General features: G+C 31.6%; 1 protein-coding gene and 1 long non-coding RNA gene across 2 annotated transcripts; both read left to right on the top strand.

Annotated features, from left to right (window-relative positions):
• The first annotated feature begins 9571 nt into the window (after nucleotides 1–9571).
• LOC145951722 (uncharacterized) lies at nucleotides 9572–12375 on the top strand. Its single transcript, XR_014429606.1, has 2 exons — nucleotides 9572–11077; nucleotides 12183–12375. It is a non-coding gene; the product is annotated as an uncharacterized LOC145951722 (long non-coding RNA).
• Nucleotides 12376–42596: 30221 nt separating this feature from the next.
• On the top strand, nucleotides 42597–43945 carry LOC109816960 (transcription factor MYB44). Its single transcript, XM_020382137.3, has one exon. It carries the CDS (start codon nucleotides 42721–42723, stop codon nucleotides 43540–43542), a length of 822 nt encoding a protein of 273 aa, XP_020237726.1. The 5' UTR covers nucleotides 42597–42720; the 3' UTR covers nucleotides 43543–43945.
• Nucleotides 43946–57000: the final 13055 nt, after the last annotated feature.

Below are 57000 nucleotides of genomic sequence, written 5' to 3'. Positions count from 1 at the left end.
AATGTCGTGCCAGTTATGAAGAAGAATGGAAAACTCAGGGTATGCATTGATTTTCGAGATCTCAACACAGCAACCCCCAAAGATGAGTATCCTATGCCCATCGCTGAAACTATGATAGACACTGCTGCAGGTAATGAAATTATGAGTTTACTTGATGGTTATTCTGGATATAACCAAATTTATATTGCAGCTAATGATATATCGAAAACTGCTTTTCGATGTCCATGTGCTTTAGGCATTTATGAATGGGTGATGATGTCGTTTGGATTAAAAAACGCAAGTGCCACTTATCAGAGGGCAATGAATTTAATATTCCATGATTTAATTGGTAAGTTTGTACAAGTGTATATTGATGATATAATTGTTGGGTCGAAACAAAAGGAGGATCACCCAAGCCATTTAAAATTATCTTTTGAGAGAATGAGAAAACATGGTTTAAAAATGAATCCACTAAAATGTGCTTTTGGTGTTACAGCGGGAGAGTTCTTGGGGTTTTTCATACATCAGAAAGGGATCGAAGTGAATCGAAATAATACTAAAGCCATCATGGAGACTAAACCTCCATCGAACAAGAAAGAACTTCAATCTCTCCTAGGTAAAGTAAACTTTCTGAGAAGATTTATATCGAACTTGTCTGGCAAAACTAAAGTATTTTCTCCTCTTTTACGTTTGAAAAAGGAGCAAGAATTTCGATGGAATGAAGAGCACCAAAAGGCGTTCGATGAAATCAAAGTTTATTTGGCTCATCCTCTAGTGCTTGCACCACTCTCTAAAGGAAAGCAATTGAAGTTGTACATCTCAGCTAGCGATTCGACCATTGCGGGCATGCTGGCGCAAGATGATGATAATGGCATCGAGAGAGTCATTTATTATTTAAGTCGAATGTTAGTAGGAGCAGAAACTATATATACTCCTTTAGAGAAATTATGTTTAAGTCTTTATGTTGCTTGTACAAAGTTGAAATATTATCTTAGGCCTTGTGATGTTGTAATATTTTGTCGAAGTAATGTGATTAAGTATATGTTGTGTAAACCTGTTTTACATTCTCGAGTTGGCAAATGAGCACTTGTGTTAACTGAATACTCATTAACTTTCAAGCCGTTAAAAGCAACTAAAGGACAAGTAATTGCAGACTTTCTTGCGGATCACTCGAAAGAAACTGAAGAGGTTATTTACTTAACCACTAAGCCTTGGAAACTATTTTCGATGGCTCGAAACATGAATTAGGCACTGGGATAGGTCTGTTAATCATTTCCCCCAAAGGGATCCCGACTAAATTATCATTAACAACATACAGAGGATACTTGAACAATGAAACTGAGTACCAGGCACTCATAACGAGACTCAAAATTCTCAAAGAGTTAGGTGCTAGGAACGTATCAATTCGAGGTGATTCACAACTAGTCATCAAACAACTAACTCAAGAGTATAAGTGTTTAAACGAAAAATTAATTGAATTCAAAACTCGAGCTGTATAGTTACTTAATGCGTTTGATGAAGTTGAGTTACAACATATTCCTCAAGACTCGAATACCATTGCAAATGAATTGGCTCAGATGGCATCAAGGTATAAAGTAAGTAAGGAGTGTCTCGAGTCTCTGATTCATACAGAAAATGAGTTGTTAGGCCATCTAGAGATTCTAAGTGTTAGTTCCCCTAGTCAACAGGATTGGAGAAGCAAATTAGTCGAATACTTGCAAAATCCCAATTTGAAAATCGAAAGAAAAATTAAACTCCAAGCCCTCAATTATGTCTTGTTAAATAGCGAATTATACAGAAGAGGTTTTGATGGAGTTTTGTTCAAATGTCTCGGGAGTCATGAAATTTATACAGCTATGGCAGAAATACATGAAGGCATCTGTGGAGCACATCAAGCAGGTGAAAAGATGAAATGGACCTTGTCGAGGAAAGGTTTCTATTGGCCGACGATGATCAGAGATTATATCGAATTCGCAAAAATTTGTGGAGAATGTCAAAGACATGGGCCAATACAAAGGGTACCTACAAGTGAATTGCATTCAATCATTAAACCATGGCCATTTCAAGGCTGGGCAATCGACTATAATAGGGCAAATACATCCGCCTTCCTCGAAAAATCATAAATATATATTGGTTGCCATAGATTATTTCACAAAATGGGTCGAGGCAATTCCCTTGAAAGAAGTTGAGCAAAAAGACATAATTGATTTTGTCGAAGATCACATTATAACGAGGTTTGGAATTCCCCAAACAATTACTACTGATCAAGGCACAATGTTTACGGGTCGAAAAGTTGCTCAATATGCTGAATCTCGAGGAATTAAATTGATAACTTCGACACCATACTATGCACAAGCAAATGGACAAGTAGAGGCCGCGAACAAAATTATTATCAATTTGATTAAGAAGCATATTTCGAGCAAGCCTCGAAATTGCCATGAAACTCTTGTTCAAGTACTATGGGCTTACAGAAATTCTCCAAGAGATGCTACGAAAACTACCCCATATAAACTGGTGTATGGGCACGAGGCTATTCTTCCTATAGATATTAATTTACAATCAATTTGTATACAGAAACAAAATGAATTACCTATGGAGGATTATTGGAATTTAATGTATGATGAATTGGTTTCTTTAGAGGAAGAAAGATTGATTGCATTGCAAAACCTTGTTCAACAAAAGGAAAGAGTCGAGAAATCATACAATAAGAGAGTCAAAGCACAATGATTTCGAGTTGGTGAGTTAGTATTAAAAGTGATTCTTCCCATGGATCAAAAATCTCGACACTTTGGAAAGTGGTCTCCTAATTGGGAAGGTCCCTTTATAGTTGAGCAAGTATATTCGAAAAACGTATACGTGATTAAAGAAATCGACTCAAATGTGAACAAAGTTATAAATGGAAAATACATGAAACACTTTCATGATAGAGCAGAGTATTAAGAGTTGTTCAGTACAAGCCAAAGATAAATCAAAAAAATCGAGGTTAAAAAATCTAATTATTACAAAACTTGGACTTGAAATCTTTAAAAGCCTTATAAGCTTCATCCAAGCTTTGCCTTCGAGCAACACACTGACTCTCCAGATGCTTCTTGTGCTCCAAAGTTTTGGCCAGCCTTGAAGAGATAACCTTGCCTTCCTCTTTTAAGCTCTTCTGACGTTTCACAACGTCTTGACTTTGAGTCTTCAAGGTGGCCTATTTCGAGCGAAGAGTATTCAACTCATGCTGCAAGGCTTCAATGGACGTTGTGCAATTTGTTTCCTCCTGTTGTAACTTCTTTAAAACAGGGATCATCTCCTCCGTAGCTTTCCGAACGGAGATTAGATCTTCGCGGAGCTTTTCGAGTTTAGCACGATCTCCCTCGCTTTCAACTTCGATCTGAGCCATTTCTTGGAAAGTGGTAGACCACTTCAATCGAAGATCTGAGGCGAGAGTAAAAGACTGGGTAAACTCTTGCAGCTCAACATGGATTGCAGGAGGAAGGTCAGAGAAGGCAAGCAAGTCTTCGACCATCTGCTCAACTTCGATTTTAAAGGCTGGGTCGAGGAGGGCTTGATCCAAGTCATCTGCATAGGCCTTGGACCTGAAAGACTCGAGCACAGGTTGGTAAGATGGGTTTGTCTCGGACACTTGTTCAACGTTCTCTTTCTCCTTTTCTGACCTAGATGGACCACTCGTCCAGTTGTCGAGAACGTCGAAAATACTATTGATATCCTCGTCCTCTTCGTTGAAAAAGCTCATCAAGTCCAAGTCAGTTGAAGGGATCGAGGAAAGCCCTTGTATAGAAGATTCGACGCCACCTTGGGTCGAAGGAGAAGTAGTGAAGGGCTTAGGAAATTCAGTCAAAATGTGAGATAGAGTAAGAAAATATAGGACAAAATAAGGGTTTCTCACTGTCTTAGTGCTGCCCGAGTCCATTTTTTGTTTTTTCGAGGTCTCAACACTCTAAAACATACAAGAACCCAAAAAAAAGTCAAGAAATAAACAAATCCAGAAATTTGACTGAAAAGTTAGCTCGAAAAAGAATTGTACCTTGGAGCGTAATGAGACCTTGTCAGAAGCGGTCTTTCGTTTTCGACCTTTCTGTGATGGCTCTTTAGTATCATCACCATCGTCATCACTCTCCCAGTTGGGAGTTTGTTCAATGTGTTGTGGAACACGTTGAGGAATAGCAGCTGTATAATGCATAAATATAGAAAGGGAATGAGATAAAGACGAAGTAGAGTTCGAGAAAATTTCTTGGTTAAGAGTCATTTACCAGGGGGAGGATTGGTATTATCGACCCAACAGAATGGCCAAAATCTTCTTCGAGGAAAATCGTACAGGGAACATCTCACGTAGGTAACTCGGTCTTTTACGGGAACTACTTTGCGGTCAAGGTAAAATGGGTCGAGTGTCTTCACCCAAGATTGGTGAGATAAGTGTTTTACTAAACCAAAAAGGGCATTTGGAAGAGGAGGTATGTGTTTTGGACAAAATTTTTCGAAATCAGTTTTTCCTCAAGGGTTAATCACCTTCTTCGAGCGGATGTTCCTTTGTACCATTTTCGATAAAGAGACAGAGGCATCGAAGATGGTTCGACCAATGTTGTCGGGCCGATAACAAACTTTAAAAAATTGCTCGAATTGATAAATAATAGTTTGGTTCTTGAAAGTACCTGATTGTTTGGGTCCCTGCGAAGAAAGAGGAGAATTAATCAGCTTCTTCAAAAAACCATCAAAGTCGACAAGTTTGTCTACATAATATTCACACCACCATCGAAGATAACATCTTGAGACTAGGAAGGAGGGAGAGAAAGTAGATGGTGTAAGCCTAAGTTCTTTGTCAGGGCGGAGAATGAAATCTAAGACTTCCTGATAGTTCCCTTCTTCGACACACATATCAACATCAATGCTCTCTTTACGTCGAAGAGGAAGGGGTTTCATTTGGCAGAGTCCAAATTGTCGAGCAAAAAGTTGGGGCTGATAAGGGTAAATTCTAACATCCTTTTGTCGCATGCCTGACATAATCACATCCCAGGACAAAAAACCAAACCACATCTCGATAGCATCTGGGGTCATATTCCAAACTTGATTGTTTCGACGAAGCCAAGGAGGACCTATCAAAGAGGGACGTATAAAAGAAGCCAAGTCTTCACTAAATTGACTAAAACTGAGAATTGCATCAATATATTTCGCAAAGTTGTCAATTAAACGCTTTCAAGGAGTAAGCGTAGTCAGGCGGGCTCCTTCAAGTTCACATGTTGGGTTGAAAGACGAGAGGTCAACGAAAGTTTTCTTTCAAAAATTGTGTTCAACCATAATTGTAGTAGCCACAAGAGTCCAGAGAGGTTTCGAGGGCCAGACTCTCGGAAAACGCTTTCTGAGGCTTCATCGAGACACGTATACAAGGAAGCTAATAAAAGTTTACTTAAACAAATCTTATTTTTTAGGTGTAAGGCTTGTGCTAGAACGTAATAATATTTCGGAACCTGAAGAGAGGGGGTACAGAAAACACAAGCGGATAACTAGTACATCAGAAAAGCAATATGTTCAGACTCGAAAATGGGGGTACCAAGTTGTCCTACATGAGCATTAATAAAAGCTATATAAGTCTTCTTATCCCAGGTAATAGAAACCTCCTTGATCGAAAATTCTTCCTCGAAAGCGTCAGGATGAAATCTCTCTCCACGAGGGTTTAAGCCAGTTATTGTTGCAATATCCAATAGTGTAGGGCAAACGAAACCACAGGGGAACTCGAAAGCTCGAGTCTCTCTATTCCAGAAGAAGATTGTAGAAATGAGCATTTGAGGGTCGAAGAGATGCAAATCAAATTTTGCGAGTTGGATAAACTCGAATATGCCAGTTTTTACCCAAGAAGACCTCATTGCATCCTCTACACGAAGTAACCATTGTAGGTGCCTATCTTTAACAGGGGAAAAGCCCTAAAAATCTTAGTAGTATCACTAAACAAAGACAGATCTATCTCTGAGGAATGAATGAAGGGTAAGGTGGACGAGTCTTCAGGTAATAAGGTGTTGCCAAATTTTTTCTTATTTTGACCTATAAACGACCCTAAGAAAGCATGCACATTACCATTCTCAAGAGAGAAGGGAAGTAGTACCTGAGATTGGAAGATTTTTAGGCTTGCCTCTTCCATGCCGGGAATAGGGACGAAGGTGTCATCCCCATCTTTAACCTTGTAGACTTGGGCATTAGCCATCAGAAGAGGGCCTGTTTGAGTAGAGGTTGCGGCAGCCATGGTCGTCACAGTGGTCATGATAGGAGATGTTGCAGTTGCCAAGACTGGAGATGAGGCCGAGGCAGCAGTAGGAGAAGCTGCGGACGCTACGGCAGCAGAGGTTGAAGCAGTGGAAGAAGCCATTACAAACAGAGGCAAGAAGTGAAGAATACAAGAATGCAGTGTCGCCGGAGAAGAGAACCAAGAAACGGAGCAAGAAGACAAGAAGAAGAGAAAGCTTAGGCGCGAAGGAAAAGAGCAAGAGATTGTTGAAAGTGATTTTTACTCTAGGGTAAAAAAGGGGTTTTTAACGTGCTGATGGGCCTAAGGTAAAATGGGCTTACCAAATTAAATTCAAATTTTAATTTGAATATTTATAACATCCGCCAAAACGCTTTCTGTTAGATGAGTTTATAGAGTAACGTGAGCACGCGCCGTCAGGGTAATCACATGTCACATCAAACAGTCATTTGCATTAAATAGGGGATCAGGGTAGGTTTTCATCGAAGAAATATAAAGTTACTATTTGAAGCTATTTGATGAGGAATCGAAAATAACTCTCGATAGGAATTCAAAATCTCTCTGGCCAGTGCACATCAAGATTGAATTCCTAAGGGGCATTTGTTAGGATCATTCGAAGACCAGGTAACTCGAAAAGCACATTCATGAGTTTCAGGAAATATCAAAAGCTCGAGTTATTCGTACTCGAAGTATAGTCGAATAAATAAGTCAAATTAGACCGAGAAGTACTCGAAAGATGGAGATTACTAAAGGTTTCCAAGTAGTGTGAATAGTTATCTCAAAGCGGTTAACAGAAAATGGATCGAAGAATGTGGGTCGAACGGTTATGAGAAGTTACATACAATTATGAGCAGTTACATAAACTCACACCCACGTCAACCATAGTGAGTAGCGGTTACACCCCATAATGCACAAACTTAAATTTAACCGCTATCGACTAGATCTATAAATATGGGGAGTGTGGTGATTTCAAGGGGTCGGAAAACTCATACTAAGACTAGAATCTGAAGCACTCTCTTCCTGCGCATATGGCTTTCGTGCAAGGAATCGTTTTTGGGTATGACTAATTCTCGGCCACTTTCCTTTTTGCTTTATAGGAGTAGAATTAGTGTAGTTCTCTCAGTTTCTTTCTTTTAATCATGTAGTTATATCGCTTTGGCATTGTAACTCTGAAACATTATGCAAGTTGAACCATGATTTGTATTGCAAGTATCTCAATTATTCATTCTGTTCATCTTAGCATTTATGTGTATGGAAATTATTGTTTGTTAATTATTGAAGAATTTTTAGAAACAAGTAATCATTAATCTTCCTACTCCTCCTCTTCTCGTTTTATAAAACTCAAAAACATCACATATCTAAATTGAAACGTTTATTGTGCTAGTTCAAGTAAAAAGAATCCATAAAACAAATTCCACCGTAAACAGAGACATAAGAGTAAAAGACGTTTAGTATAGACAAACTAAATATTTTAATGAGTTATTCACTTATACACTGTCAGTGTAAAGTTTTTTTACATTGATAACTAATCAGATCTTTTAATAGTGTCATGTCAGTTGCTTATTTAATGAAATAAAAATAAAATAAAATAATTTAAAAGATCTGATTAATTATCAGTATAAAAAAAACTTTACACTGACAGTAAAATTTTTTTACACTAACAACCAATTAAATATTTTAATAGTATCATGTTAATTACTTATTATTTAAATTAATTTTTTATTCATTCGGATCAAATTTCGGAACAAATTTTTGGAGGATGAAGCATTTTTCACATAAATATCAATAATTGAAAATCACGTGATAGGCACGGTTTGTTTGAAATCCAAGAAAGGAGACGATAGTTTAGCACAGTACGGACAAAGGACATAGGCACGCATCTAAATTCCATGAATGACGTACAATTATTATTTTAACTTTTATTTAAAAAATGAATTGGTTTGCGGCACATGAAATTGAGGGCGAACAAGTATGAGGGGAAGTTCCAGACAGCTGTTTCGCGTTGAATAAAAGGTCCACTTCTGATTTTTAATTATTTTATTTTATTTTAACATTTAAATGCAACACTTTAAAGACAATTTTCTTTTTCTCATTTGGTGGGTGACAACATTTTAAAGGTTACAAGTTGAGTTTCTTTTTTCTGTCGTCTTTGCCCCCACAGACGTCCAACATTCATAGTCAATGTCATAACATAACTTGTGCTCACGCACATTAATGCGTACGCGCCAATTACATTTCATCCTAATTTTCTTTTGCCGCGTTTATTTGTAACATTCTTCGAAATTTACCGAGGATGTATTTGCTCAAAATTTTGAGAAGAAAAATTAATAAAGAAAGAAATTAAAAAAAAAATAAGAAAACATAGTAATATTTAAAATAGTGTTTCCCCAACATTTTTTAACCTTTTTCTCTTTCAATTCAGAAATTAAACCAATGAAATTTATTTTTTATGTAAAAAAAAATGAGGAAACTAGTTTTTATAAAAAAGCTATGACGAGTAAGTTTTTCAAACTAATTTACAAAATACATATATAGAAGGTTTTTTTTTTCAAGTCATCTCATCCTTTATAGCTTAGAGCATCTCTAGTAGGATTGCTTATAAGCAACCCCACTTACCATATCAGCGTGAAAATCAGTGTGTGAATTGCTTAAAATTTACAAAAATTACTTATATAAGCACCGGTTCTTAAGAAAAAAGAAAAACATGAAGCTGATGTGGCAAGTGGGGTTGTTTATATGCAATCCCACCGGAAATGCTCTTACAAATATATTCTCAAAGTGTATATTTGAATACTTGGCATCAAATCAATGAAAAATATACAAAGTTTTACCATATAGACATATATTATGTGATAGTACTGCATTTTTTATTTATTAAAATACAAATAATTATTTTATTTTTAAATTCTTAAATATATAATTAATTAATTATCTTAATTTTAGAATGACTCATATATATTTTTAAGGGTTTGAACATTTAATTAACAATTTACTTATATATTTTTAATTCAAATTTTATAACATATTCAAAATTAAAAAATATAAGATTTATTTTAATTTCATAATCAACTCTTATATATTAAATGTAAGCATACTTATTATGTGAGAGTATTTTTTTAAAAAAAAAATATGAATTTTTTTAGAAATTATTTTAATTTCTTATTTAATTCAATTTTTATTTATCATAATTATTAATAAATTAAATTTTAATAATTTTAAAATAAATCATCGAAAAATAAAAATAATCTTGTGTTAAAATATAAATTAGTTATAATAAATCTAAAATATAATTTATATTTTTAAAAATACCTATTCGTATAAATTTTAAATATAAAATTTATTTTTATATATAATTTATTATAAATTTTAATTACAAATAATAAATATTTAATTTTTGTGTTGGATATGCTAAAATACCAGTACAACTATATAATTGAAAATTAAAAATGTAAAAAAGAAATATTTTATCACATAGACATATGTCACGTAATAACGTTTTATTATCTTTTATTTCTAAAAGATAAATCACTTTTTTTATTTTTTAATTCATAAAATTTATAATAATGTTAGTTAAGGTTATTAAGGCCAATATATTTTTCACGATTTCAAAATTTTAATTGATAATATAATTATATACTATGATTCAAATTTATATCAAATTTAAATTAAAAAATATCAGATGATTTTTTTTAAAATTTTATAATATTCAAGGAATACATAATAATTAATCAAATATATCTTAACACTTATGTTTAAATTTTAACAATATACATTTTCAATAACTTTATTTTAGAATGTAAATTTAGTTGATTCAATCATTAAATTTTTATATAATTTATAATTTTTTAGTAATATTATTTAATTATAGATATTTATACATGTTTTGAATAGTATATTAAATATTAAAATAAAATAATATGATAAACTACTAAATAATTTTGAAGTTGTACAAATTTTTATATACTTAATTTAATTAGTAATTAACAAGATTAACTCGCTAAACTTTTAAAACGTCAAACCCTCTCATAACTCCCTTGACCCAATAATAATTTCTGGAGTTAAAGAAACTAATCCAGGATTAAAACACTTTCTTTTCTTTTTATTAATTAATATAAGTCCCAGAATAATACATATTATATAATCATATTTTCACAAAACGCTTCTTAATTTTGGTAAGACACATTTAATTAATTTTCAAAAGCATATATTATTATTTAGAAAAATTTGGTGTCTTACAACTGATGTTAGTATTTATTTTAATTTTATATACCATTTTAAAAATTAATTAATTAATTAATAAGGTAATATAAGATAGAAATAGGAAAAATAATTATAAGCTAATGTCTCATAATAAGAGTAAATACTTATAAAATTACATCAAAATGATTTACGAGACCCTTATATAAAAATAATTTTATGTATTTTTTTCGATTCTAAAAACAATATCTATAAACACTTATACAATAAATATTTAGTAAAATTTACTATTCCTTAAACTCTCCATAATTTTTTAGGTGTACCTTCTCATAGTACCACTCATATCGCACGGCCAAATTTCAATGTACATCAATTTGCATTCAAAATTATTGTTGGGCGACGAGATTTTATGCATCTATTGTCACGGACTGTGAGACCCCGCAGCCCTTCATTTCTTTTTCTCACCTCCCTCACTTGTTCACTCTCGTATTCTCTTTGCCCCATTCTCTCTTCTTTACTTTTCTTGCCTTGGTCTCAATTCTCTGAAATCATTTGGTGTTGTAGGTGCTGAGTGAAGGTTGAAAACTCCAAAGTTTCCTCTTCTTCTCCGTCTCTCTTTTCTCATTCGTTCTTCTTCCCGGAAGTTCGGAATTTTTCACCAAGGTAAGGGAAGCTAGGATTCATGCTAGCTGCGTGAAAATGAGTTTAGCAACTCATGAATGGTTTGATGATTGGATGATTGATGGTTGTGGTTGTTGGAAATAGGTTTTCGGGGTTTCGGGGTTATGACGAAATTTGGGGATTTTTGATGATTTGTGGTTGCATGCTGAAAATGAGTTGGTTTTCGTGTTGTGGGATGAAAATGTGGAGTTTTGGACCGATTGCATGTGTTTGGATGACTTGATTTTGCAAGTTTTGAAGAAATTTTAGAACTTGGTGAGTTGCTGCTTGGTATCACGCGGGCGCAGTTCTTGGCGCCGGGCACGTGACCATCAGAGGACTCTATTGGGCAAGCCTGCCGGGCGTAAAGTTGTGTGCGCCGAGTGAGCTTGAGAATATGAGCCTCTGGATAGCCCATGTCGGGCGTGGTGTGGACCGCGCTGGGCACGATATCAGTAGGTAACTTAGTTTTCTTTGGTTTTTGGTGTTGCGTCGAGCGTGACTACGTCTCGCCAGGCGTGGAGACTCCTTGGGGGTCTCTGCCAGAGGTGGCGCCAGGCGCAATTGGTATTGCGTCGGGCGTGAGACCTTGGGGAGGTCTCTAGCTTCCTTGCGCCGAGCGCGGATTTGGCACGCCGGACGTGTAAGGCTCTTTGAAGTCTTTGCCTCCTATCACGCTGGGCGCAATTGGAATTGCGCCGAGCGCGTTTGAGCCCTGGTGCTCTCTGGTTGGGCCACGCCGGGCGCGACCATGAGTGCGCCGGGCGCCGATGTGTGTTTTCTTATATGCTGTTAAATGCTGATATATGATGATGTTTGCCGAGCTGAGCTGTTGTAGGCCGTAAGGTTGAGCTATTGTAGGAGATCTCTTAGCTGATATGCGTGACGACGCATTGTGTGTTTACTGCTATTTTTGCTGAATGATGTGAGTTGTATATGTGATGAGTTGTATGCTGATGATTGCTGAACTAGATGATGTGCTGATAAGCTGTAGTTGTTTCTAATTGTTGTACTTATATGTATATATATGCTTATTCTTTTCACTAGCTTACCCTTTGTTGTTTCCATGTGGTTTGGACTGCAATGATCATACTGTGTATGGGAGCAGAGCAGGGTTAGGTTGGTGTCTTGAGGCGGGTCTGTAGCTGACAGATGCAGTGGATGCATTTTTGTTGTTTTTGCTGTTTTGACTACTTCGTGTAGCATTGCTGGATGTATTTTGTATACTCTGATTTTTAAGCCTCAGGCTAGACTTTGTGTATATATTTTAGCTGCTTATATATATGCATGCTCTTTTCTGTGGGGCGCTGTGATGTTTAGTTGTGTGACGGCCAAGCGGGTCGTTACACGAACAATCCCAATCAAGAAGCATCAGACTTGTTCCTTATGCATTTTAAATAATAATAATAATAATAATAATAATAATAATAATAATAATAATATTGTTGTTCCTACATGTCTAGAAAGTGACATATAGGAATCCAGGATATGGCTAATTTATAAATAGTCTCTCTCATTAATCTACTGAGATGTCTTGTTAAGGATAATCGTGACGGTCTAACAATGTCAAAGCGGACTATACTTTAAATACAATGATTCTAATAATGTTAGCGGACTTATGGTCGAAACAATTATTATTATTATTATTGTTGTTGTTGTTGTTGTTGTTTAATTATAGTATATTGAAGCAGCTTGCACTACAAAAATGTTTTAATTTAGAGTCGTCTTTTGGCCGACTCTAAATAATAAAAACCGATGTAATATTATATTTATTGTCGATCATTGGTTGATTTTTAGCTGACTTTAAATAAGTTGACACAAATTTTTTTGTGTCAGCTAAGCCATCAACTACAATTTTATTTATTTTAATTTTTTATTGTCAATTAAGTTGACACAAAATTTATTTTATTTTTTCTTCATATTCTTTTTCCAGCTTATCATTTATTCGTTCGTATTTTTTAGCACTGTCGAGACTCATCCTAGAACCTCGATATGTTAAGTTAACTTGATAACTAATTACACCATGACACAATCTGTGTATATAAGATTGAAAAAATTAATTATATTTATCTCTCTCAAAGCATGTATAGTGTCGGAAAAGCCAACATTATTCTTTAGATATAGTGTCGACTTTTATGACGCTAAATTTAAATTGAGTTTAGTGTCGGAAAAGCTAATGTTATTCTTTACATATAGTGTCGGCTTTTCTGACACTAATTTAAGTTAAGTTAGTGTCAGAAAAGCCGACGTTATATTTAAATGATAGCGTCGACTTTTCTAACACTAAACTCAAATTAAATTTAGTGTCAAAAAAGGCAACGCCACATCTTAAAAATATAGCGTCGACTTTTCCGACATCAACTATTAGCCGACACTTATTTTCTGCAGCTATTTCAGTGTTTTCTTGTAGTGTTGACAAATTACTATATTTGACAAAAAACAACACATCATGCAATGGAAAACACAAAGATCATTACTAACCTGAGATTCTCATGTAAATAGTACATGAATATTCATGCAATAGATATATGTATATTGTATAAGGTGCAGAAAAAATAAAAAGAGTTCCTACTTATCTCATTTCAAAACATAAAGTCTCTTATGAGATTAGAGTAAACATTGTACATGTATACACATCTACAATTATCATCACTGAAAACATAAAATCCTAAGTGTTGGTGAAACAACTCTAAAAATTGTTGTATCATAACATTCCAACAAAACACCATCCCTAGCATGGTCATCCAACTCGATGTTCGCTTCTAGCCTACTCCTGATAATGACACCCTCTACCCAACATATTAACATACTCATATACTATATATATATAAAAAAGATAATTAAAAGAGTCTAAAAATAACTTCATTAAATAGAATTCAATTTGCAAAGTCTCTAAGAGAAAATCAAATTTGTAATACATAAACCAAAACTAACGAAATACTAAAACAAGATATTAACAAATCCATTACAAGTCAAAGAAACTAACATAAGCCCTAAAACTGACACAGGGCAAAGGAAACAATAAATCCTAAGTTAAACACTCCGATATCACATCCTATCATAGTTCAACTCACCACCACAACATAAGGCTTATGCCTCATTTCTAGCATCATTGTCATGATGATCATCACCTACAAAACATAGACAAAATGCAAACATAACAAAAAGGACTGTGAGAAACATATCACTCTGGCTATGAGTGTGAGATATGGTTGGATAGCCACATAACAACAACATAACATATATCACTAAACAATCTTAATAACATTTACACACACATACGAGGAGGGATTCACTTACTCCTAAAGTAAGTCAATAATTCATGTTATATATCAAATTTCAACAATCTAACCATTAAATTAAGAATTTTATTTTATAGATTAAGTCTACAAAATTTTAAAAAACTTGAAAATTATATAATACTTCATTATATATTATTCAAATCAACATACAAAATATTTTTATGATTATCTATTAAAGTACTTTTCAAGTTTTTTTTTTTAAATTTGTAAATTTGATCTATGCATTAAGAACTTTTAATTCAATAATTAAATTATTAAAATTTAATGTAGAACATAAATTATTAAGTAAAGTAAGTGTATTAAAACTTACTTTTAAAATAAGTAGATTATCTCTCTCTTTATATATATATATATATATATATATATATATTAGTTGTAGTATGTTATCGACCTATACTAAAATTTTAAGAAAAAAATTATTCATTTCGTTATTTCAATTAATTGATACTTAGATATTGTAGTAAATTGATTTTTTAAAATCAATAAAAAAAATCATATTAATACTCTTATCTAATTCATTATAATTATGAACTACTACTCTTCACTTGTTAATAAAGTTTAGTTTTACTGCGCTACCACGACTCCGACTTAATCGCTAACATTGCCCCACACTTGTTAATTCAATAAATATTTCTAATATTTTTTTTTTGTTTTCCATTCATCATTTAATTAGTATACTTTTGACTCTTTTTTCCATAACGCAAGAATTTGAAAAGGGGGAGGGAGGAGCTCTACGGGTTTTGGAAGCATTTTGAAAATGGCGGTGGATGGCACGTGCTGTCATGGAGGCATGGTTTGGGGATGATGGTGACTTATTGCTTTTAATTGATTAAGGTTGGTGGATTTATCACGATGGTGAAGAAGAGATTCTGGAAATGATTTTTGGAATCTGAGCATGGTTACACTGAACCATCAACAGAGAGAAAGTATTAATATGAATTTTTTTATTGATTTAAAAAAATTAAATCACTATAATATTTATGTATTTAATTAATTGAAATAAAGGAATGAATGATTTTTTTTTGTCTTAAATTTTAACGTTGGTTGCTAACATACTTCAACTAAAAAATAGGTGTATCTGTAAAAAAATATTTGGTTTAACCTAGAGAGGTTTGTTTGTTAAAAAGAATACTTGTTTGAATCTGAAGAGACTTAAAATAATACTTGGTTAAGTCTGGAGAGACTTATTTGTAAAAGAATACTTGATGTTAAAGTCTAAAGAAGTTTTGTATTAAAAGAATACTTGGATAAATTACTTGAAGAGACAATTCAAATAATACTTCTGTTTGAGGCAAAAGTAGTTTGTTAAAAGAATACCTATATAATTTTTTAAGATAATGGAACTCAATCTGTTTGGATTGACAACTGGACGTAATTTCAATTGTTGAAACAAATCGATATAAAAATTATTGTGTGTTTCATCTAGCTTTTCTCATACACTTTTTACTAATAACATTACTACTTCACTACTCGAAAAAGCGTGAATTTTTTATAGACATTATTTAATCTCCTTTTTAGTGTTTGTCTTTTCTCCACAGATTTCACTAAAAGTGATTATATTTCACTAAAAGTGATTATCCAATTGGTAGAATCATATTATAAAAGCCTAAAACCACAATATTAAGCCACCAATTTGTCAAATCAAACACCAATTCAAATACATCATTCAAATAATTTCAATCTCCACCAACTCTATAAATCAAGGATTTTTACAAGCACTATAGACACTCACATATTCACTAATAATTCATTTTACATGAAACTCTCTTCACATACAACACAATTATTATTCACAAGGTATATGCGAACCATATAAAACATGGATTCACAACATACAAGTCAAAATCTGGATTTCTCCTTTAGTGCACACATGAACAAACAAGAGATTGGGGGTCAATCTCTTTACCCATTAGATAACCCATACCCTAGAGCAAGAATACTCATTTCTCTCTTACTTCAATGAACACTAAATGATGCAAGAAAGCCTCTAAGGTGTGTTCCTATAGCCTTGTTCTCCTCGAAAGCATCTAGATTTTCAAAGGGAAGGGAAGAAAGGCAAGGTGCAAATGAAAAACATTAAGAGAAAAATCAGTGGTAACCCCACAAACTCTTAATATACACTTAACTCCTCAAGTTAAAAGAACAACTCCGAGTTAACTATCCCTTTTCTCACACATTAATTAAAACCATAATATAAAAACTTAACATAAAGATAACACTCGTATCACTTTATACATAAATATATAAAAGATGATAATTTTAATTTATTTTTAAAAATAATTAAAAATTAGAACACAATTGTATAGTTAAAAAAAAGGGTCTGTCTTAATCATGGATTTTGGACGATTGTACCTACAAACAAGGCCTAGAGCCTACCTTGCTACCTTTTTCACACATAAATAAATAGTAAATAGAACGAAGAAACATAGGTGAAAAATATATAATATACATAAGAGTATTTGGTTTAAAAGAAATAAATAAAAAATAAGAACCACTTTTAATAAAATAATTGATTAATAGTTTTGATTTAATTGATTAAATATTTTATTTTATCAATTAAATAAAATATGTAGTCATTGAAAACAAAAACATCAACGATTTCATGTAGAAAAAAATAATAATTGATGGTTAGTGGATTTTAATAGTTTGTGAATGTTATTTCAAGTAAGTACTATTTATTTTTGTAACAACTTGTCAAATTAATACACTTTATAGCTTAGCATCTAAGTAATGAAAAACATAAAATCTAATTACTTAGGATTATCATGCAAATAGTTCCTAAATATACATGCAACATTATATATGTATTATTACATTAATAGATTCTATTCTCAAAAACTTCTCATGTCTCTCTCTTTAATAAAACACACCTATTTCCAATTCAAAGACAAAGTATTCAATTGGCATCATAAATGATAACTATTCTTCTATGAGAACCTCGTCGGCACCAAGATTCCAAGAGAATTGTGTAATCACTAGTGGAAAAATAGTACATTACGTCACCTCTTTAACGTCAGACACACTAAAATTCGACGTAAAAAAGACGTGATGACATTTTTATAATTTTTGCAAACTTTTTTACGTCGGACCTGGTAGGGTCCGACGTAAATTGTCAAATCTACATCGGATATATGTTGTGTCTGACGTAGATTTGACATTTTACGTCAGACCCTACCAGGTCTGACGTAAAAAAAGGACTCGAAATTGAATAAGAGAGTGCGAGGCACACTGCACGCATCCACTCTTCATCACTTTTTATTTTTTTCTCTGTAAACCCCTCCCTCTCCTTTGTTACTGAATCGTTTTTTTGTCTTTTGCAAAGTGGGGTGAACTCTTTGTTACTCATTCGCACACTGTTGCAGCTTATCAGGTATGAATCAAGGTTTTGTTAACACCTTTTTGCTTCGCATTGTTATTGTGGCTATCTGTTCTATTCGGTTTTTTGGTTGTTCTATTAGTATAGGCCATTGGCCTTTTCTTTTGGGTTGTTCTACGAAGCAGAACGGTCCATTCTCCAAGCAGAACGGCCCGTTCTCCAAGCAGAACGGCCCATTCTCCATTCAAAACGGCCCGTTCTCCTTGCAGAACAGGCTGTTTTGAATGGAGAACGGGTCGTTCTGCAAGCAAAACGGGCCGTTCTGCTTGCACTCGTTATGTTTTTTATTTATTTATTTTTTTACTACTTTTTTACGTCGGACCTTGGTAATGTCCGACGTAAATTTACGTCGGTTTTACAGGGCAAACGTAGATTTATGTCTCCCGCATTAACGTCGGTATTTTTTTCGACGTAAAAAGCTCAAAATAACCGACGTGAAATACCTCTTTTGTACTAGTGAATACATGTCCTTCTCTAGAGAAAATTCCAAAAGTCACGTGTTTTTGCTATCCAAAGGAACAGGCTCAAGCTCAGGCTCATTAACTTAGATTTGTAATTTTATAACTCTTCAATCTTAGTGTCACATCGTGAGAATTGCGAAAATCTACTATCGAACTTTATAAGGTGATGGTTGGAGTAGTGGAAGAGAAGATGACATTGACAATAATATCATAATCGATGAAAGATGACTTACAGTGTGTTTGGTTTCACGTTTCCTGGGCTTAACTCGCGTAAACAACACGAAAATAAGACGCTATAATTTTTTACTTCTACGTCAAATCGGTTAAAACATGGATCGGTTACGTGAATCCAGACATGCACTTAGACATCAAATTCTAGGGGTGTTCATGGATCGATTTTTTGAAAAATCCGAACCAAACCAAACCGAACCGTTTTATAAAAGTGGATCAGTTAACTGATCCATTTTTTATAAAGTGGATCGGTTTGGTTTTTTTAAAATATGGATTGGTTTTTCTGAAAATGGATCGGTTTTGTGCGGTACGGTTATACACTTTTTACTTACATATGGATCGGTTTTTTTAAAAAACCAAACCGAACCAAACCAATCCACTTTGTAAAAATGGATCGGATAACTTAACCGATTTTATAAAGTGGTTCGGTTCGGATTTTTTTTCAAAATGGATCAGATTTTTTAAAACGGATCGGATCGATTATGAATCGGTTCGGATCAATTTAGATTTTTTGCACACCCCTATCAAATTCATAATTGATCCAATTCCCCCATAACAACCAACAATTGATTAAATTGAACCTAAACAAACCGAAGTTTTGGTTAGACAAAAATGAGTTTGATTCTAATGACTTAGGATTTATTGTGATTTGGATTTTTTAGCTCTAAATTTGTCCGAACCCGCCCGGCCAAAGTCATCAATGCATAAATTTGACAAATCTTCAAAATTTAAAAGGTTAAAGCAAGAAGAGGAAAGAGGGAAGAAGGCCGTTAGAATAGGAGTGTGTGAGTTGAAAAGGTTATGATGACAGGCTGGATTTTGTTGACAGGATATTAGAAGCGTTCATCCCCAGATTGTGATTGTGACTGTGACTGTGACTGTGACTGTGCCACTTCAGTTTGTCTTTTTCTTATGCCAGCTAGTCGCTTCCCTTTTTATGCCTTATTCCTCTCTCTTGTTGCAAAAAATACTATCATCATCACATTTATTAAATTAAGACCAGTAACGTGTAAATTTAAAAATTTATATTAAAAAATTTCAAATCATATTAATCTTAATGTATATAATTTTAAATATAACATTACACGGTCTGAATGTTAAATTAATTGAATTTAATCAATGAATTGGAGAGATGATTAATTATTAAATTTAATATTAAATTATTTAAACAGTATTCAAGTTTGATACTTAATAAAAATATTTTTTAATTAAATTTTATTTATTTTTCGATTGAACTAAATTAGTATAAAATGAAATCTTAAAACACTCGTAAAAAATTAAAAATTTAATTAAATTTATATAATAAAAAAGTTATTAAAAATATAAAATTTAATATAAGTTTTTTAATTTATATTTAGTATTCATAATCTTACTATTAAATTAAATACTTAAAAATAAATAAAGATACATATGAGAAATAAAAAGTAGTAATTAGGTGTATATATGTTCATGTATTATTATTTTTTATATATGTTTGTGGAAATGAATTTATTTTATTTGTATTTTTAAAAATGCCTTTAAAATAATTTTTAATTTTTTAATTGAATCTTAAAAAATAAAAATAAAATTTTATGACTCGATTGCCAACATATATGTTCAGTTTATGGGGAAAGATTTGAGTACAATTTCTGCATAGCACATCTTTAGAAAGGAATGAAAATTTCAAAGTGTAACTAAGTCCTCAGGTGGAGGAGTAGTTTTATAATCGGCTCAATTAATTGAAACTTAGAATGTTTACTTTGAATAAACTTTTTCATACTTTTTAAGAAAAACGAAAAAAAATCATATAAGCCTTTACATTAAGTTATTTAACTTATGTATTAATTAAAAATAATTTTTAAAAAATTAATATGAAATAACTTCTACAAATTAACTCATCTATAATTTAATTTTAACATAGAAAAATTTATTTTATTTTTTCTAATTTTCTATGTTTTTTCTTCTTATTATAAGTGTTATAAAAAGCTAATATTCAAATAGATTTTTTTTATTAAAATACTTGCTATAGTAATAAAATTTCTAAAATATTTTTTTATTTTTTTTATATAATAGGTCAATATTTATCATATGAGATTAGAAAATAATTTACTATTATCAATATATTATCATACTTAAAAGTAAAATATACAATTATTAACTTTTAAGTTGTTTCTATTTTTCTTGTTCTCAAAATTACAAATTTTAAATTATTCTTAAAATATATTTAAAATATAAATAATCAAATATATTTTTCTCTTCTTTTGTTTTTTAAATTATGTAGATAAAATTTAAAATATAAATCAAACAAGATTTTAATATATTCTCAATTTAGTAATAAAAAAAACATATTATTAAAAGAACTTACAGGTTAAATTAATTTTTTTTTATTATCCTACTTAAATTATTAAGAGCTTGAATCAACTATCAGGATGTTGTTCAAGTTTAATCAAATATCAAGTAAAATTGTATTCCGTTGAATATATATATAACTTGTTATTTAGTTATTTTTTGTTACCTTTTATTATCTTATGATTCTTACGTTGATGATTTTCGAGTTTTATTTGTTAGATTTTTTCATCAGCAAAACACCATTATATTAATTAGGTATAAGGGTACCAAGAATTCATTTATAGATAAAGAAATAAAATTTCTCGCAATATCTCTTTAGTTTGATGTAATTTGGTTATGAGTATAAATTAAGAGTTAATCATGAATCTCCCTTAAAAATATTAATTTGCAACACACCAACAATTAATTGAAAAATTACAACACTTGTAATTGACCAAAATTGGTCCCTACATGTTATGTACTATCAAACCATTAGATCAAGAATCTATGTGAGAATTTGAAAATGAGTCAGTAAAGAGAAGGACGAGTTAAAAATGACTATTAGTGCCCCATCTATTTTGTGACACATATTGATCACTTTTATTAGTCTCTAGAGATTTCTTACCCTATCCAACATGTCTGATATTTATTTCACTGCCTTTTTTCCACTACTTCCCACAAGTAGTTCCTAACATATATTTGTTCGTCTCTACATCAACATCTTTGCAGTGATAAAGTGCTATCTAGTACTAACAAACTTTAAAGCTTATAGCCTCAAACACCACTTGCAACATGTACCTTTCATTCCCGTGATCCCCTATGTTAGTGATGGCTATGCAATAATACACACAACCACACCCAGATTAGTAGACCATTTATCAAAATTGAATTAGAAATGTTGCTCCTTCCACAACAAATCAATTTTTCTTGCGATTGAATTCCTTTTGATAGACTTGTAGCTCCCTTCATGACAAAGGCTATGTTCACCCTCAACAAACATACTCCCGGATCAACTCTCCATTGGGCAAGAGAATAATTAAATTCTTTTACAAAGCTAGAAATCCAACTCCACAAGAAGAACAAGATTTATTGCATTACTATATTCTTTTTATAAGTCTTTTTGATGACATATTTCCTTACAAAGGACCTATTATAAGGGTAATGTCAAGGAGGATGCAAGAGGAATGACTTCGTGGTGAAAGTAGAAGGCTTAAGCTCCTTTTGAGTTATAGGTTAATTACTTAGTCCATTTTCTCTTTGTATATATTTATCTTTGTAAATATTTTTCTTAGTTTTGACCTTGTATTTTGGCCAAGTAGTGTACAAGTTTATTTTCTTGTAATTTTTTATTTTAGGGGTGTAACTAGAAAAAGGCTCTTTGGATTTATTGAGCTTGAATAACCTATAACACCCTCCCCTTGGTCTCACGTGGACATCCATTTGCTTGTGCAATTGTGTTGGATGTCCAATATGCAAGAGACAAAGGTGCCTCATAAGCTATTAAAGAAGCCAACATGTCACATGGACTTGTTTAGTCACACTTTACACACCATGCCAAGTGACAACCTCTCATCGACTCTTCTAAATCTAGGATGGTGACATGAGTCACACTTTCCTTGCATTGCCACATGGGAAGCTATTATGGCTCTCTTAGATCTAAGATAGTGACGTATCTGGGAGGGAAAATTCAAATTTTGAATTATAACTAGGGTCATTAGTTTTGAATTTATGTTAATCTAACCTAGTTTACACTTAACCTAGGTTAGCTTAACTTGTACCACAAGCTACCCAACCCCATATATAGGTGTATTATATAATGGCCAAACCACTTTTGATGAAATTTGAGAATAATATTCAAATTATGTTTTCTCTGGAAGTTTTAGTTTTTTTTTCTTGAAGAAATTTACTCCATATGAACTTTTATTACGAATTTTCTCCTTGTGGCAAGTTCTTCACCATTCTTGCTTATCTCCTCTAAGAAGTGGTGCACCTTACCTTTTTTCCTCTTGTAACACTCATGTTTAAGGTGTCTATTGTAAGTGGCGTGGTTTAGTAGAAGGTTATTTTTTAGTTAAGTTGGTTTAGCTTTAGAAGGGGTTTATATGAGTTTTCTTAAGAAAAAGGGCTTATAACTTTAGATTTTCATTTTCAAATATCCTTAGAGAGAAACTAGAGAAAACTTCTCTATAATCTTCCCTCCCTTTCTTCACTAAGACCTATTTCCACCTTAATTCTTGCAGCTGAATCCAACTTAGTTGGTGTGGGTGATTCGAAATCTCGAAACCAAGAGTCCCCAAGTTGAAGTCATACGGAGCTCGTCATCTTCTCCATTTCCTCTTGTCGGTTCTAGATTGTCAACAAGGTAAAGAAAACTTGTGTTTTCTATGAATATTAAGTAGATTGTCTTGTATGATTCATCTCATTGTTTAGGAAAGATGAGATGATGGTTTTTCATTATAGTGGTTGATTTTGAATTCGTTTGCATGTTGAAGTTGGGGTTGGATTTGGACGAAAAAGGCATGAACTTGATTGTGTAAATTTAGGTGAATGTCATTTTGGTGTGGATAAATCAGTGAAAATGATGTTGTAGATGATGTTTAAGAAGAAAAACTACGAATTGCAGGTGAGAAACGAAAGGAAAACTGAATATGCAAAAAAACTCTACACCTAGTATTGTAGTCGCAATTGAGCACTGTAGCCATGGGGAAAAACTAGGATGGTCGAGATCCAACGCTACAGTCATGGGAAAATTAGGATGACCGAAATTTAGTGTTGCAGCCATAGTTTAGCACTACAACCATGGGGAAAAATTGGGCTAGCAGAAATCCAACACTGAAAAACTGAATTAAGCACTACATAGGCGGGGGTAAATGATCGAATTTGGCCTTATGGTATTCATAAAAGTTGTAGCCTTGGATGTTAGCTTTCCAATGACTTTGAAATCACGTAAAAAAAAGGTCTTGAACTCTAGTTATGACCTTTGTAGTGAACAAAGGTCAAGCTATCAAAAATTAGGCAAACTGTTGTGATTTTTATAAATTTTAGTATAGTATATGATGAGGTTAAAACTTGAAGTCTTCATAAGAGTTGTAGATAACCTTTTTAACTTTCATATGAGACCAAGATGAGTTCGATCAGAGTAGTTGAAGTTGTACAGAGCTCGTCATCTTTTCCATTTCCTCTTGTCAATTCTAGATTGTCAATGAGGTAAGGGAAACTTGTGTTTTCTGTTAATCTTAAGTAGATTGTCCTGTATGATTCATCTTGTTGTTGTTGAGGAAGATGAGATGATGGTTTTTCAATATAATGGTTGGTTTTGAATCCGTTTGCATGTTAAAGTTAGGGTTGGGTTTGATGAAAAAGGCATGAACTTGATTGTTTAAATTTAGGTGCATGTCATTTTGGTGTGGATAAATAAGTGAAAATGATGTTGCAGGTGATTTTTAGAAAGACAAATTGTGAAGTGCATGTGAGAAGCGAATGGAAAATCATGAATATGCAGAAAAACTCTATACTCAACGTTGTTGCCATAGTTGAGCACTGTAGCCATGGGGAAACACTGGGATGGTCGAGATCTAGCATTGCAACCATAGTTGAGCACTACAGCCTTGAGAAAAATTGGGAAGGCTGAGATTCAATGTTGTAGCCGCAATTGAGCGCTACAACCATGGGGAAAAATAAGGCTGACAAAAATACAACGTTGAATTGTCAAATTGATTGCTATAGAGGTGGAGGTAAATGAATGAATTTGGTCTTAGTGTTTTCATAAAAGTTGTATCGTTAGATGTTAACTTTCTAATGACTTTAGAATCACCTAAGAAAAAGGTATAGAACTCTAGTTATGATCGTTTTAGTGAGCAAAGGTCAAATTGTCAGTAATTAGGCAAACTATTGCATTTTTGTAATTTTCAGTATAGTATATGATGGAGTTAGAATTTGAAGTCTTAATAAGAGTTGTAAATAACATTTTTATCTTTCTTATGAGACATAGATGAGTTTGATCGGAGTACTGAAACTCCAATTGTATTGTGTTATGTGGAAGTTGTCGTGGTATGCTAATTGATGATTACTGTTGGGCTGTTGACCATTGTAGAGTAGTTTTTAAAACTAATTACGTAAATGGGGCTATTTTAAAACTATTACGCCTTTGAGGCACTTTACTATAGTGTCGCTATGGCCCATAGCGACACTAGTGCCACGTGTAATTTTTTTTTGAAGCCATGAACGCCATATTATTAAAATTGCTACAGCCGGTAGCGCTTCATATAAAGTCGCTATAGCCTATAGTGACACAAAACGGCTTCATATAAAGTCTCTATAGCCTATAGCGACACCAATTAATTTCATTTTATTAAAAAATTTATTTAAAATTTTAGTATATAATATGTTTAAAAAAATGTGATTTATTTAATTTTTTTATAGTGTATAATTATAATTTAAAAAAATGATAAAATAAATGTGGAGAAAAATACATGTGGAAAAGAAAAAAAAAAAGGAAAAATATAAAAGATAAAATTAACTGAAGGAAAAAAATGTAAGAAAAATGAAAAAAAAAGAAGTATAAAATAAAAATATTTAAAATAAAAAAGGAGGTCATTGTGACCCATAGCGACACAAGGTCGCTGTGGGCCCTAACGCGTCTAGTAATCCATAAAAATATATAAAATTGATTTAAAAAATATATAAAATATAAAAGAAAAAAATAAGTGAAGACAAAAATGTAAAAAAAAAAATGAAGAAATAAAAAACAAGTATAAAATAAAAACTAAAAAAAAATGATATGGGCCATACCAATCTTAGTTTTTTTTTACTATCTAGAGTCGCTATGGGCCATAGTGATACAAAGTCGCTATGACCCATAACGACCTCAGTTTTTTTTTTTCCCATTTTTTTTTTTGTCTACCAAAAGTCGCTATGAGTTATAGCGACCTCAGCTTTTTTTTTCAAAAATTTTATTTTTTTGAGTCATTGGGTCGTTTTTTTATTTTATTTTTTCTCCAGATTTTTTTTCCTTTCACTTATTTTGGGTTATTTGTAAAATATATTGTATGATTTAATCATTTTTTCTCCATATTCATTTTCCCTTTTTTTTTTAAGTAAATTATTTTCTAATTCATTTTTTTTCTTCTGCCTTTTTTTTACATATTTTTCCTTCAGTTATTTATTCTTTTATATTTTACTTCATTTTTTTAAGTTTTTAAAATTTTTTTCTTTATAAAAATTCTATTTTTTTAATCTAGTTTTTTTATTTAAATTTATCTTAAAATATACCATTAATTTATTTTTGGTTAATTGAACTATTTTGAGTTATTTTTAGAAAATATTGTTTTTTTAAAATTTATAAAAATATTTTAAAAGATCAACTCTTAAAATAAATATATTTTAAATTAACTGAACCAACAAAATAAAAAAAACGTAGAAAAAAATAACTATAAAATAAAATATTAAAAAATAAATTATAAAATAAATTTGGAAAAGTTAAAAAAAAAAAAATTAAGATCGTTAGGGCCCATAACGACTTTGTGTCGCTATGGTCCATAGTGCCATCCTTTTTTTTAATTTTTTAAATACTTCTTTTTTTGTACGTTTTTATTTTTATTTTTTTCCTTCAATTAATTAAAATACATCCGGAAAAGAATAAAAAAAGGAAAAATATGAAATATCAAATTTACTGAACGAACAAAATAAAAAAATGCAGAAAAAAATAATTATAAAATAATTTTTTTAAAAATAATATATAAAATAAATCTGGAAAAATGTAAAAAAAAAAAAAAAAGAAAAAAAAAAAGAGAGGTCGTTGTGGCCCATAGCGACATTGTGTCGTTATGGGCCCTAGCGCCTCCAATAAATATATAAATTTTATTTTAAAAAAATGTTGTGTTGTTGTAGAAAAATTATTAATATATTTTTAAACATCAAGTTTTAAAAGAAATATATTTTAAATTATATTTTTTGTCTATTAAAATTTATTTTTTATTATAAAATTGAGCCATTTTAAATGGTTTAGGAGCCTATAGTGACACTACCTAAGTCACTACAGTCGGTAGCAACTTCCACGTGGCTAAATTTAAGTCGTTCTCAATTTAAAAAAAAATAATACTTGGCACTGGTGTCGCTATGGGTCATAGCGACACTATAGAAAAGAACCCCAAAGGCATAAATAGTTTCAAAATAGCCCCATTTAAGTAATTTGTTTTAAAAACTACCCTAAAATGGTCAATCAGCCTACATGTTGAGAATGATATGTATTAATTCCATTATAGCATATGGTAATATATAATGTCCTAAGTCATTATATGATGAATTGTTGATATGGATGATGATGTATGAGGATGTTTGAAGTTGTTTATGTTGTGATTGAAGTTGATATATAGAGATTTCTATACATGTTGTAAGTTGTATTAGTTGTTGGAAGTTGCGCTTCAAATATTTAGTTGCATGTTATTTTTGATGGTGAAATAATGTTGTATATGTTGTATATGTTGTCTCACTCATGTTGGGTGCATGATTGGTGGCACTGGGCATGAAGAGAGAGAATCCTCTTTGTTTGAGTTCATGTTGGGTGTTAAAATGTGTGGCATCATGCGTGAGTCAGGTAAAGAGCTTTATGCTTGATTGGGGTCAGGCCTGAGAGTGTGGGGCACTCTCTGCATCAACCATGTTGGGCGCAAGAGGTGTGACACCAGGTGTGGGTGAGATAGGGATCTCCCTACCTCACTAACGTTGGGAACCTAGTGAGTGGCACCAAGAGCAAATTGAATGATTAGAATTATGTTATTTAGTGATGGTTTACAATTGATTAATGGTGAATAAGTTGTATGATAAAAAGATGGTTGTTAAATTATTGTTTTACAATTGATGAATGATGAACTAGTAGTGTAAGTAAGATGATAGGTTTGTTGATTGTGTAGTAAGTTGAATGTGTAGTAAAGTTGTAAGTCATTCTAGTAGCTTAAGTTGATTTATGATGTTGTTTGCTCAAGATGTGAATGTTTTAAAGATGTATGTTGTTTACGTTGTTTAAGTTGACATGTTGTAAAGTTGAAAGTTGAATGTTGCATGTGTTATATGTTGTTAAAGTTGTTAAGTTGAATGCTGAAAGATGAATAAGCTATTAAGTTGATAAGCTATTAAGTTGATAAGCTATAGATATGTGGGTTGGATACATATCTTAGCTACGATATGTAGAAACTAGAGTGGAGTTAACGATGTTTTTGAACTTAATATCCCATTATGCGGATATATGTTGCGGTGCTCTAAGAGCCCGATTGAACCCTTTAGTAGGTAAGTTGGCCTTTGAATGGGTAAGTTATTTTTTAGTTGTCTCACCTCAGTTCTAGGTGGTATCTATGTGTGGGCAAGGTCGATGCACACATGTATAAAGCGGCCAATCGAGTAAAGTAATAGGTCGGGGACTTAGTCTGTAACCTAATATCGGAGGGTTGTGATATTGGAAGGGTAGTCGATCGGTGGTTAATCCCATAGATGGCTTAGTGTTGTAGACTAATGTCTTAGTAGGCCCATACCCAAACTATTCTATCCTGACATATTGCCATACTTTTTTTAAGTGGCGAAACTTGAGAAATCAATCTAACTTATGTTAGTTATTGTTTTTAGCCTTGTGCTAGCCGCTGTTTTTGGCCTTAGTGTCAAAAGATGTTTCTAACCATAGTGTTAATCATTGTTTTTGGTTTTATACTAGTCATTTTCTATGGTTTTATACCAACCGTTGTAATTCAATAGGGTCAAGCCATTTAAATTCTTCACCTCAAGTGTAAGAGATCTTCGTAGTTGATATGCGTGATGACGAATCAATTATATTTATATGTATGTAAATTATGTCATTCTATTGATGGTGTTAAGGTGGATGATAGTCATACGAGTGTTTGCGTTATTTCATGTTGTTTGTGATGTATTGATAATATAAATGTACATGTTGTTTGGTAGTATGTATATGTGCATATTGAAAATAGTTAAGTTGAATGTGTAAAGATGTGGATGATTCTATTTGGTGAAGTTTGTGAGTGTGATGTTATCTAATGAATATCTATTATATTGTATCTATAATGAAGTTGTCTAGTTGTACACACTGTTTCAGTGTCTTAAGTTGTAATGAATGATGTTTATTTTAAGTTGTTTATGTTGCATGTTGTTGTATGACACTGATTTTGTATCACAAGCTTACCCTGTGTTTTCCCTTGTGGTTTAGGACTGTTATGATCATAGTTGGTATGAGAGCAAGACAAAATTAGTGGGTCGAGAGGTGTTACTCGATGGTGAGCCATGTCAAAGGTGTCTTTCTTTTGGATATTGTACCTTAAGGTAGCTAGGTCTTGTATAGATACTTAATCGATGACTAGGTTTATCTCGTATATAGTAGTTACTTATTTTGTATTAAGCATGTATATATGTTCAAGAATAGTCATTTTATTTCTTACCCAAATACATAAAGGGAAAAGACAAAATTCTACAATTCAAATAATTTGAATACCCCTTAACAATCTCCTCCTCCACTCCAATACCACCAAATCTAGTTTTGTAGAAATTAATTTTTAACTTAGACACAAGTTCGAAGCACCTCATTATACTTTTGATGACCACAACATTACTTGCATGCATGTTCCCTAAAAAATAGTATCATTTGCATATTGTAACAAGTTCACATCTATTTTATTCTTTTCCACATAAAAACCTAAAAATATTTCCTTTTAGCAGCCTTTCACATCAAACCGCTTAACCCTTCTCCAATTATCGTGAATAGAAAAAGTGTCAATGGATCCCCTAGTGTAAAACCTCTATGTGACTGAAATTTTGTAGAGGGATTGCCATTCACTAAAACAAAAACTAAACTAAAAAATAAACATCCTTAAATCCATTCTATACATTTATTTTGGAATCCTAATCTAGTCAACATGTACAAAAGGAAATTCCAACATACAAAATCCTAAGTCTTCTCATATTCAACCTTGAACACCAAACACTACTATTTTTTCTTTCTTGCCTCATTAACTACTTTGTTTGCTATCAATGCACTATATATCAAGCAAATTCCTCCCACCTAGAAAAGTGCTTTGTCTCTTATCAATAATTGCATATAACACCTTCTTAAACCTTTTATTATTGTTAGATAGCTATGTAAATTTTATAAGTTAAAAATTGAGTGAATACATGAACAAATCTGTATTAAAATAATAATAAAATTTATAAAAATAAAAAATTTAATAAATAAAACTAATTCTGTCAAAATAAATAAATAAATTAATAAGATCTATATGAAAAGGAAAATAATTATAAAAATTAAATTATATTTTTTTACTGTAAGATATCAAATGAAAGACAAAATTAGTAGCTAACTTTAAGAAGAAAATTCAGATATTATTTTCGCAGAAGATTTGGGAAGAAAAGAATTAAAAAGTAGGTAACTTTTGTAATAACGGTTTAAAAATTATTTTTAAGGCCTATTTAGATAATCAACTCAATGAAGATATTATAGAATAAATATTTATTATATAAATTTTTATGTATAAGTTGTTTTAATAATGGAAAAAATATATATTTTTATATAAGTTACAAATCATTTTTTTTATAAAAATATTTTTCATAAATTAAACCTAAAATATGAACTATAAATAAACTCTTCTGAACATAGTCTTGGGGTGAATTCTATTTATTTGAAAGTGTAATTTTTTATACTAAAATGACATCAAAATTAAACTAAAAATAAATCATTTAATGATCAAGGGTTCCTTCCCAGATCCACTCCAGGTCCAGATGTACACCATGTATATGCTTCCTAACTTTCTAGGTGGGTTCCTTCCCAAATCTGAAATGAGTCAAAGACCATTTCATATCCTATAGGTTAGTTCGTATCACTTTCGTTTTTTTTTTTTTAATTTTTTTTAATTTTATATTTCACGTTATTATTATTATTATTATTTATCAATTTAATGGATACTGTGCCGAGAGAGTAACATATTGCTCCTTAACGATGGTGAAAGTTTCAAATATGTACGTATAGAAAAATATGTCAGAAAGATTAATCTATTAAATATATCTTCATACCTTAATATACCTGAAATATATCTAAGTAGAGAACAAAAGCAGAGAATAACTTATTGAAAAACAAAATGACTAACATAACCAATTTGTTATTTAAGAAATAATATATTTTGTTCTGAATAACTTAATGGCTCTATTAGGCTGGTCAAATTATTAAACAAATTTAATCACCCATCATAACAATTTGCACTTGCTAGGTAACAAACCTAGATTTAAACGGTCTAACTTTTAAATTTGATTAAATACTTTGGATAAGGTCAATGGAGATACATAGGATCATATTAAAAAGGGCACGTTATTAGTTTATCTCCCGCCATTAAAGACGTTGTTGGTAACACACTAACACTCCCCCACCATTGATTAGAAATTTTATTTATTTTTTCCATTATTAATTAGTGTAGTTTTATTATTAAAATGAATTAAATATTATTTGACATATATTTTTTTTTCTATAAGCACATTATATTAAGTGATCTATTTTAGGTTTAAGAATCACCATGTAAATATATTTTATTATATTGGGTCAAACTTAATAGACAAGTGTGTTAATTATTTTATGCGGGTCTAATTAATTTAGTATATGTAATGAATGAATATTAAGTTGTAATTTTTAAATTTGAAAATTCATGATCCCACTAGACTCTTATAAGTTTTGTATCTATCCATTTTGATTCATCCAAGAAATTGTGATAATAGAGAAGAGTTTTGGTGGAAGGATTGTTTTTGACGTATAGAAGTGAGTACATCAAAAAATTGTGATAACAGATTTACTGTGAAAATGTAAGAGGTAAGAAATTTATAGGAATTAATAAACACTATTGTGATATTCTATATTCTAGTATTATTCTAGTATACAATTTTGTTATGTGGAACCAGAGCAAGTTATACTTGATCTAGAACCATAATTTTTATTTATCAATATCTTGCTTTGAAATCGAAAAAATTTAGGGTGCTGCAATTTTTATTATTATTTGTCATTTGTTTGTAAATCCAAAAAATAAGGTTATTTATATCTTATTAATTTATTTGTGTTTGCAAAGGTACAAGTCAAATGAAAATATTTTTATGAACAATTGTACATCCCTATTAAAGTTTTATTGATTGAGTAAATATATCTTACCGAAGAGAGTTATTTGTAAAATTGGTATATTTACCTATTAAATTTGATATTATTGGAATGATGTATTATTTAGATTAATTTTTTATTTTAACTCACCTATAAGGGGATTCAATTGATTAATTGATATGACATGTTAATTTTGGAATGAACATGATATTAAAATCCTTCTGTCCACAAATATTGGATTTTTGTAAATGTTTATACTATATAATATATTCTTTACTCACAAGGAAGTTTATATTATGTATTAAATCTTTGTTTTCTTTTGGGTAATTAAGTTATCTGTTAAAGTCTATATTATTAATATTTTGTTTTAAAATATTTTTCCAGCTCTTGTGACATTTTCCATAAACAATACTGTAAATCACATAGAGCCTCTAAAGGGAAATAATTATAATAGCTAGGTGAAAGGATGATACAAGTTAGATTTGTATCTATTGGATATTGACATGGCTATCAAAAAAGAAGAACATGTTTTGACTAATGATAGTACTGATGAGCAAAAGCCTTATCATAAGGAATAAACAAAGGCTAATAGTAAGTCCTTTAGATTATTCAAGCGATCTATTGATGATTCACTAGTGAAGGCTTAATGCCAAGACTTTTCTAGTTTCCATTGGGGAAAAATATATGGTTTTTGAAAAATTCAAAGTTAGACTGCTGATGGAGAGTTTCATTAACATGAAATATAATGCGATAGACTATGTTACGTAGTATGTCATAAAAATGGTGACCATAGTTAATAAACTTATTAGTGACCTTAATATAGTTGACAATATCCTTGTTCATTGAGCCCTTAACTCTGCCTAAAATTTTTAATGCCTTAAAAATTTCTTATATTACCTAGAATGAGTTGTGGGACATAAACATCCTTATTTCTATTTTTGCCCAAGAGGAGGATAAAATAACATTAACATCTAAAAGTGTAAATATGGTCTCTTAGCTTCACCATAAAAGGTTTTCCAAGGAAAAGGGGAACAAATTCTAGGGAAACAAAGGTCTTGACAAAAGTCACAATTCATCCTACAAATCCTTTGGTCTGAAACTTGTTTTTATGAAGAAATAATTGAATTGTTTGTTTTTCAAAGGAGTTGGCCATAAGAAGTCAATATGTTATGCCTTCAAAGCTCATTTAAAAATAATGGTAGAGGTAAGTCACTTGTTTTTGTTTGTCATGAATCTAGTTCGGTACGTGGACGTTCCTATAAATTGATGGTGGCTTGATTTTGAAGCATTTATTCATATTGCTAATTTTTTGTAGGGGTTCAAGAACAAGTAAAAGCCAAGTGAGGAAAAAATCAATCTTTATGTAGGAATGGGAATAAAGTTCGATGTATAATTTATAGGATTAGTTAAGTTGAAACTAGAGTCGGGTTTTGTTTTATTAATAAAAGATACTATTTATGTATTGTCCATGAGAAAAAATTTAATTTCTTTGTCTAAACTTGATGATTTTGACTTTGCTTTTAATTTTAATATAAGGAGTTTGTTGCTTATATTTCAATTCTCAAGTTGTTGGCAAAGAGATAAAATGTGATGGTTTATACCATTTGATTCTTGATTCAAATATTTTTAATTTTTTGCAAGTTAAAATGGTTACAACTAAAAGAGCTTTAATTAAAGAAAACTCTTTTTCTTTATGGCATAAATTTCTAAGACATATTTCTAAAGAAAGGATTGTCAGGCTAATAAAAGATGAAGTCTTACATCCTATAGATTCTACAAATCTTAAAGAATGTGTAGATTGCATAGGTGGTAAATTAACCAAGACAAATAAGAAGGGCTCTACACATAGTAAAAATCACCTAAACATATTTCACACAGACATTTATGGGTCTTTGAAACCAACTTTGTGTTGAAACAAGTATTTATAACTTTTATTGATGACTTTTCTTGTTTTGGTTATGTCTACCTAATAAATAAAAAATACTATCGTAGAAAACATATTGAAAAATTTTAAGACTAAGGTAGAAAAATCAGTGCCTAAAGCACCATTTGAGTTTATTAAATGGTGAAAACCTAGCGTTAACCATTTTCGTGTATGGGGTTGTGTTATTGAAGTTAAAAATTTATTGCCCATTAACATCAAAATTAAATCATAAAACCACTAGATGTTGTTTTATTGGTTATCCCATCAATGTTAAAGGCTATAGATTCTACTGCTCTACTTGGGAACAAAAATAGTTGAGGCGCTCACTCCCAAATTTTTAGAAAATGATATGGGTGATGAGGCAAGTTCGATTAGAGAACATCTTTTTGTGTTAGTTCCCATCATTCAAAAACAAGTTGTTTACTTGGGAACAAAAATAGTTGAGGCGCTCACTCCCAAATTTTTAGAAAATGATATGGGTGATGAGGCAAGTTCGATTAGAGAACATCTTTTTGTGTTAGTTCCCATCATTCAAAAACAAGTTGTTTATCAATTAATTGAGAGAGCAACTAAAGTACACAAGAGGTTTTGGAAGATGTGCGACCAAAAAATTTTAAGGAACCAATTGAGATTCCTCCTCTTAGGCAATCAAAAAGAGAGATGTCCTGTTAATATGGATGATTACTATACTTTTCTTGGCAAGTCAAAATTTAATATTGGATGCATGCAAGATGTTGAAAATTATTGTGAAACTATTTCTAGTTTTTTTTTTATATTTACTTTGATAAATGGATTGATGCCATGAATGATGAAATACTCTCTATAAATCATAATGGTGCGTGGGAGCTTGTGGTAGTTCCTCATGGTACCAAACCCATTAAATGCAAGATGGTATTTAAAACCAAGAAGGATTCCAAAAGCAAAGTAGAGTGTTTTAAAGTAAGACTTGTAGCCAAAGGGTACACTAAAAAATGTGGGTATTGATTGCAAAGAAACTTTTTCTCCTATTTCTTCTAAAGATTCCCTAAGGATTATGTAAAGACAACATTTTTGAATGGAGATCTTTATGAGGAGGGTTATATGTAACGGTTTAAAGGTTTCACAGAGAAAGGTAAAGAACATATGGTATGTAAATTAAAGAAAAATCAATTTATGGTTTAAAACAGACTTCTAGGCAATGATATATTAAATTTGACGAGATTATTGCATCCATTGCATTTGTAGAGAATACAGTAGACCAATGCATATCTATCAAGGTTAGTGGGAGCAAATTTATTATTCTTTTTCTCTATGTAGATGACATTTTACTTGCTAGCAATAATTATGATATGCTTGTTGAGACAAAGAAAATGTAGTCAGTATCAAGGTTAGGTAGTGGTCTTGATCATATTTTTATGGTGATTATGTTCAGGTTGTTTTGTGGCTACAGTTTTTCAACCCAAGAGTCATTTTCAAAATAAATAAAATCCAAGTGTTAGAGTGTTAGAATTTTTATTTATTTGTGCTATTATTAATTAATCTAGTTTTTTTTTATTAAAATGGATTGAATGTTACCTGATATATATTTTTCTTATAAGCTTATGATATTAAGTGATCTATTTTGGATTTAAGAATCATGTAAGGATATCTAATTATTAGGTCAAGCTCAATATGCAAGTGTGTTAAGTTTTTTATGTGGGTCTAATTAATTTAATATCTATGATGGATGAATGAATGTTAAGTTGCAGTTTTAGAATCTAAAAAGATAGGATCACACTAATATAAAATATTTATCATAAACTTAAAATGTTATATATATGATAAAAATATTTGTTTTTCTTTTACAATTTTAATTTTAATTTTAATTTTAATATACATTATATATTCAACAATATTTATTTATTATTACATGAAAAAGAAGTACTTTGTGCCTTTTTATTTATAAAAAGAAAAAAAAAACATAATGAATAGTTATTTTAAAATGTGACCGATTAGGAGAATAAAATAGTTCTTTTTAAATAGATAGTTATTATTTTTTAAGAGGACAATTATTTTTTGTATATATATATATATATTTTTTTTTTTTTCTTACTTTATCCTTGTATAAAAATTAGTAGATAAAAAAACAAAATACAAGATAAATGTATAGTTATTTTTAAAAACTGAACATCAAAAGGGGTATTGTAACAACCCGAATTTCATATCTTACAATAAATAGTATTTTAGGAATTATTTCCATGTTTAATGTATTTATTTTAGAGTTTTAGATATTATTTAAATAGTTATATGAGCTATAATTTAATTATGTGACAAGATTTGTAATTATATTTTGTTTAAGTTATCTTATAAAAGGGAGAAGGTATGTTTATTATTATTATTATTATTATTATTATGATGATGATGATGATGATGATGATGATGATGATGATGATGATGATGATGATGATGATGATGATGATGATGATGATGATGATGATGATGATGATGATGATGATGATGATGATGATGATGATGATGATGATGATGATGATGATGATGATGATGATGATGATGATGATGATAATGATGATGATGATGATGATGATGATAATGATGATGATGATGATTATTATTATTATTATTATTTATTTTATCAAAAGAAGTTATCAGAAGTTATTGGGGGTTTTCTCATTTCACGCTCTCACTTCTTCTCATTCCTCATTACCTACTCTCTACTTTGTGCTTTGAAGAATAAGGGGAACCAGAAGAGGAACAATCGAACTTTGTTTGTGCTTCGTCTTCCAATTATCAAGGTAAGCAGGAGTGAGAAACCTCGTTCGGGGGTGTGAGAATAATTGTTGGGTAGCATCCCTTGCCTGATGCATGCTCTAAGAACAAGCAAATTATGAAAGTTTTCTGTTTTCATATCTGAGTTTTCTGTTGGGTTTCTGGTTGGATGTGATGCGTGAATATGTGTTTGATTTCAAAATTAGATAAGTTTTGATATGAATTAAAATGTTATGTGGGTTCCTAGGGGAAACCCTATGAGAAACAATTAGGAGTATGATCTTTTGACAAGATTTGAGGTAGTTTACATAAAATTGAGTATGAATTCGTGATCTGGGTGTTACTTGAAGTGTTTTTACCGATTGAATGCTATAATTACATGTTTGGTTGTGAAATACACAAGATTTCATGAAGTAATGCAAGTTCGCGTTGGGGCGTCAGGTGCAGTTCTTAGGGTCGGGCACAGTTTTTATGTTAGGCTTATTTTTTTTAAGTCGGGTGCAATTTTTTTTAAGCCGGGCATAGTTTTTTTAAGTCGGGCATAGGAAAGTTTCATTGAGCGGATTTCTCCGCTTTAGGAGTGGCATTTGATTTGTTGGGGGTGCTTAGGGCGCGCCAAGCATGATGCTCCGCTTTTGGTGCGGCATTTAATGCGTCAGGCGTGAATTAGGGCGCGTCGGGTGTGATCCCTATGATGTTTTACATGTTTTATGTCTTGTTTGAAGGTGCAAATTATGTGGGAATTGCCTTATTAGTGTGTTAACATAAGTGATGTGTTTTATGAGCATGATAAGGACAAGAATCTCCAAATGATGATCTTATGAGTATGATTATGAGAAATGTGAAATGTGAACAAGTGACATGAAATTCCTTGACAAGTAAATTGTTGAGTCCTTGAGTTTGTGAATGTGTGACATGCATCATATACATTTATGTGACGGGGTACGATATGGACTACGTCGTTAGGGAATGCCCTCCAGGTGTGAAATATCTTGGAGGAGTCCTAGGGAATAGTGCAGTTTGGAAGGCCTAATTCTGCTCGTTTGTGTGCATGAGACGTATCTTGCACGATTTCGCTATCCCGACGAGACCCTAGCAATACATCCTTCTAGTTGAGAGTGCATGATTGAGCCGAACTATACTCATAGACTACTCTAGGTATGTTGCTTCGGCATCATATCACGTGACATGTGATTATGAAACACGTGACTGACGCCACATGCATGGATTTATGAGTCGAGTCTATGACATCATTACATGATAGATGAATGTGCATGTGATACTAATTGTGTATGTGTATTGTTTATATGTGATTTGTGCTTGTGCCTTGTATTATGTTTGTTGTGTGTGTGTGTTGTCTAACTTTTATTTCTACACCTGAACCTGAGTGAGGTGTGTCTCACTCCCTTGTATGTTTTTAAATTATGTTGCAGGTGATCATCAACATGAGGATGTTGGTGATGAGGCTTAGGCTTCAGTTGGACGTGCTCTGATAGGATATGTGACATCGAGACATAGTTAGGCTTAGTTTAGGATTTCATTATTGTTATTTTGTTTTGAAAAAACTCATGTTTCATTTTCTTGTAAATTTTGCATTTGACCATGATTTACATTTATGAATGTGAATTCTCTACCCTCATGTTAGTGGAATCATTCTTTTGATTCAAAAGATTTTATTACCCAAAGAATATGTTTTAGTAATTATTGTACATGTATTTTGGGGTAGAGGGTGTCACAGGTATCCCTTTTATATATTGTTATAGATTTAATTTACTTTTTTATTTATTATAATTATTTATTAATTAAATTGTAATATTTTAAAAAATTATTAATAAATAAAAATAATTTTGTGCTATTATATAAATTATAAATTATTTGTCATAAATATAATTTATATATTTAAAAATATCTAAATATTCAAATTTTATATATAATTTATATATTCAAACATAATATTTATTTATATACATAATTTACTTTAAATTATATATATACATATATAATAAAAATGTAACATGTAGATTGTATAAACTAAAATATTAGTTTAATTTAAAAATAAAATAAAAATGATAGATTAAATGATATAAAAGGATAAAAAAATTTCTTAAAATATTTTTATTAAAGAAAAAATAATTATAAATGCTCTCATTGAATAACTAGTCTTAAAATTTCTCTTGTTCAAAATGATTATTTTAATTTAGAGAAGATTATTAATAATTTATTTACAAATTTAAATTTAATTAAAAATAATATGAGAAAGATTAATTAAATAGATAAGTGGTTCAAAAAAATTCTTACAACTCTTCTATTAAAGAAAAATTCTATAAAATACTTTTGCTGAAGAAAAACTCACAAAATACTTTAATTATTCTAATTTATATAGGGTAAGCAAAACGGGCCAACCCGATTCGTTTTTGCCCGACTTGCCAAAAAAGAGCCAGGCCGGACCGACCCACCAATGAAAGACGGGTTGGAAACATTGGCCCGCCCCACCTAAGGATAGGCTGGCAGGTCGGCGAGCTTGCTCGCATACCACAAAAAAAAATTGCAAAAGAAATGGAAAAAAATATATTTTATATTCAAATAAAAAAAAACTACTACAAATAAATAAATATAACTATATAAAATTAAAAATGCATACATATTGTACATAATATATGTTTAACAAAAGCAAATTACAAACTTAGAACAAAATCAAATAGAAATTAGTCCACTTACACTTGTATAAGATAGATTTAAATAACGCAAATGGATCAATTTACCTATTGAATCAGGCAAAGCATCCAAACTTTGGAAGTCGCAAAATATAAAACTCTCAAGTACAAAAGTTTTGACATTATAATACATGGTGCCTTCTCATTATGGAATAGAGCACCTTCAAAATGGATGATAGACAAGAAAGTTCTCAAAAATTTTACTCCATCAAAGTTGTCAAAGACAGCATGACTGAATTTGGTAAATGACAAATGACGAATGACATCAATATTGGTTTCTTTTCCCATATCTTCTGATCTCAAATAGAATTCTCGTCCAAGGGATGTTGCTAGATCGTGCATAAGGTCATGCATCACAAAATCATTGCTCGATGTCTTATTTCTTAAATGTTGAAAAAATGATCTTGAAACCAGATAATCAAAATACTGACAACCAACTTCTTCTAATGATTTTCCTGTTTTTCCTGGCTTTAAAAGATCTTCAGCCATCCATAATAAGATTAATTCATTTTTTTGAAATTCATAATCCTTAGGATACAATGAACAATAAACAAAACATCGTTTTAATTGTGGTGGGAGATAATGTTAAAACCAAATTATAAACTTACAAAACTAATAATCTAAATTTTTTGATAGTCCACAAAACAAGTCTATTACTTATGCAAGCAACTAAAGCCCCAATTACTAATGTGGGTTGGCAGGTTGTGACGGGCCAGCTCGTCATTTGACCCAACGGGTTAGCGGGTTTGGTAGGTTGGCAGATTGAAATGATAGGCCCGACCCGCTAATTTTTGGCGGGCCAATGAACTGGCCCACGAGTGACACCCCATTTTGCCATCCCTAAATTTATATATATTAGTAAGAGAAAATGGTTATTCTTGTTTTTGTCCGCACTTGCATGAAGTTTTATTTTGAATTGGAGGAGTGAGTGATTACAATTTTATTGGTGATTTATTTTTTGCATACATAATTTTTCTTCATCTTATCCTTTTATTTATTATAAATATAATTTATATATTTAAAATTTCTAATTATTCAAATTTTATATATAATTTATATGTTCAAACATAATATTTATTTATATACATAATTTACTTTAAATTATATATATACATATATAATAAAAATGTAACATGTACATTGTATAAACTAAAATATTAATTTAATTTAAAAATAAAATAAAAATGATAGATTAAATGATATAAAATGATAAAAAAAATTTCTTAAAATATTTTTGTCAAAGAAAAAATAATTATAAATGCTCCCATTGAATAATTAGTCTTAAAATTTCTCTTGTTCAAAATGATTATTTTAATTTAGAGAAGATTATTAATAATTTATTTAAAAATTTAAATTTAAATAAAAATAATATGAAAAAGATTAATTAAAATAGATAAGTGGTTCAAAAAAATTCTTAAAACTTTTTTATTAAAGAAAAAGTCCATAAAATACTTTCGCGGTAGAAAAACTCACAAAATACTTTAATTATTCTTATATATAATTAGTATGAGAAAGAGGTTATTCGTGTTTTTGTATGCGGTTCATGAAGTTTTATTTTGAATGGGAGGAGAGTGAGTGGTTACATTTTTATTGATGGTTTATCTTGTTGTGTATATAATTTTTCTCCATTTTATATTGAATTAGAAGAGAGTGAGTGATTACATTTTTATTGGTGATTTATTTTTTGTATACATAATTTTTCTATGCATGGAAGGAGATCTAATCAAATCCTATATATTAATTTATTAAGGACTTTTTTTTAGGAGAAGTTTTTAATTTTTTTTTAATATTTTATCTAATTTAATTTTTATTTATCATAATTATTTATGAATTAAATTTTAATATTTTTAAAATAAAAATTTAATAAATAAAACTAATTTTATACTAAAATATAAATTATTTATCATAAATTTAAAATATAATCTATATATTTAAATATATAAATATATATATATATATATATATATATATATAATTTATTATACATTTTTAAGCTTATGCATTATACAAGTTATAATACTAATATAGTTGATGGACAAAACTTTCTTTCAAAAAGTGAAATTCAATCAAATTTATCACTTATATTTGTTGCTATAGATATAAATATAGATATTGAATGATATTTTTATGTTTTAACTAACATAAATAAGCCACCAAATGCATCACAACTTTTTCAGAGGTGGGAAGGTGGTTTCAAAAAGCAAAATTAAAGTGATATTATTTTTATTTTATTTGATAAGAAGTTGTAATTTCTTTTCATAGATAATATTTACATTTCAAATTGGAAGGTGGTTTAAAAAATATAAGTCTCGAAACAATTATATTAACAATTTTTTTTATACTATCTTTATTAATAGTGTAATGAAGAAGAAAAAAAACATTAAACACAGTCATTCAACTTAATGTTTAATTTTAGATTTCAAAAAACATTAGTAACTGTAATTAGCTGTCTTACTTTCAGCAAAAACCCTTAACTTTTAAGAGTAAAATGATTTGATCTCTCAAAAAAATTATTTGATTCAATTTATTTAAACAGAAAACAACTAAACAGTCTTTAAAGATCATAAATGTAAAACATTTTCTTTAATATTTCCAAGGACTAATTTAAGTCGTTAAGAACTTTTCAGAAACAAAATTGACACTTATTTATTTTTTTAAAACTAATTTTATACTTAAAAGTAGGGGGAAAATGATGAATTATTAAATATCTCGTGTTTACAATTTCAAAGATTTTATTTAATAATTTCTTAAACAATCTAAATCAAGTCGTGTAATTTCCTTAAACCATCGTAGATATGTACTGTATATTTCCAATTGCAATTATTTCCCATCGTCAGTTGTTTGGTGGCATGATTTTAGTTTTAAAATTAGTTAATTAGTCAAATTGATTTAATCATGGTACGGCTGAAATTGGAGATTACCGTTTTGTCTAGGGTTTAAATGAAGATAAAATTAGATATAGCAACGGTTCAACAGTCACAGTCAATAAAGAGAAGATATTCCTGAATGAATGCGTGAATTATCTTCTCTATTGGTGGCTGGTTTCTCTCTCTCTCTTTTTTTTTTTTTTCTTATATATATTTTTAAATTCAATTTATTCAAGAGTTTAAGAAGATTAGTTAATTAGTTATCGATAACACAGAAAGTTAACAAGAGGCAGCACCGATAGAGTGACCTTACGTGTAACCGCAAGGAGCCTCCAACTCCCACGCGTGTTGGTTTGCCAGCTGTATGTTAGTAACTGCTTCGCCAACCGCCCCAACCGGTGGCATCAAATGAGCACCGGCCCAACCGGTCATCCTTATCACCTTTTGCGTTTTCTATTTCTCCCAAACCCCACCCTCTTTTCTCACACTCACAAGGAGCCTCCTCCCTCTCCCTCTCCCTCTCAGCCTCTCAAATTTTATTTTCCAATTTAATTTTAACTGCCGCTCCCGTTTACATGATTCTGCTTTGTTGACATGGCGTCGGGAAGCAGAGAAATGATGGATCGGGTCAAGGGTCCGTGGAGCCCGGAAGAGGACGAGGCGCTCAAGAGGCTGGTCCAGGCCCACGGGCCGAGGAACTGGTCGCTGATAAGCAAGTCCATTCCGGGGCGATCCGGGAAATCGTGCCGGCTGCGGTGGTGCAACCAGCTCTCTCCGCAGGTGGAGCACCGTCCGTTCTCGGCGGAGGAGGACGAGGCCATCGTCAGGGCCCACTCCACGTTCGGAAACAAGTGGGCTACCATAGCCCGCTTGCTCAACGGCCGCACCGATAACGCCGTCAAAAACCACTGGAATTCCACCCTCAAGAGAAAATGCTCCGCCGTCAGTCCCGACGACCCTCGGCCTCTCAAAAGATCCGCCAGCGTCGGCGCGGCCCACTTAAACCCTGGAAGCCCATCAGGGTCTGATTTGAGCGATCCGGGCCTGCCCGCTATGTCCAACCCCACGGCCCATTGCAGGCCCAACCTCATGGAAACTGCCTCTTCTGCCTCCGATCCAGCCACGTCGCTCAGTTTGTCTCTTCCCGGGTTCGGGTCCAGGCCTATAGCGTTAGCACCATCGCCGTCACTGGTGCTGCCGGTGCCAGTGCCAGTGCCGGTGCCTCCTGCGGCGGCCACGGTGGAGGAGCGGGGAAAGCAATTGTTCAACTCTGAGTTTTGGAGCGTGATGCAAGAGATAGTAAGGAAGGAAGTGAGAAGTTACTTCTCGGGAATTGAACAGAATGGACTCCGAATGCACACCGAAGCCATTGGAAACGCGGTGGTGAAGCGCATGGGAATTAGCAACATCGAGTGAAGGCAAAAGGATAAAAACTGTGTCGTTTCGAGATTCGAATCAGCCAACTGGACATGACATGAATGAATCAAAGGGAGTAGAGAAAGTGAAAAAAAGAAACAGTGTTTTTTTTTAATTTACTTTTTTTAGTTTAATTTTAATTTTAATTTCCCTTTTCTTAAGGGTAAAAAAAAAATAGTAATAATTTTGGCACTGTACAGAACCCCAGAATATTTTATTTTGCGGTGGGAACAGAACTTGTTGGACAAGTGATCGAGTGATGCCAACTAAATTAGGGCATGTGAAAAACACGAACAACATCTAATCATCAAAAAAAAATATCTCTGGGTTTAAGGTGTGTCTTGGGGATTTATCAACCTTACCAAACCATATTATGGGTTAGTCACAACTTTATTTTCTGTAATTGTTAATGTGTATTTACTTGCTATTTTAAACAATTTAGAACTTATAAAAAAAATAGGTGAAAAGTTAAAAAAATTATGAGTTTTTGATGTGATTTAATTTAATTTTTATATTAAAAATCATTTAAATTAAATAAGAAAATCAAGTTGGATTTAGTTAGAATGAATTATGAAATCTAAATTAAAAACTTTTTGTGATTTGTTTTCGTTCAATTTTTGCCTCTTAAAAAATTAATTTAATGCAATTTTAATTATCATATTAGTTTTTTTTTTCATGTATATATATAGTTTGTCACTTAAAGAAATATTTTTTAATGTTATAAATAAATAATAATTTTAATTAATTAGTTTATAAATTTATAAAATATTTCTTAAATATTATAATATATATTTAGAGAGGAAAAAACTTTTTAGTAATTTAAATTTTTGTAAAACACACTTTTTAGTAACTTATAAAATATATTTTATTTTATGTATTAATTTTGTATACATGTATTTGAAAAATACATATTTACAAATGAGTTAGGTTTGGAGTAGTTTTAAATTTCAATTCAAATATGAAATCAAACCAAAAGATTTTGAAAATTTAAAAATCGGATTGAACAACTAATTTATGATTTTCTATTAATTTTTAGTTTTTTTGGATCTGTACCAACCTGATCAAGGATAGGAACTCAGTCATATATGATACTAGGTTAGTTTGCTAAAATGAACTTGGATGTATATGTTATCAACTTAACATAGGTTAATTGACCATTGTAGGGTCGTTTTAAAAATATTTTATATAACTGAGACTGTTTTGAAACTATTTACACCTTTGAGACGGTTTACAAGGGTGTCGCTATGGCCCATAGTGACACTAGTGACAAGGGTGTCGCTATGTCGCTATGGGCCATAGGTTCCTCCCCCACTTGGAGCAAGGAACAAAGACCATATCATCTGATATCAAGTTGTAAGAGTAGAAAAAGATTTTACTAGACAATCTCATCAATCTAGTTGTTTCCACTACGAACATTTTGGCGTTCACTGTGGGGTCGAAGTAAACTTTCCTTTGGTTGCCTATAGTTTCAACTCGAAGTCATTTCAGTGGTGTGACGGGAGTAGTAGAACAAAGTACATTGAGAATAGAGGACAACACAACACTTCGACGTTTTCTTGAACAAGTTAAACTCATGTGCTAGAAAAACACAAAAGCTTTAAAAACTATTTGTTGCAAGCATGAAGTCGATCTTCATGCACTATGCATCGAGAACGTGCATATCCGAGCCCAACTTTAGCAACAATATCCACCAAATAAAGCAAGTCATCATCATTAGGAGTAGGAACATGATTCTCCTTCTCTGGCACATACACATCAATCTATGAATGAAGCTACACACGCACCATCCCAACACCATCAAGGCCATCTAGGAGTTCGACAACACCCTTTTGTTAATGGTATAATGGAAGTACCCTTTCCATTTGGTTGGAAACCACTCAACATTGAGCTTATGATGGGACATCAGATTGTAACGAACACATAGATGCCTACATCACTCTGATGAATCTATTCACAAATAAAGATGCTCTTATGTGTTGTATTTTTCCTACTTCATTGAAATGATCAACACTAATTTGGTATACCCAGTTGCCACCGAGATCTATTGACAATTATGAAACCTTGGTGCAATGGTTCACCGCTCAATATACTACAAGCTGAGCTCATCATATCACCTTGACAACCCTTGCCAACCTACGACAAGGAGATGATAAGTCCTTAAAGAAGTTTATGGAATTCTTTGCAAGCATATCCATAAAGATTCATATCTTTAATTATGAGGTTTCTCTACATTTCATGCTTATGGCACTCAAACCATAATCGTTTGTAGATAGTCTATGTTGTAGACAACATGCTAATATATGGAAGAACTTCGTGCACGAGCGAATGGGTACATTGAAATGGAGGAACATGTCGAGTTCAAAGACAAAGTTCAAGGAGGAACATCTATTAGAGGTGATTTTGGGCATAAGGACATACTGAAAGTATCTAGAGAAGATTGATTTAAGAAACCTCACAAGGACGAGGTCCAAGGTATGATTTCTATACTCCATTAAATACACCTCGAGTCAACATTTTGGAAGAACCTAACAATGCAAATTTAATATCTCTACCACCACCTAGACATAATCCCAATAATGCGGACAAATCCAAACATTGTTGTTACCATAGGAACTATGGTCACATGACAGAGGAATGATGGACATTGAAAGATCGCATTGAATAGTTGATTTAGGTAGGACAACTTGGTCATTATGTCCAATGATGCCAATCGCATCGAGGTGGTTACCAAGGACGAGGGCAAGGTCATTGGTGTTGATCAAGCTCAAGATGAAGACATGATCCTAATTGGTTTTGATGATTACAAATAAGCCTTTTGAGAGATAAGAGTGCAACTTGTAGTTTATTTTGCGTTTTGAGCCTCTTGTTAAATAAAAGTGCAAATTGTATCTTGTTTCATGAGGTTTTAAGCTTTGTTGCTTGTGTACTTTGTGCTTAATAAGTAACTTAGTATTTTATCTCCATCTAGATGATCATTGATAACTTAGATATAAGTTGAAATTGATTTGTAAAGAGAAATGATATGAAAAATCAAGATATTAAGTTTTTACTTAAAATAATCAATTATTTAAAGTAATAATCGATTATTTACTGTATTTTTTTGTTACCTAAGGAGCAATTGTTGTAATAATCGATTATTCAATAAAATAATCAATTGTTTTAGAAATAAGGTTCTGGAATAATCGATTATTGCTCAAAATAATCGATTAAAGTGTTCTTGGTTGATTTTCATAATTACTAAGAACAAAATAATCAATTATTTATGTAAATAATCTATTATTTAAGTCAAAAAACGTGTATATATATATATATATCATTTTTCACATCTTGAATAGAGAGACTTGAATATTTGTGATATCTTTTACAAAAACACTCTCTGAAATATAATCCTCTCTACAAGAAAAGCTTTTTTAACCTTTATGGTAACCTCAAGAAAGTTTTCAAGAATTGAATTGATCATCATCTTGATGGAGTGAAAGGTTAAGTTACATGGTTGATTCACTTTCTCTGATATGTTTTGTACATCAGGTAAATTTGTTCCTTAAATCTATGTATTGATTATTTTCTTAAGTAGGTTTCTTAAGAAGGGAGAATTTTTTTATTGTAGTGAGGTGCTACAAGTAGGTGCTTCTTGGGGTTTAAGAAATGATTTATTTAATACTGTAGAAGTGTATTACATATGGTATTATGATTGTAAAACTTTTGATATTAAAGAATAGTAGAAAATCTCAATCGGGTTAATTGGGGACTGGATGTAGGTCACAAGTGGAAGTGACTAAACCAATATAGATTTCCTGTGCATTTTTCTCTCTCCCTATACTTGACTTTACATTCTTGCATTTCTATTTTCATGTTTGTTGTTATGTGTTGTGAGGCATGTATATTACATTAAGAATTGAGTGAATTTAGACTTGCATTGAATTTGAACCAAGTATCTTATATAAAAGCTATAGATCAACACACTTCTTTGAAAAGATTTAGAAAAGTTTTTCAAAAGTAAGATAGCTAAACAAGAAATTTTTAATAAACCAATCCATCCCCCTCTTGGTTAGGCCATTTTTTAGAGTCATCAAGTTGTTGTTAAGACAAATTATCCAATTAAGCAAATTCTCATAAAACTAGAGTTGGCAAGACATATGATAACATGGTTTGTTAAGTTGCCCGAGTATGGAATTCGATATGAATGTCGAGGTTCTTTGAAGGCCCAATGTCTAGCAAATTTTGTAACCAAACTCACTTTGGTACTCGAATCACTAGAACAATGGTGGATCTTATATGTATATGGTTTATCTAATACTAAAAGTAGGGGGTTAGAGTCATCTTAGAAGGACCAAACAACATAATGCATGAACAATCTCTCAAGTTTGAGTTCATATCCACCAACAACTAGGAAAAATATGAAGCATTGCTACCAAGTTTGAGATTGGAAAAATACATCAGAGCAAACAAGGTGAAATGCTATAGTGATTCAAAACTAATGGTAGAGCAACTCAATGGAGTCTACCAAATTAAAGAGCCTCAACTTCAAAGGTATTATCATTTAATATCCCAATCAATTTCTTATTTTGACAAGTTCAAATTTAAGCACAATTCTAGGGAACAAAATACCATAGTTAACCTCCTATATAAGCTTGCCAATACTAATCGTCCTAGACAACATAAAACCATAATCCATGAAATCATTAGTTCACCAAGTTTTGAGGCCAAGTTCATCTTGGTAGCTGAAGTAAAAGATAAAGGGTGGATGATCAACATATGAAATTATCTTTGGGAAGGTATACCCCTAAACGATAAAGATGAAGCAAAGAAAATCAAGACAAAGTCATGCCAATTTGTTATTGAATTAAGTGAACTCTTCAAAAGACGTATTTCCTCCCTTTTGTTAAAATGTCTAACAAAAGATCAAGCAAACTATGTAGTTGAGGAAATTCACAAAGGTATATGTGGGATGCATTCTGGTGTTCGATCTATGGTTGCGCGAGTAATCTGAGTTGGATACTATTGGCTAAACCATGAAGTCAGATTGTAAAGATTATGTGCAAAAATGCAAATTTTGCCAAGAGTTCAACAACTTACATCGGGTTCCTTTAGAAGCTCTCCATCAAATGTAGTCACCTTGGTCTTTTGCATGGTGGGGGATGGACATACTTGATCCTTTTCCCATTGCAAAAGGCTAACTTAAGTTTTTGATTGTGGAAGTTAATTATTTCACATAGTGGATTGAAGCTAAAGCTCTTACTAAGATCACTACACAAAATGTATAGAAATTCACTTGGAAGAATGTGATATGATAATATGCATTGCCACATACCATTATCACTGACAATGGAAAACAGTTTGTTGACAAAAAGAATTGAGTTTTTTACTCCAACTCGACATTAATCACCAGGTCACCTTAGTATAGCATCCACAAACTAATGGTCAAGCTGAAGTTGCAAATAAGGTAATCTTTCGATAATTAAGGAAGAGATTGGGAAATGCTAAAGGCCAATAGGTTGAAAAATTGCCCAACATTCTTTGGGCATATCATTGCATGCCTCAATCAACAATACAAGAAACACCTTATAGATTGACCTATGGATTAGATGCAATGATTCCATTGGAGGTAGGTGACCCGTCTCACAAAATACTTACTTTTAATGAAGTCCAAAATAGTGAAGAAATGATGAACAACTTAGATATTCTTGAAGAAGCTAAAGAAAATGCCAAGATAAAGGAAGAAGCTTGTAAACTTTGGGCTTCTTGAAAGTATAATTCTAAGTTGAAGCCAAAATGTTTCAAATAAGGAGACTTGGTTTGGAGAGCTATAGGAGAAGCAAGAAGGAATACATAAAAGGGTAAATTTGCAGCGAATTGTGAGGGGCCTTTTCAAGTTCTAGAAAGCCTATAGAATTGAGCACATCGATTGGAAGAGTTGAATGGTAAAACTCTACCAAGAACTTGGAACGCCACTCATCTAAAATTTTATTTCAGCTAGACATGTAACCTCAGGTGATGTACTACTTTTCCTAATTCAAATATTTTTGCCCATTATAAAAAAATAAGTTTTGGCTGAAGAAGTTTTAACGAGGCACACCTTGAGTAGATTAAAGGATGTAAACCCACAACTTCATATAATTCAAAATTCCCTTTATGACATTTATATTTTATTTCTTTTATCACTTTATATTTACTTATTTTTATTTTACCTATGAAAATCTAAAGTTTATATTTGGTCGAGTTTGAAGCAAAAACCTAAAGTTTACATTTGGCCAAGTATGAAGCCAAACTTAAAGTTTATATTTGGTCGAGTTCGAAGCCAAATATTAAGTTAATACATGGCCAAGTTCGAAGCCATTCCTAAAATTCATATTTGGCCAAGTTTGAAGCCAAATATTAAGTTAAAACTTGGTCAAGTTTGAAAGATATTGACAAATAAAAGGTGAGCATAAAGTATCAAAGATACAAGATAAGAATATGACATTGAAGTTGTTGGTTTTGTTAAATATGAGTGTGATAAGTCAAATGATAGATTAAGGGTAAATGGTATGATGGCTCTTTCATAGTTTGGAGGGAAATATCCAGTTATGGTAGTTTTATTACTATGACTTTAAAGATGTGTCTTATTAATGGATACAACTTCATTAGAGATAACAAAGTCTAACACATGAGATGCATCTACAACAAGAGGAACAACTTCAATGATGGGAGGAAAGACAAAGACAAAATTTTGGTTAGAGGATTTTGATATTGGATTATTCATGAGATTTGAGGATTGCTATGAGGAATATTGAATAGATTCAATTTATTTTTTCTTCTTCTTGGTCTACTTCTCAAAGGATTACATTTCTTCCTTAGTGTAGTCACATATTTTGCATTCTGTGATAAAGTTTTAACCTTATGCATTTGAAGTCCTTTACATTCCATTCAAGCACGTTGTCATCCACAAATTCATTTGTCAAAGACACATTGAAGTGTTCAAAAACCTTGGTCAAAATCATTCCATTAGGAACACTTGATGTAACTTTTGTGGGCTTGGCGACTTTAATCATAAGTTGGATCATTAGATAAGGAAGACAAATTCTTATTTGTTTCCACATGCAATTGATGACCAGTAAGTCTTGGTCAATGATCTGTTGAAATGTGCTAGCTCTAGGAACAATAAAGTGGAGACATATTATAAACGATTCTTCTAAATGATTTCAAATTGGAGTACTTCAACCTAATCTCTCCATCCTTTAGTAGCTTCTTGATTAATTTCTTCTTAAACACTTGTAGGGTCTCAAACTAGTTGGACCACAACTATAATCCATCAGTTGGTAGTCTAAGAATCTCTCCCAAAGAATATTCTACACTTAGAAGCATATATGTCCTTTTCAAATTCACAAATATAATGAAAGTTTCTTCATCAAATTCTGCTTCTATTACACATAAGTCCATGGTAGACTGGTCTCTTAATTATGAAGAACTTATTCCATCCTTGCTTCTTAAAAAAATATAGAATGTCCCACCTAAGTAGTTTTATGTCTTTGAGGTTTGTGCAACCATATACAACTATTCTATTTCTCTAAAATGTCTTGAACTTATCAACAACTTTCTTGTCATGAAAGCTATCAAAATTATCCTCACATTTCCTTTTCATCGTGATGGTGTTTTGATGTTGAGAGAAATATATCAAGTATAAGAATAAAAAGATTTAGAAGCAACAAGATGGATGGTCGGGTTAATTAGAGCACTTAAGGGAAGTTATTATTTAAATACTCTTAAGTAAAGAGAAGTCAAAATTATTTTTAGTAACTTGTCAACTTCTCAAGAATTTCTATTGAAGATTTTTAACAACTGGATTACCAATGTTTAGATTTTCTAAATGGTCAAGCATAGATCAAAATCATCCTAGTTGTTATAACACAAATGTAGAGAACATACACATATACTAAACTTGGTTATTCAAACAATAATTCCTAAGAGTAAAATTTTTATTTTGACTTAATTGTTCTATCAACTTAGAAGGTAGATTCAAAGCTAAGCAAGCATACAACCAAATTATATATGGAAAAACAAGTGATCATGAAATTCAATCAAGCATTCATCATTAATAAATTCAAACATGGATTTAAAATTTAATTTTTATTTGATAGAATTGAACCGTCTTCTAGAAGTGATTTAGTGAAGATATCAGCTGATTGAAACTTGGTTTGGCTTAGCTTCTATGACTCATTTGTCTAGTGTCTTCAAAGACACATATGGTCGTTCTCCTACTATCTATATAACAAATCCATATCTTGTGAGTTTAGAAACAACTTCATTTTAACTCTCTAGTAGTAAGAATTTTTTTTCATTTAAACTTAAATGTTTATTTGTTGAAGCCCTATTAAAAATAAATAATGTTGGGGTTGGAAACAATCACTTCTTGAGGATATTTTCTCGTCCACTGTTAAGTGTTCTTGTAGACACTAGATTTCGTCCGAGATGCTACTACTACAAACAAAGGACTACTAAAATGACATGAGTGATCCCTAAGGGTCCAACAGAGCACTAAAATGGATCAGAACAACAACAGAATGCCTAAAAGCACGAAAGTTAGGGTTTAGGTGTGGAACGGGCCGTTCCTAAACCAGAACGGGTTATTCCAAACCACAAATTTAGCCTAAAACCCTAGTTGGGAACAACCTATTCCCAATTTAGAACGAGTCATTCCGGTCCATAAAAATAACATGTAACCCTAGTTGGGAACGAGTTATTCCCAAACTATAACGACCCGTTCCCAACTCAAAATTTGGCCTAAAACCCTAGTTTAGAACGACCTTCAAAATGGTCATTCCGCGCCTTCAGGTGCCTATAAATGCATGTTTGACACATGCATTCACACACACACACTACTCAGTTGACTTAGTCTGAGTAGAATCTCTCTCATCCCTCGCTGTATTTTCCTGAGTGTTTATGAGGCTAATATAGAGTAAAAAACTGGCTGTTAAAACACACCTGTGTACTAAGATTTGGAGATTTATCCTATAAAAGCTTGTTGTGGAGGTATTTTCATTAAATTCCCTTGCTCCTACTTTATTTATTTAATTATTTTATTTGTGTTATTATTATTAGAAATCTCTTTCACAATGTAGATATTTAATATGTAAATAATTAATAAAAGGGGTAAACAGATAAATTATTGTTTGTTATTATTCTTAAATCGTCATAGGGTACCGAATTAGGACATTATAGGGTGTCTAACACCTTCCTTACACGTAATTGACCCCTGAATCTAATTTTGGCTGTCAAGGCCATTATTGAATTTTGAAAATCTTTTCCTTTTTTTGACATTTTGAGTAAAATGTTTATGGCGACTCCTAAGAACCTCTTTCAAAAACTATTGGTGAAGGTTAAGTATGGTCTTCGAGCATTCCTAAACCGATGAGATTTTCAAATGGAAGTCAAAACCATCTGTAGGTAAGATTGAAATTTTTTGGGTTGCAACAGAGCTCAACTCTAAGAGCCGAGCTTTGATACCAATTGAAGTGAATGTTAGCATACAAGAAAGGGGGTTGAATTGTCATGCTCTTTAAAAATCAGTTCTTTTATAAAAATTAGTTTCTCAAAAGCATATGCTTCTATATGTTGGAGCTGAGTGATCTCTTGAAGACAACTTCAGAAGCTAATGCTTCTGAGTGTTGGATCTTAAAGTATTTTTCTGTAAATGATTTCTAAGCTTAATTATCAACAAAATAGATTATGCAGTAGCATGATAGTGAATGCAATAACATTTAATAAACAAGTTCCTTTATAAAAGATTTATTTTTTATGCAAATCTATTACTAATAAGCTGATGCTTTTAAGTGTTCAAAAACTTAGTTTTCTCATGAATCTTTCTTTTGAACAATTTAAAGCAATGATAGATTATGTAACAAATATATAAAGCATTAAGGTAACTGGAACAAGTAAGGAGATAGAGTTAAAGATATTGAACACTAAGTTTTTATACTGGTTCACCCCAACTTAGGCTAGATCTAGTCCCCATACAACCTTCTTGGATTTTCCACTAAGAACCCAACCAGCTGTTATTCAATCACAACCACCTACTAATACAAATTTCACACTACACAACCACCTATTGTTAGTGTTTTACACTTAGCCATCTACTAAGATTTCTCTTTCAACAATTGTTGAGATAACCACACTCATAGCTACCTATTGTTAGTGTCTTTTCACTTAGCCACGTACTAAGATTTCTCTCTCAACAATTGTTAAGATACCCACACTCACAACTACTTTCTATAAGGTCTCACAACCACTTGTTTGGTTTTCTTTCTATTCTTCCTACACCTCTACAACTTAGATTTGGATAGATAAAATGTTTGCAAAAGTGGGATTTTGTGTATCCTAGCAACTGCTTTGGTTATAACAACCTCTCCTAACTAAAAGCTTCCATTAAGAAAGATTCACACTTCATTTTTTGCTATTATAACATTGAAACAAAAACAGAAGTGGAGATCTCTAAATATATCAAAGTGTGAAGCAAGGATTACAACCTTGATAGTTGGGTATTCTCTCTTTGTTCTTGCTTGCTTGAAAATGAGCCCAATGCCTTCCTTTTATAGCCTTCAAAATATATATGTTGGAGCTAGCTTGTTTTTTTTAAGTAATGCTGACATAAAATGTTATGCTTTTAGAGTTGTTAGCATATGTTTTAGAACCAGTCTACTTCTTAAGCTTCCTTTAATGCTTCCTTTTGAGCATGCTTTGGAGTATTCTTTTGTGCAACCTTTTGAATAGGGTCTTCATTACTAATCGTCTGAGTAGCTAAGTTTGAACTAAAACTTTCAAATGTTGAGATTCCATTAAAAAGACTTTTATACAAGGTATTCAAGGAATCATCCTTGAGAGAAGATGTCCAACTTGAACCCCCTCAAATTAGCAACAGAAGATGCCCATCTTCTTATTTAGGATAGACAATGTTTCATATGTTAATTAACAATCCTTAACTAAGCTTATTCTTATTTTAAGTTGTCACAGGGATGTTTTTATAAAACTTTTAGATAAATTTGTCCTTGATCATTAGGAATTGGTTTCATGAATTTGAACCTCTGTATCATAAGTTTTTCCCAAAACATTACAACAACATCATTTTGTTTTGAATAAATCAGTGTTTTCATATTGCAAACACAATTTGTCCATGATAGAGACCTTATTATCTCACAAATTCTTCATCAAAGTTTTAGAGAATTCTTCTATATTTTCGTAGCCACCAAGTTTTGCTAAAATACATGTTTACAGCTCTAAATATGCTCAAAATATTGCATTGTGTTTGTGTTGCAAAAAGAAAATATAATGTTATCATCTTGATTTCCATATTTGTCCATGATTTAGGATTTTCATGTGTATGAATTCTTCATAAATATTGTAAATAATTTTCTAGCTTTCCATAGCCACAAAGTTTATCTCAAGATAGTATTTATAACTCAAGATATGTGCAAAATACAGTAGTTGCATTCTTCAGTCAAGATTAACATTATCTACAACTTCTTTTGCGGTTTTGCACATGATCTACTCCATATAAGCTCTTGATATTTTTGTGAAGAATGTAGATACTTCTTCAAGCTTTTCATAGCCACTGAGATCTCCTCAAATGAATTCCTAGAATTCAAGATATTATACAAATAAACTTCATAGTCTTTCCTTCTAAGTCATCCCGAGTTCTTGCTTATGAAGTTTCATTATGATACGTATGCTATATTGATTATGAGCCATCTTCTAAGAATCATTTTGAATCAATCTTGAGTTTATTTTAATTGATGTTCTGAATACACTAAGTAAACTCATCAATAGTATAAATTCTTAGAAGGCTTACGACATTTGTTCATAAGGTTTGTCTTAATTAAAATATTAAGGGTTTGGACTCAACATCATTAACCAGGGCCTAGTGTCATCATGCCAAAGAGCACTTAAGGTAACCATGTCTGGTGCCATTCAACCATGTTCTATGTGACCAAGTTAGAGAGTGCTCCTCTAACTCACACTCGACGATACCAATCTCGCGCCCAATGTCAATGAGACAAAGAACCTCTAGCCTACATCACATTTAATGCCATAAAGTTATGCTTGGCACAATGGTGAATTTTGCATTTGACAGATTCATACTTAGGATTTAAGAATCTAGTAAATGATTATCTTCTTTTTCAAAAGTAATTAATGACCCAATTTATATTTTTCAAGATAATTTGGTTGAACTCCCATTATGATTTAAGTTATAATTGAAATGAAGATTAATATATTTTTAAATATATTTATACATATATTTTGAAAAGGGAATCTAATACATGATGTGCTAGAAATTGCTCCTATCAAACTACAAAAATTTACCACTGATAGAAGCATGTATGTTTGCATTTTTTCCTCCATAGTATTAGTATAATATAGTAAAATTTCTTAGCCTCGATCTTGTTTTAGTACACTTAAAAATCTTGCATCGCTTAAAAATTAAGACCAAGATAATTTATAAGTGTTGAGGGTGAAGAACTTTAAGGAAAATAAATTTGGATTAAAAATAAAGATGTAGCTAATTTTTTGAATGCATGACAATATGGAGACACAAATTAATGAGACATTATACCAACAAGTCAAGTTTTGGGTATGGAAAAAAACATTGTTAGGATGAGAGACCCCATAAAAGGTGATTTAACCAAATTCATCATCGAGAAAGTCAGTAAATACTTCGTATTAATAATATGATTAAAAAAAATTTGATGAGATATTATTTTGTAATAAGAAAATTGAGATTATAAAAATAATAATTAATTATTATTATCAACTAACACTAGTTTATCTTAATTTGTTATATTTATCAACTAACACCATTTTCCTACTAATAGATATAGTTTGTTTTTAGTTAATTGACTTTTAACTTAAAAATTAAAACTTACTAAATTCTCAAAACCACATTATCAAGTAAACGAAATATCTATTGCAACACCTTTTCAAAGATTATTCATTTGTAATTATTTGAATGATAGAGAATAGTGTTGAAACTTGAAAGGTTGTATATAAATTAAAGAAAAAAATTGTGTACTTACAATAGAAAATGTACCGGGAGGACCCTATCGGTCACGTTGACCAACACGTGCCGTTCCGTCAGACAACCATGCGAACTGGACCATACCCAAGGCTGACGTTAGCATCGACCCAGCTGAAGGCCGATGCAAACAGCATGATGCATCCCCGCATCCTACGTATCGGCTCGGCCAAATGCCGATCCGATAAGATTACCAAGTAAACGTTTACCGGCCCGGTCAACAGTCGAAGACATGCAACCTCCCAAGCATTAGCCTGTCGGCTCGGCAATGTGCCGATAGGTTAAACGGGTTATAGTACAAATCATAGTTAACAAGGACAAGTGCCTAATTAAGACATGATTAGCTGATTAGCATCGTATTACCTAATTTGGTAAAGATTAGAATAGGCCCACCACGTTCAGGCCCATGCCAGGTA

Source organism: Cajanus cajan, chromosome 9 (genome assembly GCF_000230855.2).
Source record: "Cajanus cajan strain Asha chromosome 9, NIPB_CcT2T_4, whole genome shotgun sequence".
NCBI classification, from domain to species: Eukaryota; Viridiplantae; Streptophyta; class Magnoliopsida; order Fabales; family Fabaceae; genus Cajanus; species Cajanus cajan.
The sequence above is the reverse complement of the archived record's forward strand: the minus strand, read 5'-3'. Positions and strand labels throughout refer to the sequence as shown.

What these genes read in the sequence shown, in the direction of transcription:
- LOC109816960 (XM_020382137.3), top strand. Translation starts at nt 42,721, where the DNA reads ATGGCGTCGGGAAGCAGAGAAATGATGGATCGGGTCAAGGGTCCGTGG.